Source organism: Microtus oregoni, unplaced genomic scaffold (assembly GCF_018167655.1).
Source record: "Microtus oregoni isolate MIOR12 unplaced genomic scaffold, Mior012 000036F_ref0000092, whole genome shotgun sequence".
NCBI classification, from domain to species: Eukaryota; Metazoa; Chordata; class Mammalia; order Rodentia; family Cricetidae; genus Microtus; species Microtus oregoni.
Window position 1 is genome coordinate 22,730,000 of NW_024543095.1, and position 71,695 is coordinate 22,801,694.

General features: G+C 43.4%; 1 pseudogene; it reads left to right on the forward strand.

Moving 5' to 3' along the window:
* The first annotated feature begins 16,350 nt into the window (after window positions 1-16,350).
* Window positions 16,351-16,835, forward strand: LOC121433063 (annotated as a pseudogene).
* Window positions 16,836-71,695: the final 54,860 nt, after the last annotated feature.

Sequence of the window (71,695 nt, forward strand, 5' to 3'; positions counted from 1 at the left end):
CTTTGCTAGCATATTTTAGGTACATAGGAGTTATTGTCCAACTTATCTAGAACTTCTGTGAGACATAATTCCATTTTATTCTAAGTGCCTACCATAAGCAAACTATAGTCATCTACACAATACACATCTATACCACCTATACTGGGCTCCTCTTGTACCTTTAACACAACTCACAAGTGACTTCTCGCAGAAATACTAATAATCCACGAACATTTGTTAAAGCCACTATACTGGCAGGTTTTACATCTTCTTGTCACAAGCTAAAGCCATTAGAGAGGAGGGAGCCTCAGTTGAGAAAATGCCTTCATAAGATCCGATTGTAGAGCACTTTCTTAATTAGTGATTGAGAGGGAAGGGCTCAGCCCATTGTGGGCGGTGCTGTGGTGCCCTGGGCTGGTGGTCCTTAGAAAGCAGGCTGAGCAAGCCAGTAAGCAGCATCCCTTCATGGCTTTTGCATCAGGTTCCTGTCCTGACTTCCTTTGTAGATGAACTATGATGTGGAAGGGTAAGCTGAATAAACCCTTTCCTCCCCTACTTACTCTTTAGGTCATAGTGTTTTATTGTAACAATAGAAACCTGAATTCAGCCACACAACAGCATAATGCCAGGTTTGGTGGCACATGCTTGAAATCTCAAAATCTAGGGATGCAGAGACAGGCAGATCCTTGGCTAGGCTGTCTAGATTCATTGGTGAGCCTCAGGACAATGAGGAATTCTTTGTCAAAAGATGGGTTCCTGAGGATGAGACTCAAGGTTGTTCTCTCTCTCTCTCTCTCGCTCTCTCGCTCTCTCGCTCTCTCGCTCTCTCGCTCTCTCTCTCTAACACACACACACACACTTGTACCAGTATATACAACATGGATGTGCACCCGCACCCCACATGAACATACCTATATACACAAGCACACACATGCATAACAAAAGTCATTTTTGAGTGAGAGACCGACCCCCTTGTGCTCCTGAAGTACCCTCACTCTCAGCTCTCTGAGCTGTCACTCTTTATCTTGCTCCAGGCCCCTGCTATTTCCTGTCACCATTCTCTGTGCATTTGCTGTTTTTCTGTTTATTGACTTATCAGCTGACTCTAGTAGTTTGTTGCTGATTTAAAGTCCAATGCAGAAATTGAAAGTTTAGGTATTCATTCTTGAGCTACTTTCTATGTTCTCTGTGAGCAAATTACATCTCAATATCCGCTCTCCCCCTGTGTTTCCAATCATGGTAAAGAAGGAACTAGAAGCGTTAAGTCCTCAGAGAGAAAACATGTCGTTCTCACTGATTCATTTGTATTTTTTTTTTTTTTGAGGCAGACTGCATTGCTTCTTTACAAGAAAGAGTAATTACTTTAGTCTCTGTAATTAAAACTTTTAACTGTGACGGAACAATGAAGTTAGGACTCCCCGTGCGGTATTTCTTAAAATGCCACCCTTCAACCGGCTGCATCAATAGCATGGAATGATTGGGGAGAATTCTTGAGTTCCAGCCTAGATTATTGGATCAGAACCTGGTTTTGTTTGTGCATTTGTCTTCTTTGCTTTCTAGAAATGATGGTTAACCTCAAGAGTCTCATTGCAATGAAACTGGAGCCTGCTGGGTCAACAGAGACCTGGGTAACTTTAAGTGGCCAGAAGATGATGTCACTAGTATATATCACCTCTGCTGTGTTCAACTCAAGGCACTCAGCCCAGATGACCGTGTCACCTAATCCTCCGTCACTCATCTGCAGATTCAGACAATGGACTTCGTGGTGCAGGCAGAAAAAAAAAAAAACGAGAAGAAAATTGAGAAATTATAATCCAAGAAGTTCACCAAAGAAAGAAAATTGACCGTAGCATAGACCACAACAGTAAGCCTTTGCCAGTACACGATGCTTTTCTGCTATCTCCTACTTATGTGTTTCCTTTAGACCAGTAGTTCTCAACCCTTTAATACCGTTCCTCATGTTGTGGTGACCCCCAATCTTAAAATTATTTTCATTGCTACTTTGTATCTGTAATTTTGCTACTGTTATGAATCATAATGTGAATATCTGTGTTTTTTGCTGGCCATAGGTGACCCCTGTGAAAAGGACATTGAGAACCACTGTCCTATTTGGACATTTGGATTCTAAAGCCAGTTTAACCCTAGAAGAATGAAGATGTAACCTTGTTGCCTAAATCCATTGAGAAGACAGGAGAATTTTGGTTATATGTTATAAAAATAGTAGTACTTTCTTACAATTGCAAAGCAAATTGAGATTTCAAACATTCTTTAATTATTTCTCTTATTTTTTTGAGATTATACTATAATTTCATCATTGTTTAAGGGCAATATATCATTGAAAATTTACAACATTAGAAATACTAAAATCACCGTTTTGAGACTAATAAGGTAAACAGCAAACCAAGACTTACTTACTTCCTCTGCAAAACGATTCTTCTCAAATACACTGAAGTCTGAAAACCCAGCAGGTCAGGAAAGACTCTTCTCTTAGGATGTAGAAAACTTACAAAATCATATTCTCAGGCTGAGAATAAGTTGATCTTAATTCTCTTACATAGTCATTGGCCAAGTTTAAAAAAAAAGAAAAATCATGATTTGCCAGAATGAAAATTTGCTCCCCTGAGTCACTGTATTTGAGTGTATAAATGCTGTTAATAAAAGTACCTGTCAATACATTAGGTCCTGGGAGGCATGTCATGTCTTAAACCACTTCCTGAATTTGTGCAAATCTGCCTGCCAAGAAAGGTTTGTTCTCAGACATAGTGCCTTTGACCGCAAATAAAGTCTCTGCCATCTGCTTTCACACCAGGAAAATGCCATTTGGATTCAGTGATGAAATAAAAAAATCTTCTTCACATAAATCCAGGTCTTGTTCTCTTACCCTGAGACATCTCCCGCTGAAGCCACAAGAAAAAAGAACTTCATTAATTAAGATGATGAAGTGTGAACATATGTTGTTCAAGAATATTGATACCTCCACCTACATCTCCAAACTATTAATGCTCACATAGCTTTGGTTTTTATGTGTTTATTGGCTTCAATGCCCTGTTTCTTCAGGCACTGACGTTCCTGGGAGCTTGGGGGAAAGGCGCCTTTATTTTGAATGCGCCTAGCAGCTCTTCAATGGTATTCCCTCCATTTAATTCCTCTTATGGAAATGAGAAAATGTGGACCATCAGAATACCGACAAACTAGACAAAGGAATTGAGGTCCGAATAGACAAAACACACTTTATAATCGTGGTAGATACAGGTGACTTCTGAATCTCTAAATTCTACCCCACTGATGACTTCTGCTTTGAAAACAGACAAGGACATTGCTCAAAGGACAATCCATAGTCTTCAACAGACACCTGGGTTTTAGTCTCAGGCTCCTAGCTCTCCCCTGAGGAGCTGAGTTCTGAGACCCCTTCCCCCTTAGACTCAGATCTAGAGGGAAAACTGGTGGGGTGCCCTGTTCACTGGTCCATTCTCCATCGCGCAGAGGGAAATATGAGCATATCCTCCCCGAAACCATTTCTTCTTACTTCTTCTTTGCTGACTTCACCCATCGAGACTTTAAGAGCATTAGGGGATTCTAAGGTCCCTTGGACTTAGATCCTCTGGGTCAGGCTTTCCATCACCTTCTCATTGCAACACAGGCCCTGAAGAAAGCTACCTGGAGAAGATGAAGGACACGCGCTATGCTCTAAGAAGCCAGAAGGGGAGATTTGAACTGATTATAATCTAATGAGGCTGCCAAATCGGTTTTATTTTCCAAATACAACATAATGACTGGTGAGTGTTAATGGGCCCCGAGCCAAAATTATTTGAACTGGTAGTGTTATCTGTGTGGGTCGGGTCAGCCACTGTGGGCACTAAGGGAACAGTCATCTTTCAAACCTGAGTGGAAGCCTCCCTTCGTACTGAAAAAGACAGTGATGTACAGGGTGTGGGGAGGATAGACCTGATTACTACCATCGCAGAGGACGACAGAATGGAAACCGTGAAAGGGGAGAAGAGAAGAAAGAAGGGCAAAGGAGCAGGAAAATAGTGCTGGCGCTGAGAAGGATTAAGACGAAGGTGGAAGACGGGTTTTCTAAGAGCAGTAAGAATGGAAGGGAAAGTGGCTGCCAGCGACAGAGGCAGCTAGGGCTGGCAGCCAAGCGTCGGGGCAAGACTCAAAGACACTAAACAAATAAGGTTTTAAAGTAAAACCACGAGAACAACCTGTCTACTCCCAGCAATACAATTTGTAAACATTTGCTAAAGCGCTTAGTGAAGGACGGAGAACGGACGGAGCTGGCAGATAAGAAGCGTGAGCACCATCCACACAGGTTTCAGAAACTCTGGAGTCTTGAGTCTTCAACCACAGCAGGTGGCTGGGGATCAGTTCCTTGGGACTTCCCCAGTCTTCTTTCTGCTTCTTGGGAACAAGAAAGGTTCAGTGTGCGTGGTAGCCTTAGACAAACATCTCTTGGTTCCCGGGGAAAGTCGGGCTCTTCACCGATTGGCTGGTTCCGAAGTTAGCTTTAGGGGCATCTGATACACTTTACAGCAATGATACTCCAAAAATTACCAAGCTTCCGGCAAGTAGTCACACTGTAAAACAAGTGACCACTCTCGGCCCCAGTACAATGCAGAGATGGGGAAAGAACGTCTGTTTCTGGGCTATGTTTTACTCTTATGTAGAAAATGCACATGGAAATGGCTTCTCCTCACCCAGGTACGGGGTCACAGGTCCGATTACTGCGTTGGTTTCACACATACACCAAAATAGTCATAAGGGAAATATCAGAGCGAGCAGTTGTTTTAGGCAATAGTTTGCAAAAGCTGAGAAAAAAAAAAAACCCTCAAGTAATTGAGACTTTTAAATAGTTGTGGACTTAAAACGGATGTGTGGATTTTAAAATAAAGATGAATTTAACATGAATGGATGGCATTACCTAGATGCATTTTTTGAAACAGGAGGGCAGATCTTTAGAACAAAAGACACCACTCACCTTTCTTTGTTCCTCCAAAAGCTTTTGCATTAGTTGCTTTTGGGGTTGTGGTTGCTGACAATGAACGCTTGGGTTTGGTGGCTTGTTTGTTTAAAGTTGATAAATACCTGACAAGCGGCATCTCAAATAAGGAGAGATTTATTTCGGCTCGCAGTCTGAGGAAACGGTCTATCACCGAGGAGAAGGCACGCTCGGAATTTTTAGTGGTGGAAATATGTGTCTGGATCTCCTCGGATCTCCATGGATTAGGAAGCAGAGAAGACCAGCGCTCATACAGCTTTCATGCCTTCCTCTTTTATAGCCTCGCTCCCAAGCCCATGGAATGCTGCATCTCCCATGCAAGGTGATGCTCGGTGGATCACCTCTAGAAGAGTCCTCGTTCACTCCGCGGCCAGAGGCATATCTGCCAGGTGATTCTAGATCCAGTCAAGATGACAGTGAAGATTGACAGTCACCGTTTCACAGGATGGGGGCTCTCACCATGAGGCTACAGAGCCATCTGTTCCGCAAAGTTCCTTAGGGTAGGAAACTAATTGTGGGATAGGTTTGTTTTAGAGAGTTTGAACAGTAACAGAGACCTTACACAAACATCAGTGTAGCGGGTGTTCACACCACCCGTGACCTTGGCTATTTGGGGCAACAGGCTCTCGTGGTTTCGCATATTTCCACCTACGCACCAGTCTTTCTCCTACCTCCTCGCTCCCCATTGCCATGAGCCCTGGATAGAAGGCTGCTGACACCTGCCTGAATTCGAGTGTTGGTTCACTTTCCATAGGCCTTCTCAGACTTTCTGCCTTGGCTCCCCTCTGCTGAACCCACAGAATTTGCATTTTGCTGTTTTCCATCAGTCCTACCGGAGAACCTGGCTCCAAATGTGGAGGCTGCAAATGCAGAAACGTCTGCACGTAGAAAACCACAAAAATTTCAACGGGCTCCTTCCAGACACAAGGTGCCTCCTAGGGTTCTGTGGTCTCTTCTGGGAAGAAGACCTAAGTTACAAAACCATTGTCCACCTCCATTATTTGGGATTATTTAATGACTATTTTTAATGAAGAAAAACCCTTACTAAAACCTCTTTATATATATATATATATATACAATTAGCAAGAAAATCTGGGATATTTGCTCCCCCAATATTTTCACTGAATGTATTTCAAATTGCCATTAGATGAAGCTGCATTTCTCAGATTCTTTGCTGCTTTCATCCACTCACCTCCATAAAGGATAATATGAGCTGCCTCTACACGCCAGGTTTTAGGAATGCCCACACGTATTCCAGCCTCAGATTAGAGATGCCTTCCCCTAAACCACACAGCTGGGAAGGAAAACAGGCAGAGATACATGCCTGACTCTGACTCCAAACCTGACTCTTCCTCCACTTAAACCAGGAACCATATCTCACGCACTGAAGGCCAAAACCTAAAACCAGAGGGATTTGTGGATGGCCGGAGGAAAAAGGAAGGTAGTCTTCCGGACTCCTTCCCAACAGTGTCTATGTGATCAAAGGAGTCCATTCAGTCTCTCTAATAAACACAGATTACTCTTGTGTTGGGCCCAGTTATAAGCACTGTGTATCAGAAGACAAAAAGGAAAAAAACAACCTTTTATCTTCAGAACCGACAATAAGGGATGCAGGAAGAAAAGAGGAACAGGAGGAGGCAATTAATATAACTTTCAAAACAATATTAAGCAGTAACAACCACTCTAAGTGGGGGAGGGAGGATATGACATGATGGTAATATAAGGGCCAAATGTAGACTCTCTGGATAGGTGACTTTTGAGCCAACTTGAAGGAACAGGCTTGATCTTTTATCAGATTATGTCTTGAGGAAGAGTGGTCCACCTGGGAAGAAGAGCTGGCTCAAAGTCCCTGCGGTACTCCAAGGTACAGTACTGAGCCTAGTGTCAGCAGAAATGACAGTGGTCAGAAGTGTTAGCAGACAGTTGCTATAACAAGAAGGCCAGACGTTAGGGGCTGTGATATGTGTGTGTGTGTGTGTGTGTGTGTGTGTGTGTGTGTGTGTGTGTTTTGAAGGATCAGTTCTATGGTGAACTACCCAGCACCTGCTAGAACCTCAAAGACTTTCATCCACTGTTTTTAGGACTCAAAAGAAAAAAACAAAAGTAAGGTAATCAATGTGACATTTTATCGAGCAATCTCATGTCCACCACAAGACCTGCACCCAGCTCCGTTTTTCAAGAAAGCAGCGATTCGGAACAAGAAAGGTCTCGTGCCAGCTGCAGCTGCAGCATCTGCATGCTTCTTTCTCCGCAGAACTGTGCCTCTTGTCTTTTCCTGTCTATTCCAGGAAGCATCAAGCCCAGATGTCTCAGATGCTGACCTTCAGGGAGACCTTAGGGCTTCTGTACAATGACTAAGACCCATCCTCTCCATGTAGCCCTGTCTGGGTATTTTTATTCCTTGCATCTGAACTTCGTCTATTGTCCGGGTACCCCAGATACTCTAGTAATTAGATGCTGCCTTGATGTTGTTCAGCAGTACCCTAAACCCCTTGCCACGTTCCTTGAGAGCCAGAGTGACCTGTCCACCTGGACTGGGATTCCCTCTCAAGGCATGGAGAATCTTCCAAACTATTGTTCCTGGTTTGCTGGGCTGGCTGTTCTTCTACAGTATAGCTTAACTAGTCCACATCCGCTTATACGCAGTGAATTTCTATCCGTGATGCTTTCCCCTGGAAACCTAAGGCACAGGAGAGATATGAAGAGCAGCAGGTGAGGAGGTGCTTGTCCACATTGATGCTGTCTAGAGTCTACCTGAGAATAGGAGGGCTGTGGCCCAAGGTGGATCTGGGCCACGTGGCTGGACTAGGGAGTCCTGGTGCTTTGGTAAATAGACCTGAAAGGCAATATATTATCTCTACTCCTGACAGAGAATGCTTCAAATATCCTTACAGAAGCTAATACATAGAATAGTTTTCTTTTTTATACCGAATTCACGCATGCTTATTATTTGTAAAATTCAAATAATTCTGAGTCTTATAAGTAGGAGATAGACCTCCCTCACTTTTCTTCTCCTGACCCACCCTTTCCTCCTGCCCAGCCACCTGGACAGCAGGTCACCCACTCTTACAGTCTGCTAGATACAGCTTTTCTCTCTTTTTCCTTTTTGAGATCGTAGTACAGTTACAACATTCTCCCTTCCCTTTCCTCCCTCCAAACCCTCCCAGAAACTCCTTCCCACTCCTTCACATTCTTGGTCTGCTCCCTCACTAATTGTATTGTTATGAATAAATATATATGTATATGCATTTATAGTATTCCTAAATATAATCCCTTCAGTTCACAGCTATTTTCCCTATGAATATACAAATTCATTTAATGTCTACTATGTACGCTGCTCTGCAACTTGTTTTCGGTTTTGAAATTGAACAGTGCAACACAGCCCCACATTATGGGAACACCGACACCTACAACCATCTCACTGCTTCTCGACAACTGATTTGATTGCATGAACAGGTTCTGTTCCTAATCAATTTAATCACGATCCTATTGTTGAGTAAGTATTAGACAGGGTTGTCTCATTTTTAAGCTATTACAATCGTGTGATTAACGCTCAGATACATGCATCTTTGAACATAAATATAACCAAACAGAACAAATTCCAGGATGCGAGCTTTCAGGATAGCCACTGTGGAAATGCCCTCACAAGCTTCCATTTACCGGTCAATTAAGAGGTTCATTTTGTGAATCTTTTCACAAATTATGTTGTCCGAGAGAAGGAGACAGAGTCGCCACTAGGAGTTAATGTCATTAATCAGTTCACAGCCGAAGCAGATCAAGTCTTGACCAGGTAATGAGTGAATTTGTAGCTAACTCAAGGTGGAGGGTGATCCCAGACGACACACAAGCCTTCATTGCTTCTAGTGACTTTAGGAAAACCCCTCTTTAGGAATGCTGGTTTCGGTGGGGAAAGGGAGACCTTCTGGTGTAGAAGAGCTGTGTCAGGCTATGTAGCATGGCTGGGTAAATCTCAGTGGCCTGAGTACATGCCACCAGTATCCTCTGTATCATTCACCCTTTGCGGCTAGCAAAGAAGAGACCCTCCTTCCTGTGTGCTGTAGTGGTGACAGAGCCACATGTCGTGGGTACTGTTTGTTTAGACAGACACTGACTTCATTGCTACACTCCCATGTGAGAATGTAGCTAACATGTGGAACACTCACACAGCCATGGTCAGTTTCTCTGAGAGATGAACATTTGTGTAAACATCAACTCTTTCTCGTAATTTTATACTTTTATATCTTTATTTCATGTGGGACAAAGAAAGGATGCCAGGCTTTACTATTAATATCTTATCAAGAAAAGCTGGGCGGTGGTGGTTCATGCCTTTAATTCCAGTACTCAGGAGGCAGAGGCAGGCAGATCTCTGTGAGTTTAAGGCCCGCTTGGTCTACAAAGTGAGTTCCAGGACAGCTAGGGCTGTTACACAGAGAAACCCTGTCTCAAAATACAAAAAGCAACAACAACAACAAAAATATCTTAGTAAGAAGTGAAAGAAAGATCTTGGATAAGTTAATTTTTTTTTCTTTAATTCCACTTGGATTTTGTAACAAGTGAATAAAAGTTGTCATTCCAGAATATACCACCAGAGGGCAGTGATGCAAAGTTCAATTGTCTCACAATGCAACTGACTTTTTAAAACTTATTGAAATGCTACTCATTGATAAATGTCTTCCCTTCTGTTACTTGAGCAAAACTTTGAACACAAACATGTCACATTAGAATTAACTAGAAGCATAAAGTATGTTACATACAATCATGATATAGATGCTTATATTCTTATTAGAGCATGTAAATATTTTCTTCTTAAAAATAGCCATGTATAAGTCAGACCTTGTGGTACAAACCACTAAAAACAGCACTCAGAAGACTCCAGCAGGCAGATCTCTGTGAGTTCAAGACCTTCCTGGTCTAGCTAGCAAGTTTCAGAACAGTCAAGGCTAAGAGACCCTGTCTCAAATATATATATATGGAAATATATAAATATATGATTATATAGAAATATATTTTATATAATGTATGTAATATATACTATACATGGAGAAATATATATGAAAATAGAAAGGAACCCAGAGTATTTGCAGAATTACATGCCTTAATCTCTTCAACTCATTTCTCTGGATTTTCTAGTTCCCACCGTTTTTATCACCCCTCTGGGTCTGACTTTTAACAAACTTCAGCTAGGCTATACTGTAAACAGGGTGTCTGGACAAGATCTGGCTTCCAACCTCAGCTTCTTTTTCTGTAACCTTCTTTTTATTTATCCTCTGTGTCCTTTGCAGCACGCATCTTAATCCCGTTCATTTCCCATTCCTCTGTACCTGCCCTCTGCCTTTGCAGCTCTCCACCCCCAGGGAAAACTTAAGAGAAAAACAAAAACGGTGGGGGGTGGGAGGGGCTCTTCATGGAAGCTGAAGTGCCACACAATGAGCCAACGAGTCACACAGAAAACCCTTTAGTGTATCTTTACCTGCAAGTGTTCATTGCAGAGAGTCTTGATTTCTGCTACACTATCGATGCTGGGCCCTCACTAGGACTCCTCTTGGATATCCTACTGCTGCCCTGTGTTGTGGAGATCCCGCAGCTTTGAGTCTGCAGGACCGGTCACTTCCCATGCTCCAGCAGATCACAGATGGAGGGGATATTGGGTCTGCAGGACTGGTCCCTTCCCATGCCCCCGCAGATCACAGGTAGAGGGGATATTGGGATGGGCCGATATAACCCTGGTTCTAGGCCTGGGTGGTTTCCCTCGTCCTCACCACCAGGGTGCGCTCTCCTGAATCGTCTTGGCTTCTTCAGACTTCCAACATGGACTGTGGACTTGTGAACCTCCAGAAATTATCCAGGCCTTCAGGAGCAGATTAGGACTGTCGAGACACCCATTTTTGTGAACTGAAGAACCCCCTGAGTCTCAGTTTCTCCAGGGAGAGGCCAGCAGTGTTGGACTACTCTGCCCGTATTCAGCAAGCCCTCCTAATCAACCTCCAGCTAGCGAGCCTTCTCCTGTTGGATCTGCTCCTCTAGAGCAGCCTAACGGCTGCAGCTTCTGAGAGCTGCATGGCAGAACTGAGGACTGCGCAGGCAAAGCAGTTTCTGGGGGGAAATAAAATGCAGTTTGCTTTGAGAGATCTAAAGAACCTTACAAAGCAAAGAATTGTCACCATCGTTATTACTGTCAACCCCACTATGATTAGATGCAGCCGAGGTTTGCCAGGTTGCACAGTAGTGATACAAGCAGACTATAATTCAGTCTACAAGAAAGAAAGAAAGAAAGAAAGAAAGAAAGAAAGAAAGAAAGAAAGAAAATAAAAAGAAAAAAGATAAACAGGAAAAAAAAAAAGTAGCCAAGTTGAGGAGCAGGCACTCCAGAGAGTCAGAGCTGGAACAAGGACTGGTAAAGGACGCTGAAACACATTCGCAGGTGTGCTGGCCCCAGACTCAGAAGGAGGCCACAGTGCAGCAGGAACAGACTCTGCTACCAACCTAATATTTCAGAAGGGAGACACCTAGCCCAGAAAGCACCCCTGGGAAATGTGAAGCCCAAGCGGTGTTAGCCCTGGAACCAAAGAGAAAGAGGGTTTCTGTTTGCTTCCGATCTCGACGCCGTCCCTGTGCTGGCCCCATCACAGCTCCCTGTACTCAGAGACTGTGTATTTCCAGGACCGGTAGCCCGCACAGTAACACTCCACAGCCTGGCGACGAGAAAGCTCCCCCTGCCTCCCTCCACTAGCACAGGAAGGGGCCTTGCCAGCAACTGTCCTAAAGCATCAATGTCAAATGCTCCAGGCGGGCGGCAGCAGCCCCGGAGCCCTGGGCTGGGTGTTTTCTCCTTGCACGGGCAGTGGGAAGCAGAGGCCTGCTGCTGCTCCAGCAGGCCAGACAGAAGCTAATTACAGCAACCTGAACCTGCCGTGACTAACATGCTTATTTAATTTCAAATGTTTGTTTGTTGACCTACAGAAATCAAATATAGCGGCCTCAAGGGCCAGGCCTCTACTGGGGCCCAGGGAGTGATGTCTGTGTGCAGAGCAATTACCCAGGCCTGAGTGTAGGCCGGGGTTGGGTTGCGTGGCAATACCTGGAACGGAATCCCCTTGGAAAGATGTCAGTTCTGTGGGGAATGTGGTTCAGCTTGGGCATGACATGAAAGGCAGGAAGCAGGCCACGGGAAGGCCATGGCCAGCGACGTCTCTCCAGCACGGTTAATTTGCGGTAATAATCTTCACGTCCTCCACCAAGAGCCCACTCTGTTTCAAGTCCGCTCTGTACATTATCACATCCACCCGGCTTTGCAGACAAGGGAGCTTGGTTTTGTTTCCAATTTCAGGTTAAAAATAAAAACGCAAGCCTGTAAACATTTAAATAACAGGCTCATGGCCGTGCTGTAATAATAACACAGGTTCAGTGTCTCTGCCTCAAAAACCCAAGATCTGAAAAGCACCCAAACTTGAAACTTTTTGAGCCCTGACATGTTACTACAGCTGGAAAATTCCACACCTGATTTCACGCGATCACTGTAAAAATGCAGGCACATTAAAAGTGTTCTGCAAAACATCCGAGCTATGCAGACAATGTTTATAGAAAACATAACGGAATTTTATATTTAGACTTCAGTCTCGTCCCCAGGATATTTCATCATGCGTGTGAAAATACCCCCAGCCATCAATTATTAATATGAAATAATTTGATCCCACGTATTTTGAGTGAAGAACACTCGATCTGCATTTGTGGAAAACCCTTCAGTGTACATCCCATAGCTTCTAACTGAGCTCTTACTACAGAGCCATTTGGATTTATGTCGGTTCATGCTAACTGTGAGGTGAGGGTTATCATTAACCCCATTTCTAGATGAGGGGACTGAAGCTCGGGGATACTAAGTCATCTATCTAAGGATGGGAGATTCCTGCAGCCAAGCCTGGAATCACCGTGTAAAACTGACTCTGTGGACGAGAATCATACAGTGTCAAATGGAGATGCAAACGTAGCCAGTCTGGCTTCAAATCTGGTACTCCTCTCCAGCTCGAGGTTACTCACTTCTCCAAATGCTCCTGTTGTCGGAGAGGCAGGAAGAGCTTTGGAGGCCACAGTACATAGGAGGAAGCTGCTCTGATCCAAGTGCCATACCGAGCAAACTTAGAGCAGAGCTAAAAGGAAGCAGGCGTGAGAGAGCCGGGGCTAAGGCTAAGCTAACATCACTGCCACCACCCAAGCATCCTGGTGCCCCAGTGAGAGTCAAACCAAGCCCAGGAGCCTGGAGCAGCCTTCAGTTATTAAGAATGATGTTAATGACCACTGGTGTTTACAGTTTGGCACAAGACACTGTTCAAAGCCCCAACCTGTCTTCTCTGTCTTATGTTCCCACTCTATGTACAAGACAACTGGGGCTCAGAGAACACCTAGAAGCCCCGACAAAGGTACTCGAAGAAGGAGGAGCAGCGTCTGACACTGGAGCAGATCTCACCCTAGAGCCCCAAGCCAGACACTGTCTGCCCCTAAACAACATGCCAGGGTGAAGAGAGCGCACCTAAAGCCCAGTTCATTAGGCTTATCTGCCTGCTCAATGAGCACACTCATTCTTTTTCCTTACAATAGGGCTGAAATGTAATAGGAGAGTTCCTGTTTATAAAGGTTAAAGAGATGGGACTGGAGAGGTGGCTCAGAGGTTAACAGGACTGACTGTTCTTTTAGAGGTCCCGGGTTCAATTCCCAGCACCCACAACTGTCCATAACTCCAGTTCCAGGGGATCTAATGCCCTCACAGAGACATAACATGCAGGCAAAACACCAATGCACATAAAAAAAAAATAAAGACTAAAGAGCCAGAAAAGGTGACACATGTTTTTGATCCCAGCACTTGGGAGGCAGAGGCAGGAGGATTTCTGAGAATCTGTGAGCTTGAGACCAGCCTGGTCTACATATAGACCCTGTCTTTAAAAGAAAAAAAGTGTATAAAGTTTTCTAAGCTGTTAACTAAATAAATAGCAAAACTTTTTTTTAAAATACACATTTTTTGCTGTTTATTATAATCAGTTTAACCCACAAAATGTAAAATGGAAATACGATTTTTACACACACACACACACGAATATACGCATGCACACTCCTTCACCCACCGATCATTAAAAGAAGATTCTCTCTGGGAGGAAGTGTGCAGGTGTGTTTCCTGAATGGATGAAATTCCAAGGCACACATCACACATTCTGACGCTGCCGCTCTCTGCAAGCCTCCTTTGCGCCCCCCCCCCCAATATTGTGGAACTCCTAAAAGAATCCCCACAGACTTCACAGTACCGGAAACGGATCTCAACAACTCACCAGGTGTTTTCCCGGCACTAATCACGAGTCACAGGGAGATTTAGAAGTGGTACCGGGGGGTCTTCATCACCAGAGAGAAATGGGTCTTGATCCTGTCAGCAGCCTCAAGTCCAATAGGAAAAAAAAAAATTCACTTGGCCCTAACAGCTTTGAACAAAACACATTTAATCCACATTTGTTTAGATCAGAGTTAGTATGAAGAGAAAATAAGTGCTAGGAATATTTCTCCACAAACAGCCACTTCAGAATGTGTCTGCGTAGCTAGCTTCTTGTTATGGAGAAAATGGATGTGGACTAAAGTGCATATATTTAGCCATTTCGTGTGATGGCTTTATTACTCCATACACTGCTAAGCCTCCAGAGACTGGCATTTAATTAAATGCAGAGAAGTATTCATGGATAGATTTCCAATTTACCGTTTCTATGCCAAGAGTCTCCGAGGTCTCATTTCCGTTTAGAAAATTCTACTGCCACAAAAAGAGGGATTAATGAAATTAAATGGCTTCTATCTTCCTTAGGACTGAAACCTACTCCTACATGAACTCTGGGTTTGGGGCACAGGTCAAAAGTGCACCCTGTCTACAGGGAAAGCCTCTTCCTCTGCAGCCCTGAACACACACACAAACACACACTTTAATTTGAAAATTCCATAAAGAGTCAACAGCAGCGCTCCAGCCTCTTTGGACCACATGTCTTTGTCCTCTCTGCACAGAGTCCTCTACTGATAGACAAGGCCCACGTTCAGATCTGGAAAAAGCACCCAGTCCCACCACGGAGGACTATGACAGCGTTGTCAGCTCCAGGAGATGGTTTCAACTTCTGGTCCTCTTGCGAACTTCTTTTTTTTTTTTTTCTAAAAAGGTCAAAAAGAGTGTCTAGGTTCAGGGACGCAGTGTTAAACAACTTAAAACAGAGCAGAGACCAGGGCCCCATCTTGCCACATCCGTCCTGGTCCCAACACAGCCTCTGTCTTAGTCTGAGAGACTAAAGTTTTAGGTTTTTTTGTTTGTTTGTTTGTTTGTGAGGCGTTTTTGTTTTGTTTTGAGACCGGGTCTCACTATGTATCCCCTGGCTGGCCTGGAACTTCCTAAGTAGACCAGACTGGTCTCAGACTCATAGAGATCCTCCTTCCTCGGCCTCCTGAGCGTGAACATACTGTTCTGAAATCCAACACATTTGTCCATTCATCATTTTGTCAATCAGAGTGCTTTGTGTCACCGGCCAGCCTGCCTGCAAACACCTAGTTATTTCAGATGATCATCTTGGGGTCTTCTGATCCTGTTGCCTCACCAAGTGGCCTCAATATCACGTGACTCCTGTTTTTTAGGGTCATCCCACCTGTACCCCATCCCTGCTTCCCACTGTTTTTCCTCAGACAAAGACTTTATCACGTCTTGCCCGGTCTGCCATTATCTCCCCAGAACAATGTTCTCCCCGACACAAAGAGAGATTTGCACGCTTCCACGAGGCTCACCCCGAAGGACAGATTCTTCCACTCGGAAGACTGCAGAAACCTGTGACTGCCCTGAACACCCCTTGATGGGCCATAGAATCCCAAGCCCCAACTGGTGACCGCCATCTGCTTCTCCAAAGTCATCCTCCAGTGCACTCAAGCACCTCCCTGTGCTTTCCGACATCCCAGGCCCGAGTGCGGAGGTGCCAAACCACCTCGCTGACTCGGCCTGTCAGACTCCTACTCCCATCTGTTCAAACGCTGCCTCCTTCCTGAAGGTGATTCTGACCCCAGCCTGACCATAGCTCCCAACAAACATACCCCCGTAGGCATGAGCTGACGTTTCGCATGTCCACATTGCCCTTGACAACTTCCACAAGATGCCACACTTCTTGCCTGGCCGTGAACTAGCTATGAATTTGCCCTGAGTACAAGCATCTCCCAGGATCACATTCAAATGCATATTCTTATAACATTTAGGACAGCCCTCTAGCTGCCATCTCGCGTCCCTGCGTGTGTGCGCCTTATCTCAGCTGGTCCGCCCGAGACCCCCTGAGGGCGAACCCTAGTCCCCCACGAAGCCCCATTTCCACTCCAACAAGATGAAAGAAACAATCATGAACCAGGAAAAACTGGCCAAGCTGCAGGCACAAGTGCGCATTGGTGGGAAAGGAACTGCTCGCAGAAAGAAGAAGGTGGTTCACAGAACAGCCACAGCAGATGATAAAAAACTGCAGTTCTCTTTAAAGAAGTTAGGGGTGAACAATATCTCTGGTATTGAAGAGGTGAACATGTTTACAAACCAAGGAACAGTGATCCATTTTAACAACCCTAAAGTCTCTGGCAGCAAACACCTTCACCATTACAGGCCACGCCGAGACAAAGCAACTGACAGAAATGCTTCCCAGCATTCTAAACCAGCTTGGGGCAGACAGTCTGACTAGTTCAAGGAGACTGGCTGAAGCTCTGCCCAAACAATCTGTGGATGGAAAAGCACCCCTTGCTACTGGAGAGGATGATGATGATGAAGTCCCAGACCTGGTGGAGAATTTTGATGAGGCTTCTAAGAACGAGGCAAACTGAACGGAGGGGACTTCTGAAGAAGTGACTCTTGCAGAAGTTACAGGAGCTGCTATTTTATATCATGGCTGCTTTTTAAAGGTCTTTTGTTTATGGATCTGATCAAATCTAGATCGCTAATATTTTTAAGCCCAAGCCCCTTGGACACTGCAGCTCTTTTCAGTTTTTGCTTAAACACAATTCATTCTTTGCAGCAAATTAACCTGAAGAAGCCTGGGAATAAAGTTTGGAAAAAGGTTAATAAAATTCTTTGCCTAGTAAAAAAAAAAAACACAAACATTTAGAACAATGTCCTGAGCATTCATATATGAGTGTGGCCACATGGGTAAACAAAAAATACATTTGTTCTGATTTTGGTAAGATTTGGAAGGTTTTTAAATTTTCGTATTTGTTAAGAAAAGTTTAAGACAAAGCAGTATGCTAAATGGTTAATAATACCTGATAACATCCCAAATAAAATCCTTAATCAGCTGAGCCACCTTGTTCATGAATGAGCCAGAATCAGTAGATTTGACATTTGTAATGTATAGCATTGTCAGCGGGGGTGTCGGCATATAGTATGGGGCACCCCTCTGAAGCCAGGTTTGGAGTCTCCATCCTCAATCCTTTGTCCTTCTCCTCTGTGATGTTTCTTTATGGGCCTTCTCTTTTCCCTTCTAAATGCAAGTTGGTACTGAATTTTTGGCACTTACAAATCCATCACTTTAAAAAGAGAGGACAAAAGTAATAAGCAGGTCCAGATTTGTGTTTGGTACCCCCAAAATATGCAGTTTCTCCATTTTAAGCTGATCCAGCCAAATGGCCAGTCCAATGTGCAACATATGTCCAGCCAACTGGTTGGAGTCCATGCATTTAGTTCCTTCTGTAGATTAATGAGATTATGGCATTGTTAAAAAGAAGCAGAAAAATGCTAATTTGACATCTACTATGATATACTTTACAGTTTGGGGGCTTTCTGCATTTTAAGACATTTTTAATTACTTTGTTATGCTGTGCCAATGAGGACCATATGCCCATTCTTGTCCCTCTACGGCTGTCTTCGCAGTCACCTGCGCATTCCCAGACTATGCAGATGACGGAGACCTTGCTTACCGCAGCCTCCGTTAGAAGAAGGAAGCAGCCTCTCCTCTCTCTGTGCAGGAGCCCTCTGGCTGGAGTTGTTTCTGAAGCAAAAAAACCTTATGTGTTGGAAGCTAAAAGATGAATTGACCACGAAAAGACTACTTTAAAATAGCCACCGTTTGACTGCTTCTAAAAAGAAATCCACACCGCAATACTCAGCACCAGGACCTTCCACTGTGACTTGGGACAAACCAGAATGTTACCCACGCAGTGTGCGCTATGCACATTTAAAATATTCTCAGTGGTTCTGCAGTTTGTGCTGAGCTGTGTGCTGCTGCTCTGCCCTGAAGGGTGTTGGGATGACTGGTGTGACATGTGCTAACACGCAGGATGTTATTCTGTCCTCAGCGAACGCGCTGAGCAACCCCTAAACTTAGCGCGGCAGCGGCAAAGCTGTGCCTTCCCGCTTTGATCCTGCAGAGAGCCTTGTCTCATTGTGGTCTGTTTTTGTGGCAGTGGGTTTAACGCTGCTCGGGATAAAGGGCAGCATACCTTATCCCTCCCAAGCTTTTCCTGAGCATCTATCCGGAACCTACAGCTAGACTCTCAAAAAGGAAAAATAAGCTGGGGCCCCGGCTCAGTGGGTGAAGAGCTGGCCCAGTGAGTATGAGGTCCTGAGTTTGGATCTCCAGCACTTGTGTGGAAGCCATGCATCTGTGATCCTAGCATGAGGAGCAGAGACAGGCTGTATGCCCCGAAGCTCATTGGCCAATCGATCTAGACCAATCGATGAGTTCCACTGTCAGTGAGCAACCCTTTCTCAAAAACTAAGGTGGAGAGCAGTTGAGGAAGGACACCGGATGTCGACCTCTGACCTCCACAGACTTGCTCATACAGTTCAGTACTGTACAAACCCACAGAAAGGATGGAAAGGGAGGGGGAAGGAAGGAAGGAAGGAAGGAAGGAAGGAAGGAAGGAAGGCCACTCATGTTAATTGAAAAATGGCGGTAGCGTGACTTTTATGAGGCACCTACTAAAAGCCAGCCATCATTCTAAGTACATTGCCAAATGAATTAATTAACCCCTCCTCTGTGAGACCAGTACTATTACTGGCAACTCTTTCTTACAGAGAAGAACGTGGAGGTACAGGAATGCCAAGCAGCCTGCCCCAGGTCACCCAGCTGGACACTGTCAGAACTACCCTTTGAACTGAGAGAGTCTGAGACAGATGGTGCCCTTCTCTGCTATACAGTGTGAAAAGAAAACTATGGGTAAAAGCAGCCATTTCCACTGAAAAATATAAAGAGAATAAGTTCTATCACGACTTCTTTTGAGCGATTGTTGAAGACATTTGTTTACTACAAAGACATTTGAGCATTTTTAAGGTTCCAAAATATAAAGTAATGGAGCATTCATTTAGTTATGTATTGGTGTTGTTAGCAACCGTTCAGCAAGGTGGTGTACAGGAAAACAGGGTAGAACAAACCCATGCATATGCACCTCACACCACCCAGCAAGGGAGCCAGGTAGTGTTAATGCAGGCCTTTAAACCCAGCACTCAGGAGGCAGAGGCAGGCGGATCTCTGTGGGTTCAAGGCTAGCCTGGTCTACAAGAGCTAGTTCCAGGTCGGGTTCCAAAGCTACAGATAGACCCTATCTCGAAAAACCAAAAATTAAATATAACAATAAGAAGAAGAAGAAGAAGAAGAAGAAGAAGAAGAAGAAGAAGAAGAAGAAGAAGAAGAGGAAGAAGACAATGACAACACAGGGAAGATAATTTCCCATGCAGGAAGCTTCTGCTTTTGCCTGCCTGTTTTCTGGAAGACAAAGAAGGGCTCTCATGTATCATGGAGCAGGCAGTCCCTGCACATCGCAGGCCTGGCATGGACTTAAAAGAGACGATGTCAACCCCAGGAGAAAAAGGAGCAGTGACCCTAGGACTGGAGAGCTGCTGCAGGTTGGCTCTGGAGGACAAGCATCTTCCCATCCCAGGCAAGGGGAAGAAGAAGGATCAGGCCTTCTTCCTCTCTGGCCCTGCTGCAGCCCCAGGAGATCCTAAAAGGCAAAGTTCCGAGGAGGTAAGGGAAGAACCATCACTTTTCTTCTTGCTCACAGGATGTTTCCTGATGTGGTGGGCGCTGGACGCAGGTGAGCCTCGGTCTTGGACTGGACATAGCCACAAATTCCATTTCTCCTTTTTCACTCGTGGATCAGACACTACACCTGCTTTGGCTTGTTCACGCCAGTTTCCTTGGTCTTTCCCCAGCTACCTCAACCCCGGATTTGAGTTCTGTATGATAACCCATAGGACCTACCCCGTTGCCTTCCCCTCCTCCTTTCTCCTTCAAAATCTCTGTTCCAGACAGAGCTAATTCTTAAGGAGTATATCAGTTCTCACTTTCGGCCCTTTGTACTTTCTGTTCCCTCTGTCAGGAATCCTTTCTGATTTAACCTATTGCTCTCCTACTCAACCTTTGGGATCCAAGTAACATCACTTGCTGTGAGGAGCACTGATTATTTCCAGTGTGCTCCCAGGAACCGTGTGTTACTCTCAGGGAGCAATTATAACCTTACATCTTACCGTAGCACTGAGAACCAACCCTGGTGCCGTGTGTGTTTGTTCCTGAGTACATCACTATGCAGCAAGCGTCTCCTGGGCATGGCTGTATTTTCCAACGAGCCCTGGCAGTAGCCTGTTACATCTTCTTTGCCTCTTGTGTTTCGTGTTCCAGCTAGATGGTCAGCCTCACGAGGGCAAAATTTCTGTGCCTTGTGGTCCCTGTGCCCCAGCCTAGTGTCTAACAGATACAATGAGCTGAATAAACATGGATGAGCATCTCTGCGCCTCAGTTTCCCCTTCTACAAAATGAGGGGACAATATTCATATCAAGAAGTGTGTGTGTGTGCACACACGTGTGTGCACATGTACCTTTATAATGAGATAGCATCACAGAACACCTGACATGAGAGAAAAATCAATGAACAGATCTGCACTGTGAGATCAACCTGTACTTTTGACCATCTTATAAATTCTACGGAAGACTTGTGCTCCTCGGGCTGCCTACCCCTCATTGTAGAAATGCCACTGCCTCCCTTCTTACAGTATTTCAGGAGAGTATGTGTTCCCAGACCTGTACTAGCCAATCAGTCAATAACTACATTAATCATTAATCATAGGCGAGACATTCAAATACACTATTCACACACCTCTTGATATCCAAAATAATGAAATCTAGCTGTGTGTAGCGGCACATACTTGCCACCCCTGTATTTGGGAGGCAGAGAAGTACGAGGATTGTCCCAAGTGTGAGACCTGTCTGGTCTTTTTCTGAACCAGCCGGGGCTTCAGGGTGAAACCCTTTCTCAAAAATGAATAAATAAAATCTCATATACAACCATAGCCATTTTCAATGGTAGTTTATTCACTGTTCTCTCTCTCCTCCCCCCTCTCTTTCAGAGAGAGAGAGAGAGAGAGAGAGAGAGAGAGAGGAAGAAGGAGGAGGAGGAGGAGGAGGAGGAGGAGGAGGAGAAGGAGGAGGAGAAGGAGGAGGAGGAGGGAGAAAGTGGGGGATAGAGGAGGGGAGGGAGAGAGTCAGAGAGTCTCTGGGAAACACTGAAACATTTTTAAAGGACAAAGGGTTAGTCAGCTAATCTATTCAGCCACTGAGGATACCTGGTGCCAGCTAGAAGCTGAATCAGAGACAAAGACAGATGAGACACAAGACGTGTCTTTGGGGGAGTCCCCATCTATTGATAGGACTGGGCATGAGAACAATCATTCCTCAAGTGGAGATAAAAACTCGGGGTAGTACCACAACCTCCCAGAAGAGGGAGTTAGAGAACAAGCTAGTCAGAAATGGCTTTTGCCGGTAAGGTAAGCTCTTTCCAAGGCATCCGTTTCCCTGTTCTCACTTTGTCCTCCGAGGAGATGGGGGATCAGTTCATCAACGTCCTTGTCGCAATCACTGCCTTACTACATCATAAAGGCCAGCTCTACTGAACAAAGAAGTCTCTGAGGACATGGTTCTCATCTGAATATCTTGCTGTCACCAAAGTCTGCAGGGCAGGGCTTGGAAACTGTCCAGCTTTGCTGACGGGATTCCTAAGCACTGGTCTTTCTATTCCGCTCTCGTGGGTGGCCCTGTGACTGCGTCACTGCCTTTTTTCCTCCACAGGCTACTTTAAGTGCTGACTTGGCCTTGGCCTCTCATACTTTGTTTTGTATCCTGAAAAACAAGACCCAGATGAGATTCAGAGTGGTCACTAAGATCGAAGAGAAGCACAAGTTAATTAAGAGCAACAAAGTGTCCAGTCGGAAGCAGCCCCGTCTCTTTCTGTTCCAAGCATGGCTTCAGAGGAACGCACGTGGAGCAATCTCCTGCCAGAGCCTTAGGAACAGGTGGCATGGAAGCCAACGAACAGCTGTGAGCCTCGTGTTCAAAAGGCCTCTCCGACCAACACCTTCTCCCACAGGCCAGCTCTGGACTCCACGGTCTCCCAGGATAAAGAACACTATTCTTCTATTCACCGAAAACAAGATGTCTGAAAACTATTAAAGACAACCCAGGCCATTCTAGACACTCAGGGCCACAGACCTGGTGAAATATAAGTCTTGGAACAAGTGAGTACTTCGGAGTGCCCTCAGGTCCCATGGGTGGGAGCCCAAGGCACGGCTCCCTGGAGAAGCACGTTGATTTTCCAGGGCCACCACAACAAAGTACCACAAACGGAGTGGCTTCGACAACCGAATTTTTCTCCTCACCCTGGAGTCTTAGTTTCATACAGATGTTCCTCTGTGTGTATCTTTGTCCTAATCCCTTCCGACAAGAATGCAAGGTATAGTGGATCGGGGTTCACCTCATTTGACCTCTAGTTACTTCCACAGAGACCCTATTTCTAAGTACAGCTATATTCTAAGGCAGTGTGGGATAAGATTTCAACAGTCAAATTGGGGAAGGACAGAGTTCAGCTGGGAAAAAGGAATGGGAGGAAGCGTGAAGTGAGGAACGGAGGGGCTCCATCAGGAATCCACCCTTGTAGGCAATAAAGTGCACTTGTTCATAAAAGGATGGAAATGGTGGTGAAGGACTGTAGCCACCACAGCCCTGCTGATGGCTTTCTGTCCTAACTATGCAGCGTGACCTTCCCCTCACATTCCACCTCCCCATTCCCAGTAGCCTGCTGGACACATGCCACCTGGACAACCTGCCAACGCCGTGCACAAACAGGAAGATACAAGCTGGGCTCATGTCTTATTTCTATTATTGCTATCACCAACCTTCCAGAAATTTGAAATCCTCCCCCCTCCCCATGATCTAAAATATCACCAAGGCACTTTGCCCTTAATTTCTCATGTGTCCATCATCCATTCCCCCTTTCTCACCATCACCTCCCCATCAGCCATTATTCTGGGGACCACTGGAGATATCCCACAACGGAGTTCCTGCCCCCTTTTCTGTTCGTTTCATCTTCCTAAGCATCGCTCTTATGAACCTCCTACCTCTGCTCTAAAACTTTCCAGGGCTCCCCACTATGATAGGAAAATGCCTGGACTCTGCAGCCTCGCATCTGAAGCCTTCCGCTGTCAGGCTCCCGTGTCTGACACCCCACCCTTCCCCAAACATCCTGAGGAAACGTGGACACGAATGAATGGATGCCCTGGCCAAACTCTCTGTCCCATGAGATGACACATGTCAGCCTATTTCTTGCCACCTTGTCGGCATAACAAGGATGCTCTGGTGTCTAACATCTCCTTTTCCACCTCTCTAGATCTGGCCTACCTCCCCCACTGCCCAGCCATTCCTAACATTGCCTGTTTGTTAGGAATATCTACTAAACCAGTTAGCAACTAAGTGTAGCATACTTTTTATATTTTCACTATTTATTCCTATATGTTATCTTATTTTACATGCACATGTGTGAGTACGTCTTCCTCGGCAAACTCCATGAGAGCAGACACCCCATAATCCTCGTGGTACATAACAACAGCCCCAAACTTATGAGAGCTTGTCACATGCCAGGCACTGTGCTACTTTCCAGCACATTATTATTTTATTTAATTAAAACAGCAATCTGATAAGGTAGGTACTATCATTATCCTCCCTTCACAGGTGGCCATTGCAGGTTAAAATGGTTAAAGAACTTGCCTGAATTAACCTAACTAGTAAGTGGCAGAGCTGGGGGACCCACAATTCTCTGCTAGAAATACCTTCACAGAGGAAACACTAAGCGTGTGCTTCTGAATTAAGGTTGTGCATGCTATCCAAATGAACAGAATGTGTAGCCCCATAGATTTCCATATCCTAATCCTAGGAACCTGTAGATATGTTAGATTAAATTGCAAAGAGGCGTTAGGGATGCAAATGACTCTAGGTTTGCTAATCAGGGCACCTTAAAATAGGGAAACGATCCTAAGCTACCTGGATGGGCCCAATGTGATCCTATGGGTCCTTAAAAGAGGATTGGGGGAGGGAGGGACAACAGAAATAGCTCTCAGGATGACGCAATGTACGAATTTGAGATGTCATTACTGATTCTCAAGAAGGAGGAAGGTGTCTGAACTGGAAACCCTAGAAGACTAAGAAATGGGTTTGCCTCTGCAGCCTCACCCAATAAGATGGACGGTGTCAGATTTCTAAGCTACGCAAGTGTAAGATTCGATTATTTTACGCCACCAAACTTGTGGTCTTTTATGACAGCAGCTAACTCAGGGTACAGATCCCCAGCCTGGTCAAAACTAGCCCAAGAACCGGCATTGACTGCCTTGGTGAAACCCGAGCACAATGTTCTCTTTGGAACCTCAACACCTGCCCCTACCTCACAACAGCAGAGATTATGTCACGTCCTGTATAACCTGTTTCCTGGGCTGTGCCTTTCCCACCCTGCCCCTATGACTATTCAGAATGATACGAAACTCTGAGAGTCACACATTAACAACAAATTTCCTCAGGTAAGATTATTAGGACAATCAAAGCGTGTATGGTATCCTTTTAAAATTTCATTCCTAGTGCTTTACCCGTGCATTGCCCGTGTATTATCCCAGGTGCCTGCGCCAGGCCTTAATTGTGCGTAAGTTTCAAGTGTACACCATGGTGTTTGAATTGCAGCTTTTGAGTCCATTCCAAGGATTTTATTCCTAAACTGCCCAAATAGTACCACAGGGGTGGGAGAATGCATTTTTCTGAAATGGAGGAAACCTGCTAGGTCAGTATTGTAGTCAGTGATATGGAGCAGGTGGCTGACAGATCTCAGCTCCACGCCCCTACGTGCTGAGCCAATACCGACCCAGTGGCTTTGCCTAAGTAACTTTCAGTGTATTTAAGTATGTTAGGCTGTAAAAGATCAGCGAGGCTGATGCTGGCATTCACAGCCTATTTCCTATTGCTTATCCAACTGCCATCGCTGGATGTAGCAAATCACCAAGACCTCTCTGTCCCTTCATTCTTCAATGAATAAAGGACACATTGCTCTCAGCTAGTGTCGGTTTATGTTCCTATAGTCACGAAAACAAGAACAGCTGCCACCCTGCTATTTTTAGTACGTCACATTTGCATAATCATTTACATACAGGTTACAGCTGTGGTTAAAACATGAACTTTGTAATTAGACCATGTTTCTTACCCTGACTTCACCCCTTGACCTCAGGTGTGTGTGTGTGTGTGTGTATTTCTAGGACCTGGTTTGCTCGTAGGTGATATGGCTTTTGCTTTTGCTGGCCTCAGTGCAGCTAAGGATGGCCTTGAATTCTTGACCTCCCGCTGCGATTACTGGGGTAACACAAAGAATCATACCTTAAGCATAGCTAGGGATGCAGTCTACCCAACTGAATTACATGCCCAGCCCCTGGTTACTTCTTTATAGGCTACAGTGAGGTTTGTGTTCAGACAAGTCCTGGTAATAGTCAATAGCGCACACAAGCACCGCCTCTTGTGAGGTTACACGCGAGGCCACTGGAGTCTTTGGGGGGGGGGGGAGAAACAACTTTGCCCAAGGTCACATATTTGATGAAGGGCAGCGAGTTTGGAGCCAGCTCATTTGTATCTGGAAGGCCGTGTTGTCCTTTCCACCCTTCCGCGCTATCTCGCGTTCATGCCCGATTCCTTCGGAGCCACCTGTTCCCATCCTCAACCCACCCACGTGAAGATAAAACAGGACCAAGACTCCCCAGAACTCCAGAAGAAAAAAAAAAGAGAGAGAGAAAACAGAAAAGAAAAAAAAAAAAGCGCACGCTCCCTGGCTCCCCGCCCCCTTCCGCGGGAGTCGGGGGAGCCAATGCTCGGATGCACTTCCTCGGCTCCGCTGCACCCGAGCGCCGTCAGGAGCCGGTCCGAAGTGCGCTGCCAGCCGCCGGCAGGTGCGCTCAGCCCGGCAGGACGCGTGCGCAGAGCCCCGCGGGACGCGCCCGCAGCCCCGCCCTCCGCTGCGGGGTGGAATCCCTCCCAGCTGGGCAGGAAGGCAGTTGTTTGCTTCCTGGTGGAACGTTCCACTTGAAACGGTTCCACGAGGGCTGTTCTCGCCTCCGACTCCGGGAAGAACTGTAATTAACACAGCAACAAACGCCCACGACGCTAACTGGCAATGAGAGTGTAACACGAGCCCGCTGCTCCAACCGAATTGGGCCAATTGCTTTCCCTTCTCTGCCTCCCCAGTTGGTCTGTTTTGGTTCCGCACTCATCCAACTGGAGCGTTTCTTAAAACATGTCAGTGGCTGGTGTTTGTGTTTTGAGCTGAACAGTTTCACACCCGTCGCTGGAGATGGGGCTCGGCGGGATGCTGGGCTGGGGACTCGCTTTCTGCGAGCCTCGCGAGCGTCAGGTAGAAAAGTTCCGAGGGAGGCTAGAAAGATGCCAGGGAGGAGACAGCTGGGCCTCACCGCCCCCAATTGTTTGTAGTTGCTCTGCCGTCTCCTTTTCCGACGAAGACAAGCAGAACCGGTTTGTCCGCTCTCCAACCGGAGGGTGGGGCGTCGCAGCGCACCTGGCAGCAACTCTGGGCCTCTGCGAAGTCGCAATGGGGCAGCTGAAGAAGGGATCCCGGAGGGCTCTCGAGGGAAGGGGGTTCTGCAAACAGCACTCAGGTCTGTAGGCGTGCCCTGCAGGGTTTGCAATGGCCAGATTCAGGGACTGTTCGGACTCTTTGATCTGTGTGTAAGGGTCTGGGTTGTGACGCTTTGATTATAGTTAAACTCGCATCTGCCAAGTATGCTTCTTGAGAACTGGTTTGGGACAGAATCCCCAGGCTGGTTATAGACCTCTTTTCCTGGCTTCAGACTCTTTCCTTTAACAAGGTTCTTTGATCAGCGACCTCTTCTGTCAGCTTACTTGCTTCAACGATCGCCAAAAAGCATCTGGAGGTGGGTGCAGTTCATAGAGTGCCTAGCATGCATGAAGCCTAGAGTTTGACGTTTAAACCGGTGTGGTATTTTAGGTAATCCCAGCACACCAGATGGAGTTGGCTCTGGAAGATCCGAAATTCAAGGTCTCTGACCACACAGTGAGTTTGAAACCAGCCCAGCCTGCGTAAGACCCCGTCCCCCATCAAAAAATAAATAAATAAATAAATAAATAAATAAATAAATAAAATGAAACTGTACGATAGGCGGTTGCTTTTAGAGATACTGCAGCCTTGCTAAGTGCCCGCTTCTGTGTGATGCTCAGAAGTAGCTCTCTGCTACGCTCTGCTAATTCTAGGGGACAATTGAGAAAGAAAAAGAAAAGTATTTGCTATACATTTCAGCCTAGAAGCGTTCAGAGGCTAGATAGATGTGGAGTCAAAACCCAAACAAGAAGATTAAATAATCATGAAGTAATAATACAAAAGTCACCCAACGCAGAAATGATTTGACGAGCCGCTTAAAGAACATTGCTACATATTAAATACATCACTGTTGTGAGCAGCTTCTACCAAGTGTCTGCATGTCTGTAAGGTCATATGTGCCTGTATATACACATAGAAACAGGAGCAGAGAATAAATAGTGCCTCACACGTAGTAGGGGACTACTGTGTATTGAGTACACATAGAAACAGGAGCAGAGAATAAATAGTGCCTCACACGTAGTAGGGGACTACTGTGTATTGAGTCAACAGCAGGATCCTCATATTCTCCTAGGGTGAAAAAAAAAAACCCAAAACCAAAAACTCAGACAAAGTCACATGTATCTGTTCCAAATGTAAAGATTTACCAATAACCAAGAGCCCATTTTATCTGTCGTTTAAACTATTAATTGTGTACGTTAGTCGTCATAGGTGTATGCCCCCATCTGAACATGATGAATATTGGGCTCAGAGGCCACCATAGCGACTTCAGGAATTCTGCTGATTATTCCTCCGGGCCAGAGTAACCCATGAGCCTATTAAGGCCCCTAGGACTCTCACAGATCACAGACTGTAACTTTTATAAAACCGTTTTGTTCTCGTCAGTTATTGATCTGTAAGCCAGGTATTTTCAAGCCAGGCTTCACTCGGTGGGCCGTAATAGCTTCACTTTATTCTGTCAAGCGCTCAGAGTTCCTTAACTAGGCGCTTAGTCATGTGGATTGTGCGGGCTGAGTACCAGAGAGCGGTGAGGTGGAGAGCCCTCATCACTTGGTGATCAAGAAGAGTATTATGATTTTTAAAATGCATTTGTTTTCCATCTACTCTCTCCCACCTATTCATTTATATTTTTTTCCATTTACTCTGATGGTGAGTGTCACCAGAACAGAGGGTTTTTTCCCCTCCCTGCTTTGCAACTGCACCTCAAGTGCTTAGGATAGACCCTGGGAAACAGCAAGTGCTCAGTAAGTATTTTTACTCAATCTGAATTGGATTGGATTGAGTTGGTGCTTACCTCATCAAAGATTGTCACTGTGTATCCAACATGGACACACATACCTGCATATGTCTGATGACAATCATCTTTAACAGGCAATCTGCGTATGCTTTATCCTTACTATTAAAGTCAGTACTGTCGGGATGATGTGGTCAGAGCAAACCATGACCGTGAGGAAAGGAGTTGGGAGTGGGGAAGGTGTCTGTCCAGTAGCAGATGATGAAGGCCTGAGGAAGACTATCCTGCAGGCAAGTACCGAGAGGACCCAGCCTCGTTAGTTGTTAGCTATAAATTAAAAGTTTCTAAGTGGCAAGAAGCTCCAGTTCTCTATCACTACGGTAACCACGGCTTACGCTCGCTGGGTGCATACTAGAAGCCGGGCACTAGTCCAGTTGTTTACGGTGACCTGTTTTTCACACCGACTTCAAGGGAGGCTCTACTGTTGTCTCCATCACACAGATGAAAACCCGTGGCCCACAGAGCTCGCAGTTAGAGCACCAGGACTCAGAGAGTGGGGGCAGAACAGAAGGGAAAATTTAAAAAAGAGAGAGAGAGACTCAACATGTGAATTTGAAAGCAAAAAAGATCTAACAGAGGAGCCTGCCAAGATCTCCTTTGTTCTGTTGGACATGCGATCGGTTCACAGCTAGGTCCCATCAGCTTGGCCTGTGGGTCACTAGTAGGTAATACTCATCAGTAGCCAGCTGAGGGTCTGCACAAGGAAGCCAGGAGCTAGTGCCCACGCCCTGAGTCAGTGGAGGATGACAGCATTGGCTCTGCTGCTTCCCATGCACAGCCACCTCACCTGTGGTAACCCTTCCCTGACACACTCTGTTAGCTCTGCTTTCCTCTTTGCCTCATTTATCTCTTTTCTGAAATCACCTTCTAAATAATTGTCTTGTCTCAGGGTCTGTTTTTTTTTTTGTTTGTTTTTTTGTTTTTTGTTTTTTTTTTTTTTGAAACCCAGATCAAATATGGTGTAGCCAGGATTTAGCAACAAGGCACCCAGGCTCATGTTAGAGACCTACAAACTAAGGAGAGCTGAATACAACCAGAGGTGAGCAAGTTTGCAGTGTTTATTTAGGGCCTAAAGCATTTCTGCACACACAACACACTACTCCAGTCTTCCTTTCTTCCCCTTTCCCCATCCATATTAGCAAACAATAGGAGGGAGGGAAGAACTGGAAGAAGTGGCTGAAATTCGAGTCCCTTCTACAGCTTCCCCTTCCCTTCCCATGGGAGCTTTCTCTAACCGCGACAAGCGAAACTGCACTGGAGCAGGACATTCCAATCATACTGTGTCTACTCTGTGGGTCCAAAAACAAGCGCATTCTCTCCCCAGCCCACAAAGAGAGGTCTCTGGATACTGGCCACACACTGGTCTCCAGTTCCAACAGAACGTCATCGTCACATGCCCGGCTTCCCACATAGAGTGTCCTCCCCTCTCTCCAACACCACCATCAGGAGAACTGGGCAGAGATGGCGCGGGACTCAGAGTCTGCCATCCTGCGGGTCAAAGGGAGAGGTATGCTAAATCACGTGAGAATTGAAAGTTTGAGCAGCACTGGATTATTTTTTACTGTTTTGTCTCTTAGACTGAATACAAATCTCTGGGCTCTTCTTGAGATACAGGTAGATACAGGAATGGAAGAGACTACACAGTACAGCAGCAGCTGGAGACAGGAAAACAGTAACATTTAGATAGAACCAAACTGAAGTTTTCAGTTTTATAAGTTATTCTTGTTTCAAAAGAGGATTTCAATGGAGCCAATCTGGACACATTATCTAGCAAATAAGATACATTGTCAAGAGCTAATGAAAATCGTTAGGGGGAAGCTTCCTTTTCTGGCTATCGACAGATAAAAGGCAAATCCAAACTTTCTTTCTTCTCAGATCTTCAAGAAGAGCTGAACAGCAAACACCCAAACTGGAGAAGGAGTCAATTCCCAATGTAATCCACATAACGACTTTATCTGGTACATTTATTCAGCATCAGACATCTTTACATTGAAAGAAGTCAAGATCTATTTCAAATGAGAGCTCAGAAAACCAAGATCTGAGAAAATTCCCCTGGGTAAATTGTTGGTAAATTTTACAAATAGTATTATTGGTTTTCAAAAGATACCAGCCTGCTGTCATGGTTCTGGTAGAGCCGGGTCCTCTACGCAGGCAAGGAAGGAAAGAGAAACTGTTCATTATCAGGGATGTTGAGAACTGTAAAACTGCTGATTAGCTCTGTATCAAAAGTCAGCAGCAGTTAAAACCACGGCAATGCAATAACTAATCTGGAACTGGTTAAAATTCTGGCATAGCCTTGGAACCAATGGCTATCTTTGGCTGACAGAAAGTACGGAATAAAAGACCAGCAAGCTACAATGGAGATAGATAATAATAAAGGAATCTCTTGTTTTTCCTTACTGGCCTTTCTGATAATTTTTCCAATAATATAATGAAAAGATTTGAATGCTACATTAAATGGAAATACCCTATAAAAAAATGTATAGGGGAAATCTGAGTAAATTCATTAAAGAACATCAATTGATAATGGACCTCTTTCTACTTCATGCAGAAATGAAATACACTTTTAACACTAAACATGTTAAATGTTTACTCCAAGAAAATCAAATTCATAAATTTCCAGATTCCACTTCTCTTAACGTCATGGTCGAGCACTCACCATTCCTTTAGGTCTCCTAGTGTCTCAGCCTCTTTCCAAGGCTGGAGGAACATTATCTGCTAGGCCCACCTCTCATCACTAAGCAGACAGTGCGAAGCCCGGGACTTCTCGCCATGAATAGACTCACGCATCCAAGCAGTCTCCATTCATCAGATGCACCTTGGAGATGGGTGGTGCTGGTGGTAACAATGCCGGCAGCTGGTGCATTGAGGCCAGGGTCTCAGCAGTGCCAACTGCAGCATCTGATGTCCAGAGTTAGCATCTTTGCAGCATGCTGTGGGCATTGGTCTCAGCTTGGAGTTTCTTCCATGGGTTTGTGAGCTGTCCAATATCTTACAAATAAGTTTTTCAGCTTCTAAAATTCTCTAGGTTTCTTTGAATGGTATAATTACTACTCAGGATATATTAAGAACTGCAAAATGAATTTCAGCAATTATATCCATTATAATGAAATGAAAATGAAAAGTTTTATCAAATCCCCTTTGGGATGAGCATGCTTGAGAGGCAGTCCATTTGCCACCAAGAAAATTAAGAGATGTACCAGGAGTCTACAACCTGTATTTTCTGCTAATCGAATTATGAGAAATAGAAGTGACAACTTCCACTTATAAGCACTTACTCATGCTCCATAACATTTTAAAAAAAGCTTCTTAATATTTTGTATTTAATTATTTTGCAATTGGTGGAAAAATATTGGAGAGATAGAGGACTCTAAATCCTTCTCAGAGGGTAGAACTTGTTTAAAAAATATTTTATTTATGCCTCTGTGTGTATGCAGAAGAGAATGCTAGATCTCCTGTAGCTAGAGTTACAGGTTGTTGTGAGCCATCTGAGATGGGTGCTGGGAACCAAACTTGGGTCCTCTAGAAGAGCAGCAAATACTCTGAGCCACTAAACCGTCTGAAAATAGTATTTCAAGCAGAATATATGAGAGGGTCAAGTGGAAACTTCAGGAAGATATGCAGGACAGTATGAAATAAGCAAAGATCAATTTCATTGGATCTGTTTTTACTTCATATATTACACTGTAATTCAGAAGATTCCTATAGGAAAAATTACCAAAATTCTGTCTAGAAACAGTTTTGAAGTAAAGCAGCTTTCATCATCATCTTCATCATCATCATCATCACCATGACCATCATCATCACCACCGTCATCATCCAACCAAACGCAGCACGTAACGAGTGAGTTATAGGGCAAGATAGTAGCTAAAACAGGAAAGTGCAGCGGGAGAAACACTTTGCACTGGAGACCCAAGGTTCCCAGCACACATTACCTAAGTAAGTTTTTCAACAGTAGTGGCAAATTGTGGTTTAGCATTTTGTAGCCACACTCAATGCTTTTATAGTGCTTTGTCAACAACAGTCAGAAGTCCTTCTCATCAACTATGTGGACTAGTGTCACCCCATTTTAAAGAAAACACAGCAGTGAATAGAGATGCAGAGTGAAGGTCACTAATATAAGCCTCTTCGACTTCCCATTTCCCTAATATCATATTCAAAATACAAATTTTTAAAAGTAAATTGCCTCATTTTGCCATCCCTCAAAAACAAAACAAAATAAAAACAAAAAGAAATAAAAAAACAAAACAGCACAGTCGCTTCTTCCTGAGATTACACACATACATACACACACACACACACACACACACACACACACACATTAGCACACTTAACAGAAGTAGTTGCCTGTTTTGTCTTCTTGGATGTCCTACCTCAACCATGGATTCAGAGTCCAAAATAATAAATCATAGTTATGGGGCGGTAGATCAGGAGCTAACATGGGGGTCATACAAGAGTGAGGACAAGTATTTAACCCCCCCATCACCCACATAAATGCCAGAGGGAGCAGCCCCCCTGCCACTCCTACAAACACTGCTACAAACCCTAGCGTTTGAAAGGAAGACACAGAGGGGTAAGATGGCTAGCTGGACTAGCTGAACTGGTAAGCTGTGAGCTCTCCCAGAGACCCTACTTCAGTAAGTGAGGTGGAGAACAATCAAGGAAGACACCAGACACCAAGCTCTGGCTCCACAAAGCACATACACATGCATCCCAAACACACACATGCCCTCACACATATATACATGCAAAGCTACAACAGGCCACCCCTAGAACAAAGGTCCCCATGAGTGCCACACATTATAGTGAGTTTCTCAAAAGCCATTCTAAGCATGAAAGGTTCTGCTCTTATTTTCTTAGTAGCAGACCCATGGACCATCAATCCACTCATATAGCTATGGAGATCACATAAGAACAAACTACCAGATCCCCTGATGACTGTAGGAGACCCAATCTCCTTGAAAATAATATGGGCCGATGGGCCTTTGAGATGGACAGTTCAAAACCAGGCGACCACTTGAAGCAACTTTGACCAAAACGGAATCAACTTAAACCCATTTACAAAGGTTTTCATCATACAGGGTATTACTTCACAAAAAATGGAAAAACTAACTGTACAAGTATGTCTTTTTTATTCTCTGTAATTATACTAGACCTTATATTTTCTTTTTATGAGAAAAATGTCAACAACTGCGTATTTTATTTGTAATTTAATTGAATCATTAGGTAAATGTTAGCAATTATAGGATAATGTGAATAAGAAAAAAGAAAAAGTTGTCAGATCATACTCTGACCTCCTTTTCTTCCTTGCTGCATGAATTTTTGACTATATCAAAGCAAAAATAAATTGGAATTAGTAGCATGTTATTTTCCATTCATCTAACTGACAATTAAAGTGAAGAAAATTTGGCCTTGAAGTGTATAAAACTATTCAACATGGAAAAAATAAAAAAGAGCTCAAGCTACTCAGTGTATCTTTAGTCGGTAATTTACAAATAATGGTTTATTACTTTGGAAAAGCTGCTTTAGGAACCTTACATTTGAATATACACTGTTTTTCAAAACCTGTCCTCTCATTGCGAGCATGTTACAGTAACTGATGAAACGCTTGTTTTCGTTAGTTATATCTTAGTGTAGTTTTCATTGAGGAAAGCACCAGTTGGGGAAGCCAAACATGAACAAAATTCTACAAAAAAAAAATCAACCAAACCAAACAAAACAAGAACAGCAGCAACGAAACAACCTAAAGGCTAACACTGCAGCAAAGACATCCAAAATCCAACCCATTTACTTTCTATGAACTCTTGTCTGACTTCAGAATCAAAGCCAGCGCCTTCCACGATTCCATTCTAAAGTGATTTTATTCCTGACTGAAAGACTTCAGTTTTTGAGCAGGTTGGTAAAACAGGAGATCCCTCTCTTTGCAGGAGTTCTGAGAGCAAAGTCCTTCTGTCTCTATGAGCTTGCCTTCTGCGGGCAACCCTGCATAGGGGGCACCATTTGTGGAGACCATGAGAGATCTCGTGACTGGTACAAGCCCCAGGAGTCGTGAACAGTAAAATCAACAGCCTGAGCACTAGGACCATGGAGGGCAGCCACCTCTGCCTTTCTCCTCGGCAGCACCCAGAGCTGCTACGTGGGCGCCAGTTACTCGCACCCTTAGCCTTGTCTCCCTTCTCATTACGCTCTGCAAACCAAGACTGCTAGAAGTAGCAGTTAAGTCAAGGGTGACGGTTCAGCTACCTGCTCCAGGGGTTGATGAGGACTCGCTGTGACCTGAGGCACTGGGTAGGGGACCAAGGGCTACTGGAAGCTTGGCACCACTACCACTGTCTTAACATCCATGGTTATTTTCTCTGCACCAGTCTGGCAATAATAATGACAACTAACAGTTGATTGGATAGCATACACAGAGCCATTTAAATTTCAGTACTCATAACAACACCTTCAAGTAGACATTATGCCACTGTTCACAGGCCATAAAACTGAGGCATGAAGAAGGGAAACCTTATTTCTCTGACCTCAGAGCCTATTCATTTAACTGTAACTTAATTAAATCTGCACAGTGTCTTAACCGAGGTTCATCAGAAAGTGGAGCCCAGGGCAGACCATGATACTCTTTAATTAGGAAGTGTAACCCCGGGAAACAGCAGTGATGGGATGGGACAGGGAGGTGAAGGGGATGGGACAGGGAAGCTAGGAGAACAGACACAGACACAGTACTACAGGAACCACTGCTGACTTCTACTGAGGTCACTTCAACCACATCCTCTCTTTGGGGTGGAAGCAGCAGGGTTGATTGGAGGTTCCTGCCCTCTGGCATCCAGGTGTAGAGGGTGGGAAGAAGAGGGGTGAACAGTTGGGAACTTGACTTTTTGATACCCAAAGCCCTGCCCCAACCTGGTCCAGACTCTCAAAGGCGATTGGCTGAAAGAGGTTCTCCATCACCTCCCCCTTTTGTCTAAATAAGAGAGTTCCAACCCAATACAAAACAATATACAATAAGAATAGATATCAAGTATAAAAATTAGAATTATAATCAGCATAAATAATATTAAGCAAGGAACATATGCTAAATGTTTCAATAATCATTCTATCCTAAGGAGTTTAAGTCTTGTATTAAAAATGGCTTGGCTATTTGTGCAAGAAACTGCTCTTTCCTGGACTACTTGATGAACTTGACCCACAGAGAAATGACTGCTGAACTTGCCTAAACATGAGACGATCCTTTGGGGTTCCTGCTACATGAAAGAGTCTGCCAGACATTCTGCAGGACACAGAAAAAGTGACTGACAAACTGCTAATATAGGCAGAACCGTCTTTGAAATTTCCTGTTTCGTGGAAAAATCTGTTGAATATTATGGGCCTGTAGGCTGAAGATGGATGCCCCAATGGTACAGAAAAACTTTGGGTGACTGTCCAGGCAGTGAGATGTCTCTGTCAATTCTAAAGTTTTGGAAGTTGCTTACAATGCACTTGCTATTTACTTAGGCAATATTACATCCTTCTGGAGTTTTTGATGGAGTTGAAAAATAGATGGTTATAATTATAGTTTTCCTTAGTTATGATAAAATATAAAGTAGATATAAATATTGTAATTGTAATTCTTACTTGATACCTGTTTTGTTATATGTAATTTTACTATGCTAAAGTTAAAAACTTTTATTTAAACCAAAAAGGGGAGGTGATGTGGGATTCCCCTCTGTATGCTGTGATTATCATTAATGAATAAAGAAACTGTTTTGGACCTATAGCAGGGCAGAACTCAGGCAGGGAAAACTAAACTGAATGTTGGGAGAAAGAAGGCAGAGTGATGAGAAGCCATGTAGCCTCCACCAGAGACAGATGCCTGATGGAACTTTACCAGGTAAGCCACAAACACGTAGTGATACACATTAATAGAAATGGGTTAAATTAATACGTAAGAGTTATACAATAAGAAGCTAGAGCTAATAAGCCAAGCAGAGATTTAATTAAAAATGGCTTGACTAAATCATAAAAGGAAAGTAACTACTACTATCTAATCTTCAGCCCCATCAAAGGTCTGAGAGGGGGATAATATTACTTGAGTAGGCAGGAAGTGCAATCAAGCAGCTTTCAAAATGTGCAGTAGATGACAGAGACAACCGGCTACCTGGGCCAAAGTCTCATTTGCAATGTTGAAGCAACCAACTTTGACTAAGGCCTAGAGTAACTGACAGACCATTTTCAGAGGCAGGAAAATTTTCAAAACTCTCTTACCCTGTCTTGGCAAGATATGGCAGTCTTTTTTTCTTATATCCTGATTGTCCAGTCCAGACACCGTGCACTTTGTCAGTGATCAAGGCATGGGTAATTCCTTGCCCAAAGGTCAGTTTTGCCAAGAAAACAAGCTCAAAGTGAAGCATCTTCAGTGCTCAACATTTTCTCGGGAAAGGATCAGTGCTACCAGGAGCAATCGTGTCTCACATCAACAGAACCCTAAGTTATTTAAATGCCATGTTCTGCAGTTCTTTGAAATGGTTAAAGATTACCTATCTATGCAGAATATAATCTCTATGTATCTAAAGAACCTGATTAGTCTAACTATGACAAACGTGAATGACTATTGACCTATAATACTTAATACCTAGATAACTTAAAGATTAAGACTTCACATTAGAATATTAAGCAATCTTTAAACAACTATGCAGCAAATGACAACAATGACCTCAAAATGTAAACAATATATAAATATCTTGGTCAGAGGTAGAAATGTATAAGGCAATATGATAAATATGTCCTAAAATTGCATCAATATACAAAATGTCTTAAACAAAGATAGAAACATGCATGCATACACTCTGAAAAAATAACTTTGCATAGGTGTACAAATATTGCAAACAGAAATAGGAGCATATTAAATATAACAAATATAATTTAAATTTGTATCAATATATAAGAATCTATAAATCTAAATCAATGTAAATTGCCTATAAATAATAGCTCACAAGCATTCACTCTTTTTTTTAATTTTTTTTTTATTATTTATTAGTTTATTATGTATTCAGTGTTCTGCCTGCAAGTATCCCTGAAGGCCAGAAGAGGGCACCAGATCAGATGGTTGTGAGCCACCATGTGGTTGCTGGGAATTGAACTCAGGACCTTTGGAAGAGCAGCCAGTGCTCTTAACCTCTGAGCCATCTCTCCAGCCCGCATTCACTCTTTTAATCACTATTATTATTATTAGTGTAAGATCACACTAATCTTCCTTTTATCCAGTTCTATTTTTCCTTTTTTTAAAAATAGATCTCTAAGCCTACATAATTTTCACCCCAACCCCAACCCTATACCTGTCATAATCAACCCCTAAATGATGTCCTTAACCCTGAGGTCAAACTTTTTTGGGAGAGGGTCGCCTTCTAGAATTGTTTCCAGCTGTCATGAGGTGCAGGGAGCCAGACAGAATCGCCATTACAAGATGGCGCTGACATCCTGTCCTGCTGGAAATAAACAACTCCATAAATGGCTATGCCTTTGGGAGCTGCGTGTCCCCTGCTTCCCGCATGCGCGTGGATAAGGGCCCTTGGGCCTATCCCGATGCAGTCTGGTGTCAGCTGATGGTGGCAACCAATCACAGGGCGACCCGTGTGCCTGCTCCCTATATAAGCAGCTGCTTTTGTGCTCTTGGGGGGCCCCCCTCACTTCCTGCTCTCCCTCAACCAAGAGGCACTCCAATAAAGCGTGATCTAAAAAGAATCCTCGTGTGATGGTTGTTCTTCCTCGCTGGTCGAGAAGTTCGCCACAATGAGGGTAATGTTCTTTCTATAGGATAATGTAAAACTAAGATGATGGTTAAGTTTCAAGAATATTGTCTGGTATAATTGCAAATGGTCTCTGAATAGTCAATAGGGTTTTTCTGAAGTTCTTATTTGGGGTTCTGGCCAGAATATTGTAAGAAGGTTCACCATTTCAGATAATCAAGTTGGTACCATCTTGAGCAGCCAGTATCCAAAACCAGTCTATAGTAGCGCTATCAGCATCATGATATCATATCAACCAGATGGAGTCATTGTTGAAGGGCCCCATCTTCTTCCTGGAAACTGTGGGAAGTCCTTCTGTATATGTGTTGCCTTTATTGGTTAATGAATAAAGAAGCTTCTTTGGCCTGTAATATGGTAGAGTAGAGCTAGGCTGGAAAACTAAACTGAATGCTGGGAGAAAGAAGGCAGAGTCAGTGAGATGATGTGTAGCTGCCAAAGAAGAAAGACGCAAGCTGTCACCTGGAACTTTACCAGTAGGCCACGAGCCTTGTGGTAAAATATAAAATAATAGAAATGGGGTGATTTAAGATGTAAGAGCTAGCTAGAAATATGCTTAAGCTATTGGTCAAACAGTATTGCAATTAATACAGATTTCTTTGTGTTTATTTCAGGAATCTGGGCAGTTGGGAAATGAACAAGTAGCTTCCGACTACAGTTCATTTCCCACAACTGCCCTAACAAAGTACCATAAACTTGAATGGCTTGAAATAAGAAAACTTTCTCAGCTTCTTCTGCTAAGGTAAAAGCCTAAAATCAAAGTATCTGCACAATTGATTCTTTCTGAGGGCATTGATGGGGAATCTGCCTACGACTCTCTCCTGGATTTTGGAACTGGCCAACAATCTTCATAGTCCCATGACTTGTAGATATGTCAGTCTGATCTCCACTGCCATCATATGTGGCACTTTCTCTGTGACCCTCTGTGCCATACAAAGGCAACAGTCATGCTGTCGGAGACAACCACTTGACTCCAGCACAACCTCCTCCTAACTAATTGTATCTGCAAAAACCCTATTTCCAAATCATAGCACATTCTAAGTACAGAACAACATATCTGGGGCAGGGGGCTGTCACTCAACCCATGACATCTCTTAAGGTGATAGAGCAAGGAGACATCTGTCCAAGGTAAGGGATTAGTCTAGAGCCCAAACAACATCACAGAGTCATTTCCTATTAAAGGTAGGAATGAGCAAATTTCCACAGCCATTGAATGGACCAGCCAATGGTTTCAGGTTGTCCCTGAAAGGAAGACGTATCCTCCCAAGGGTCTACCTTAGACATTAGAGACACAGATGGCTGGACTCTACTTCAAAGTTTCTGACTCAGAAATCTACAGCAGCACCCAAGAATCTGCATTTACAACAGCTTCCTAGGAGGTTTGAATGTGAAGTGACCTGACAGACTCCTGCACGTGAACTTGGTCCCCAGTTGGTGGAGCCATGTTGGAAGTTTGTGGAGACTTAGGAGACAGAGCCAAGCTGAGTCACTGCTAGAAGGCTTTAAGGTTTGACAGCGAGGCTCAGCCTCCTGTTTCCTCTCTGCTTCCTGAATGAGGATACATTGTGATGATCCACCTCATGTTCCTGCCACCTCATGCCTCCCCGCTGTGGTGAATTATACTCATAAGGACATGCCAAAATAAGTTCTTCCATCCTTAAGTTGCTTCTTGGCACATATTTGGTGAGAGCAGCAAGGAAAGTCCAGGTGATGCCCTACTCAGGCCCAGGGACCAGCATGCAAGAAAAGTCTCAGAAGGGCATAGTTATATCAGTGGCCGACACAGAGCAGTAGAGACGTGAAGGGAATCTAGACAGGGTAGTGACTATACCTAACTGCACCACCCTTCTTTATAAACCCAAGCAACAGGGCAAGGAGTCCTTCAGGAGGAAGCCAGAGTTTTGTTGCAGCAAAGAAGGAGAGAATCCACTCAGAAAACATAAAAAGGTCGTGTAAGGAGAAACAGTAACGACTAGGTCTTTTGGGTAAAAAAAGGAGCTTCCATTTTTTTCAACCACCAGTGCACAAGTGGTTTTAAAGCTACAGGATCATGCTGGAGCCCCTCAGCATACCTTATGACCAACCTGGGTACTACTATCAGATCACTCTTTGTAAAGCCCCTCTGCGGTCACTGAGCAACCACAGTCAACTGCATCGCAATACCAACCACTGTCACCCTGAGGTCTGAATAAGGGCATCTAGTATGCTACAGTCTGCTTCTGTAACTGATGAAGACGTTTACGGCATCTTCAGCTGTGAGTTCAACTCTATGGCTTTTCTAGTCTACTTTCGGAGAGAGTATAAAATTGCAGCAGTTTTACTGAGCCTGAGAAATGTCCTGTAGTTAGAAAAATTATCTCAAAGGCATGGCGTGGAAGACAAATTAAAATAGGTAGTTCAAAGAAAGGGAGTGCCACATAAGGGAAAGGAAGGCAGAAAGGATTAGCCTCCGTGTTCACACAGGCTGCCAGAAGCCGAATCGGAAATAGTATGTGTTAATTTAAGAACATCAGACTGACGGTGAACGCAATGTTTAGAGACCAGAAGAACACCTGAAGGCTAAAAGCAAAGACAAGGAAGAGTTACTAAGAACCAAATGGAAAGTAGAGAAATCCATGTGGAGCAGAAGGAAGCTTCTGTTCAGAAAAGCGTGCCCATACGGGATCCACAGATTTTTAGGTTGAGACACACATTTTTACCTCCATCACTCTGAGTTGAAAGGCCTAAAACTCTGGAATTGAGAGATATAACTCCACAGTAAGAGGGAGAGTGTGTGTGTGTGTGTGTGTGTGTGTGTGTGTGTGTGTGCGTGCGTATACACATATTCATTATAGACAGGGCATCCCTTGACCCAGGCTAGCTAAGAACTTGGTACGTGACAAAGTATAACCTTGAACTTACTGTCTCCACCTCCAGAGTATTGAAATTACTGGTGTGTGTCACCATATTTGATTTTATACAGTGTGGGACTGAACTCAGGGCTTTGTATATTGTAGGCATGCACTCTACTGACTGAATTAAAACCCCAGCCCACTTTTTTTTCTTTTTATTTATTCTTCTCTAATACGATACATCTCAACCATAACCTCTCCTCCCTCAGTCCCTTTCAGTTCACCCCCACCTCCCCTCTCCTTCAGATCCAGTGCTCCTCCGTTACTCTTCAGAAAAGAGCTGGCCTCCCAGGGATATCAACCAAACATGGCATAGCAAGATGTACTTTTAAAAATAAAATAAGGGCTGGAGAGATGGCTCAGCAGTTAAGAACACCTGACTGCTCTTATAGAGGCCCTGAGTTCAATTCCCAGCAACTGCAGAGTGGGTCATAACCATAGTCTGTAATGGGATCAGATTCTTTCTTCTGGTGTGCATGAAGGCAGAGCACTTATATACATAAAATACATGAATAAATGAATCTTTAAAAGAATAAAATAAAAATAAAGTAAAATGCATCTCACTGTATAAATGTGAGAAAATTCTGAATATTTTTATTTCTGAAGTATGGACTAGTTGTCCTAAGATTTCTAAAAATATGAAGAAGAAATGACTATATTCACTGCCTCACCATGGAAACAAAGGGGCAGAATATATTATTTTCTTCATTATAGCTATCATATTTTTTATCACCTGCATCCCAATTTCCCACCCAACATCAGATCATAAACTTCTCCAGTAGCATATGGATCTTTCTGATTTACAGAAGACAGCTTAGTTTATGCTCTTGATGCCTTATGCCACTAAATACAAGGTTATCAAGAAATTCCAGGGTTTTCACACGGACGTCAATAGCCAGCGACAACGCCCGAGGGAACAAGGGCGAGAAAGCGCTATCTCCGTCTTGGCCAATGTTTCACAATAATCTGCTTGTGTCTTTTTTTTATTTTACTTTCTCAGACTGGGTCTCATGAATCTCAGGCTGTCCTCAATGTTGGCTCTGTACTGAGGGACAGTCTTCGACCCCTGGTCATCCTGCCTTCACCTCCGCGGTGCTGAGATTGTACCTGCATGGTCTACGGGCCCAGCCTTCCTGACTTAGGGGACATTTTTAAAGAGCAATATGAACCCCACCAGCGCTTTCGCATGTCTCTCCACTCAGTGAGACGAGAGTTACGGCTCTGCGATCCTCTCAGCTGGACTTTGTTCATAAGCGTCTACGGAGGAAGCTGATGATTAGAGCAAGACTGTCCTGCACTCTGGTCTATAAGCACACTGACTACTTTATCTTGCATCTCAGCTGACAACACACTACTGCCTTTCAGTGTTCTCCAGGGCAGTGCATGTTTTGCTTATTGCTTTTTGAGACAAGGTCTTGAGTAGCCCAGGCTAGCCTCCAACTCACTATGTAGCTGGAGATGACCCTGAACTCTTTGTCATCCTGCCTCCTCTCTTCACTCCTAGTTCTATGGTACATTCTTTAGTGGTTGTCTGGAATTAATTCCTTGATATTTAAATTTTGCATTACATTCTGATATCTAAGATGGCATTTAACTGTGTATTTTTGTTTCTTGGTGATACTGTAATAAACTACCACAAACTTGGTGGCTTAAAACCACAGGACATTCATTTTTTTTTCACAGTTCTTGAAACTGTAAGTCCAAAAACAGTTTCACTGGAAGAGAGCAAGGTGTCAGTAGGACTTTAATCCCTTCAGAAATTGCTACTGACTCTTCTAGTTTCTGGGAGCAACCAACATTTCTTAACTGGTGGTTGCTTCACTTTAGTTTATGGCTCCATGGCTACATTGGTTTCTCTTCCTTTTGCTCTGTCAAGTCTCCCCATACTATCTTCTTATAAGAACACTTGTGACTGAATTCATGGTCTATACAGATGGTCTCCCTACCTCAAGAGCCTTACTCAACAACTTGTATGAAGTTCCTTTTGTCAAGCAATGCTCTAGAACTAGAATAGGAAGAGATTTGGTGCCATTATTCAGCCTATCAACATTAAAACTGAGATGGGGAGAGAAGACCCAGACATGAGGCCAAACTGTGACTTGCTTTGGGTCCCATAGCATCAGGCTATGCTCCTAGGAACAGCCTGATGTCTTTGCTGCTCAGTGGGCTTCTAGAATCTGCTTTGAACACACCAGGTGGATCTTCAATTACAATATTTTCCAAGCTTTAGTTAACAAAGAAAGTTCCAGTTCCCCATCCTCTCCATGTGTTGTTTTCAGTAAATACACATTTGGTCTTACGTGAATGAAGAAGATTTCTCCAGCCCTTTTCAGAATCTACATATCCCATCCCATTTGTCTGAGTGCACCAGCCCCCCCCCCCTCGCTAGTTTTTCAAATGCTTTAGGGAGCACAGCTTTTGCTAAGATATGGGATTTCTGAATTTTCTAATAAGATTGAAGTTAGCCAGTCTAAACCGGTTTTCCTGGTGCTGCTGATGAAGGGGAACACCCTTCTTCAAAAGACAAGAATTGTGTCTCCAGACACTGTCAAACTGTCTCAAAAGGAAAATTTGGAAAACAAACTCCCATGCATGTAATAATCAGAGCCCCCTTTTCAGTTGGTTTGTTTCCCCCTAAATTAGTAGAACTGGATGTTTGAAGACTGGTGTAAATAAATAAGTGCCAACGCATTTGGAGGATAATATCCAGATCACACGCGCAGAAAAGACTAGAGATTGCTAAGACACCCAGGCTAACACAGATAGTTCTAACGTGGAAAGTGCAAGTTCTAGACTCCTTCATAATGAGAATGAATAATAATGGAAGCTGGGCGGTGGTGGCACACGCCTTTAATCCCAGCACTCGGGAGGCAGAGGCAGGCGGATCTCTGTGAGTTCGAGGCCAGCCTGGTCTACAAGAGCTAGTTCCAGGACAGGAACCAAAAGCTACGGAGAAACCCTGTCTCAAAAAAATCAAAAAAAAAAAAAAAAAGAAAAGAAAAAAAGAAAGAAAAAAAGAAAAGAAAAAAACAATAATGGAACGGTATACAGACCTTGCCATTTTTTCCCTTTGAGCACAGGCTGCCCTCAAACTGGCTCTGGAGTTGACCTTGAAGTCCTGATCCTCCTGCACCCTTCTTTTTTTTTTAAACCATCACACTCAGACTGAGACACTGTGAAGTTTCTGATTGTGCATGGACTGTGAGAACGTGTTGCTTTAGAAGCAGACAGATGATCAACTGCATGTCGATAAAGGAAAAATGATGGTTGAACACGTTCAGCCCGTCTTTCCGGGGAAGCCCAGTACAGCAAAGGCAATAAGTAGTCTGGTCAGAAGTGGAGGGTTCTTGGGGAACAAGGCTGAGAAATGACAGGCTCTAGCTGAGTTTTCCCACCATCAAGTTCTGCTGCTTCACAGCTGCGTGGAAATAATCTAGGAGCATTCCAGCGAATGTGAGCTTCACTGTGGCTCAAGGAGGAAAATTCCAGAACCACACAGCTTCAAATGACTATGGAGAACTATTTACATCAAATTCTCTACCCTTCCCATCTCAGAAATAGAAAGAAGTCTACTGGTAAACAATGGTGGCATATTTTAAGCAGCTTCTCACCTCCCTTTGCAAAGTATGCATAGCTTAAGTTAGATCAGAATGATTCTTCATTTGACATCTGAAAATCTCTCCTTTTGTTGAAAGAATAGGCAATCACCTATTCCTAGCTGTTTAGTTATGGACAGTTACACAAAAAGCCACATAACGAACCAGAACAACGACTTTCTTGTTTCGCATGGTTCTGGGGATTGATTAGGAGTCCATTTCACTCTATGGGGCATCATCCAGAGGACTAGGAGGACTAGGAAGATGCACATCACCACTCAGGGAGATGGCGGGTATTGGCCGATAGCTAGGAGCTCAGCTGTGGCTGTCAGATAGGAATTTACTTCTCTGTGTGGTCCTCTATACATGACCGTAGGGTTGCAAACAAAATCAGAGGCTGCACATCGCTCTTTTTCTCCATACAATATATTTTGATCATGGTTTCCCTTCCCTCCACTGCTTCAAGATTCTCCCCACCTCCCTACCCACCCAACCCTATGTTCTTTCTGTCTCTTGAAGGGAGGAGAGGAAGGATGGAAGGAAGGAAGGAAAGAAGGAAGGAAGGACAAAAACAATCCAAGAAACAACTCCTCCCATAAAACCAAAACCACAAAATGAAGAATCAAAACAAATAGGCAAAAGACCAATAAGACAAAAAAAAATGCTAAAATAAAGCAAAACAAAACAAAAGCTCCACAAAAATCCCATTAAGTTTGTTCTTCCTGACCAATATTCCTGGGCACAGGCCCTGCCCTGGAGTGTGGCTGTTACACCTGTGAGACTCTATTGGAGAAAACTGGTTTCCCCTCTGCCAACAAGTATCAGAAACTGACCCTCTAAGACCCAGTCTCTGCGGTGTCCATGTGGCCTCCACCATGTTCCTCTTATCCAAACAAGTCCCTGGGCAGCTCAGATTCCAGGGAGCGGGGGAAATCCGTGTTTCTTGATGGGAAAATACCCAAAGCTGACGAAGTGCGGGCACTGGAAATCCCCAGCGTAGAAACAGCATGGCTGCAGAAAGATGTCAAACTGTTTTCAAGCCGAGAACTAGTTTCCTCCAGACTTTCCAGTAGGCAAGAGTACCAGACACTGCCATCGCTGAAGATGCTGCTACAAGCATGGTCCATCACTGACAACAGCTTTAACCTAAGTAATAACACTGCCACATTCGGAGCTGGGGAAATAGCTGAGTGGTCAAGAGCAATCACTGTTCTTGCAGGGGATCTGGGTTTGGTTCCTAGCACTTGCATGATGGCTCACAGCTGTCTGTGACTCCAGTTCTAAGGGACCTGCACCCTCTTCTGGTCTCCATGGGTACAGACATACATGCAGACAAAAGGCTCATACACACAACAATTGTCTCTTTCACCACAGAGAGGCCCTGCTAAGACAACTTACTTCATAGACAAGAACTCAAAGAAACTTTTTATTATAACTATTTATTTGTGTGTGTATATACACACATATTCCTGCGTGTGTGTTCCAGCATGTAAACCAACTATACCAGTACTCAGACTGCTTAGTGTAGTGTAGTTTGCTCTCTCTCTCTCTCTCTCTCTCTCTCTCTCTTTCTCTCACTCCCATGGGTGTATGTGTGTATGTGTGTGTGTGTGTGTGTGTGCGCGCACGCGCGCATGCTCATGGAGACGCCTGTGCAGGTCAGAGGTCAACATCAGGTGTTGTTTCTCAGGAGCGATCCACTTTACTTTTTGAGACAAGGTCTTTCTCTGGGACATAGGGCTCAGGGCTAGGTTGGCTGGAAAGCAAGGCCCAGGAATCCTCCTGTCTCTGCCCCCCCTCCCAGCACTGGAACTACAGGCATATGCTATTCTGATCAGCTACTTATGTGGATGCCTCCTGAAATCAAGCTCATAATTGCAGGGCAAGCACTTTATTGAGTGAATATTGAGTGAACCATCTCCCAGGGGAGGGGGTGAATAGAAAGAGAGAGAGAGAGATGGAACATTTCCTGAACAAATATGAAGGAATGAAGGAGTCCTTCTGACATGTGGCCAGTTTCTTGTGTGAACATCTTACAAAGTCAGCATATTTGGCATCCAATATGTTAGCTGCTTTTCTTGTTTTATATTATCTCTATTTCTTTTAATTTCCCATACAATAAGTTTTGATCGTATTCTTCTCTTTTCTCCTAACTTCTTCCAAATCCAACATCAAAGTGGTTTCAATTTGAATTGAGAGATGAGGGATCTGTCGAAGGCAGGCATTCATGGGCAGGTGTCTCACACAGACTGATTGTACCTAACTGGGTGTAATTTATCTTAGTGTCAATCTACAGTGAGATAAGGTTACACCAGGATAGGAAACAACACATTGCTTCCTTCTTCTAGAAATCTTCACACACATACACACACACACACACACACACACACACACACACACACACGGACGGGGATGGGAGAGAGAGGAGAGAGAGAGAGAGAGAGAGAGAGAGAGAGAGAGAGGGAGGGAGAGAGAGAGAGAGAGAGAGAGAGAGAGAGACTAAAAAAGTAAACTAAACTCCACTAAGCAGTCTGAATACTGATCTATTTGATTTACATCAACTTGAACAAGTTTCTTATCTACTCTTTGATAACTGATAACAGTTATCTGTAGCTATCCCTCAGGCCACACAGGCTAACAGGTTACACCAGACAAGCTACAAGATAACTTAGTCAAGAAATCCCAAAAGCTTTACTCTGGATTTCACTCCTCTGACTCAGGAAGGGGCTTCTTTGTATCTAATTGAGCTGGCTACTAAGTTTTGGTTCCTTGGAAGCCTTCCTTAGCAACACTGTTGCAGTGTGTTTTCAGGTATGAGTACTTGCATTTTTTAAAGTGTGTATCTGTTTAACTCTTACATTAATTTGAAATTTGCTCCCAAATGAGAAAGTGGTAACTCTCTAACTAAAAGAAGATTCCAAGTAAAGCCATTTTCTCTCCTGGGCCACTTGCAATTAGATTATTCAAATAAACCCAATAAATTTCAGTTTTCTCCAAGATATCAAGTAATAATTGTTGCTAAATATCTAAGGTATTCTCAGAAAATGCATGCTATTAGGAATAAAAACTCCAAGAGAGGAAAGAGCAAAGGGGAGCTTTAGTTCACAATGGCTATCGTAACAAAGAACTGGACAGTATGGACAACAGAAATGTATTTTGTCACAAATCTGGAAGCTAGATCAAGGACAGTTCTTTTCCCTACACATTAAAGTGTCATGTTTTTAATACCTCTTGAATAAATTCAGGACAGATCCTTGATTTTGCTGGTGATAAGAACCTTTGATTTTGGTTAGGTTTTACATCATATTAATGAAATGAACGTGATTTTATAAAACAAATCACACTTGTAGTGTTATTACCACTGTCTGTCTTTCCAGGCTTGAGAAAACTCTTGCATCCTACTAAAAGTTGAAGAAATGTTTCATCAGGAAAATTCTTTTCATATTTTACTTCGTGTTTGTATACAGTAGCTCCAGAGAATTATTCCACATGTCACACCATTGCACCTTCTACAGTATAAGCCCAGCCACTTTTAGCACAAAGTTGTACATCAATAGCATCATCTAACTCCAGACTATGTTCACCCCACAAAAGAAACCGCAGACCCCTAAACCCCTCTCCTTTCTCTCCACCAATCTTTACTACTAGGAATCTACTTTCTCTCTCTGGATTCTCCTGTTCTGGACATCTCACACACATACAATCTGTGTGGTCTACACTCTGTCACTTATTGCCATTACAAGCTTCATCTGTGTTGCCACAGGTATCAGAATCATCCCTTCTGATATGTGGGTAACATTTTATTGCACGATTCTTGCTTTGATTTTTAAGATTCTCTCTCTCTCTCTCCCTCTCCCTCTCCCTCTCTCTCTCTCTCTCTCTCTCTCTCTCTCTCTCTCTGTGTGTGTGTGTGTGTGTGTGTGTGTGTGTGTGTTCTCTAGTTCCTATAGAGGCAACAAAAATCATCTCGAAATTCTGCTTTGAGACTTGATGGCATCTTTATAATATTCGGTTGTGCTACCTACGAAATGAAATGCTTTCCCCTATATCTTGTGCTGCCCCAGCTTCTAAAAGGTTGTTATTGTTTGGGTGATAAATGCCCCCCAAAGACCCATTAGTGAAAGGTTTTGTTGTCAGCCTCGGGTAATTACTGGCCGATAAGGGAGTCTTTAAGCAATGTTACAGGCTCAGCTGGGCTCCTTGTGAGCTATGGTCACTCATAATTAGCTCAACAAGAAACCATCTTGTTGCCTTTGAGGCGAGAGTTGTTTTCCATCAGCACTTTGAACAGAAAATTAGTCCTTCCCTCTCCCTCTTGTTTCCTTGCATCCCTGAAGTGAAAGGTTGCTCCTCCATGATCTCCTCCACCATGTTCTCCTGTCGCCGTGTGCTCCCCTGCCATGTGCTCTTTCTGCAGCATGCTCCTGCCACCGTGTGTCCCCACTTCGCCACATTAAGCTACCACAGGCCCAAAGCAACATGGTCAAGTGACCATGGGGTGAAACTCCAGGAATCAGGAGCTGGAGCAAATCTTTGCTTCTCATAGTTTCTTCCTCTCAAAAAAATTATCATGGTGATGGAAAACAAAGGTCTCCACTGAGCCCCAGGACTATTTCCTCTGAGAAAAGACAGAGTACAGACATGCGCAGCAAATTTATCTAAACTGAATATATTTGCTTGAAAGATGCAGAATCTTTTGAATGTTCTTTTGTTTTTCAATCCCTTTCAAAGGGATCAAAATTTATAGATGGAGAAGATTGTAAACGACAAAGCTTGGCAACAAACAAAAAAAATCCAGGGTAGCTGTGGGAAAAATCCAGTTCTTAAAAATAAATAAATAAATAATCCAATTCTAAAAAAATCCAGCTCTTAAAAAAAAAATTATACTTTGAAAGATAAGTATTCACATCACCTCCTTATACTTCTGAAATGAAAAAAGAAGATAGTGTTTTCAGTATCCCAAACCTTGGTTTTTAATGAAGGAGGAGCTTGGTCATGCAAGCACGCACACAGTTAACGTGTGCCACTTGTATTTGTAAACACATCTGGTTCAAAAACAGAAGAGTCCCGTAGTCAGAGCCACCTGCCAGCTCCCTAGTCCACTTACAAACATCAAGCCACACCCATTGCACTCAAAAACAAATTCATTTTAGCATCTGGTCTAACAGAGTTTGGTAAGAACTGCCTGCCCTTTGGATTCTCTGTACAGAGTGCCTCTTTCATTAATTCACAGAGGACTCTGAGGGTCGGCACCGAGAACATAGACGTCAGAATTATTAACCCATCACTGTATAATTTATAGTGGGGGAATACAGATGAAGAGCAGCTGGATAAGAAGTAAACAAACACAGAACATCTGTGAATATATAAATGAAAAAAAAAGGGCTTGAAAGACTATTCAACAAACGGCCAACAACAGGGGAATGCTTTTGTGGGACATAGATGGGCAGATAAATTCAGTGTAGTTTCTGGGTATCCAGAACAATGGAACATGCTAGACTATCTCCCATCAAGGATGTTGCTCTTTGCCCCTCTTCCCAACTAAACAGAGAGACAAAGCACAATGCATCTCCTGGGATTTAGCAACATTTGTATTATTCAGTTCCTGCCCTTTACTTGAGTGACCCTCGTTGTAGCAAACTTTAACTTGCTCTTCTTAGTTTGAGAGTGTTGGGCCAGTAAAGTCTGAAATATCTATGGATGATCTGAAAAAAAAAAAGAGAGAGAGACATTCAAATCACAGCACCAGATCTCAGCACTTCATTAGACCATATTTGCCTTGAAAAATATTTCGTTATCTTCAGAGAAATAACATTTGTGTTAGTAATGAGCCCTGGAAGAGTTTTGCTGCCTTCCTGTATTGGTGATTCCAATAACAAATCACCATGGCCATAGTAGGCAGAAGAACGACCACCCTGAAATATCAAGTTCTAAAGACTAAGTTGCAAAGGTAAGTTATAAGGAGAAGGGTTCTTTGCAAATGTAATTAAGTCCAAAATCTTAAGGTTATTGTTTTGGCTTGTTTGGGTTTTTTTCTATATTAGCTAGGTGGTCCTTAAACTGGAAATTTATGAGAAGTAGATGGCGACTTGATAAAAGAGCAAAAGATGTATAAAACAAATAAGATAAACCTGAAGATCAAGGTAGAGATTGGAGTGACATTGTCACAAGCTTAAGGAAGGACAGCGGGCAGCAGAAGCTGCAATAGTTGAGGAGCAGACTATCCTTCCTTGTCTACAACCAAGTTTCAGGCTGGTCACATTGATTTTAATGCTCTGGTCTCCATAGGTCTCTGCAGCCTAACCCTGTGCATCTGCAGCCACTTGCTACACCAGCCCAGCAAATGGATACAATGTTGTAAAACAAGGCAGGGCCACTCCCTTTCTATTCTAGAAGCCAGAAATCTGAAACTAGCCTTCCTGAGCTAAAGCCAAAGTGTTGGAAGACTTTGTGTCTTCCAAAGTGTCTGGAAGCTTTGAAGACAGTCAGCCTTTCTCAGGTTTTTAGTGACTATCCTCTGGCTTCTGGGATCATTCTTTTTCTCTCAAAATGTATCATTCTAGTTTCTCTCCCTGTCATTAGATTGTTTATCCTCGTGTGCTTATCATGTGTGTTGCTGTTAACTGGGTCTGTCCGAAGATTCCATGGTACTTCCCCATCTCAAAGTACTTAACTTCATCACCGGAGCAAAGGCCATACAATGTGACATCTACTGGTCTGGTGGTTCAGGATGGGTATGTTTGAGAGCCATTGTTCAACCTACCATATATTCTACAGTCATTAGACTCCAAATGTCTATGTGACCCAGAGCTAATGTGCTACCCAAACACCCTAAAGTTATTTACAGCCGAACTCCATCCTCAGAGAAAGCGCTAATACTCAAATCACTGTGGAGACACTGGGATTTTTCATAAACGTGTGGTTTAGCACTCTGCAATAGTTAGCTTTAGTTGTCAGCTTGACACAACTTTTAGTCACCTGAGAAGGAACCTTGCCTGAAGAATTGTTTAAATCAGATTGGCCTGTGGCCCTGTCTGAGGGAGATATTCTTAACTGCATATTGAAGTAGGAGGCCCAGCCCACTGTGGGCGTTGCGATCCTTAGGTGGGCCTAGGCTTTATAGGATCAGAAACTGAGTGTGAGGTGAGGGCAAGCCCATAAGCATCATTCTTCTGGGGTTTTTCTTCAAGCTCCTGCCTCTAGGTTCCTTCCTTGAGTTCCTACGCTGGCTTTCCTGAATGATGAACTATAACCTGTGAGCTGAAATAAACTCTCCAAGTTGCTTTTGGCCATGGTGTTTATCACAGCACTAGAGACCCAAAGCAGAATACACTCTCTGTGCTTTATTCCTGAGACATTGCATATAGTTCTCATCCCACAAATACTCACCTCACAGTTAAATGGCCCCTTCTGTAAATAGACTGATCAAAGTTCTGCTCACTGAATTTACATGTCTCATTGTTCTTCATAGCATTAAAATTAGGGTTGTTATACTTCAATAGAAAAATAGCACATACAAATGACATTGCAATATTGATCTGTTTTTGGAAATAAAAATGCCTAGAAGTCTGCATGATCTTTAGCCCACAGGCAAGGCTAATGGTCTGGCCAGATAATCAAGAATTTGGAAGAAATAAGATGGAAAAATTAATAAAAACTGGGGGTACCACCTGCAGAGTGGCGAGATAGGTTCTATTTTCCAGAGATGGCCCTGCCAACATACCCTTTACAATGTGGCATTGACAATCTTCATTTCTCTCCTCCAGTCTGTGTAATGCCATAATCATGGGAGAAATAAGGCCATGAGAGTTCTAAGCTATGAAGGGTAATATAGCTTCCTTCTGGTACCCACAGAACACCCGCCTGTGGTGTCTAATAACCAGGCTGCAAGGAAACCAAGTAATATGAAAGATCTAGCCTCAGTCCCAACAGAAGACTTGGCATTTATAAGTACACGAGTAAACAAGCCTTCAGAATAACCAGCTCTCAGTTTTAACTTATCCCTAGTGGCAGTGGAGATACACTGACCCTGAGTGGCCTGCTCATGTAGAAAATTCATTATTGAAATAAATGCCTTCTCAAACCATTACATTTGGGGCACGTCTTACAGCACTAGAAAATAGATAATAAAAAACTCTCAAAATTGTCTCAAAGGGTAAAGTTATTTGTTCCCATTATAGGTGCTAATCAGAAGCCAATCACTGCAGAGAGGCTATTAGAAATATGCTAAATTAGGAAAACTGTTGAGGGGCTCTCCACCAGATCCTTTCTGCAGTCACCCTGTATCTATTCAGTGGGCCTTTGAGCAGACTGTTGTGGAGGGAGGGCAGACTTCCTTCAGCTAGGCAGATCTGGCTGCTTCCGTGGATGAGTATCCCAACAGCAGAAACCAGCCATGCGTCTCCACTGCAGTCATATAAGCTGGTATTTGGTAGCTGCTTGACTACATCAAAAGCCTTCCATCTCAGAGAGACAGATTGTCCTAATGAAACAGCATGAACTCTGGGTATAGGCTACTTTTTCCAACACTCATTCTTATCCTATTTCTGCCAGCACTGCCATCCATAAACTTGTTAAATGCCTTGTTTGCTCAACTCTCTGACCAAAGAGCCGTAAGTACAGAAAAATCACCGTGTGATGAATTGATGCCTGTGATAGTGGCTGACGGGACCGTGTATCTTATCAGCTAGAAGCAGTCAGCCTTCTAAGCGGGGGAATGGCATATTGAAAACTCAGGAAATAATACTGTATTCAGTTTGAATGCTTTCCGGCAGGATGAAACAGGCAGGATTTAAAACAGCAACAACAAGAGGCCAAGATTGAGCAATAAGGACCAGATTTATCCTCCCAGCTGTAACAACAACAGCAAAGACACAAGTGGTCCCCTGAGAACAGGAAGCATATGAGGCAAACCCTGTGACGCCCCCAGCCTGCTACTCTGAGAATTTCCAAGCTGCAGTACAGGGAGCAGAAACCCAGGAAGAGCTTCCTGACTCCCTGAATAAATGAGGTAGAACCCAGGGTCCAGGAGACCAAAGTGACAGAATCCATGTGACAGTGTTTGGGAAAGAAGAGCTTCCCATAGAAAACACCCACAGACTTACAGAGGTTCCTTAAGTCGTCTTATGTGTGCGAGGAAAATCTTAGGTGAAGGAGAGAACTAGAAAGACACAGTGCACAGACACAGGGGAGAACACGTGGATGACTCTTCCTTCAGTAGTGGGTTCCTTCAGTAGTAGCCTCACAGTGAGTTCAATTTAACAGACACCCAAAGCAAGCCCCCAAAGGACCAAACTGCCCTGCACAGCGTTGAAGAACATTCCCCTGCTTCTCTCGTGATATAAGTCCTAAAGGCAAAGTTCAATTGTTTTATTTTGGTTTTCTGCCAACCAAACACATTTTATGTGATCTGAAAGGAGGAAGCAAAGCAGAAGAGCTTTCCCTGGTGCTCTGCATGATGCTGAAGATGAAAAAGACTTTATTCTTCAGGTACTTTCCTGTCCTGAGAGAGGAATGTTATGGCATTGCAGCAATAAGATAGTGGCAGAGTCATCCTAATTCACCTAGCAAAGTCTACTGAAGTCAGCGGTTAAGGAGGCAGTCTCATTGTTTTTCTCCACCCTAAGAGCAGCAGGGGTTGCTGCTGAATATGGTCTTAGTATTCTGAAAATGTGACCTAAATACCATTCTCCACCTTGACAACTCCTTATATCTCTTTCACATGAAAACACTTGCAGTTATTTCAACTTCTTGAGAGAATTCTCGAGGAATTTGTATTAGTTAGTTAATGGCTGTGTAACAAACTACCCTCTCTGAACTTGGTGTTTTAAAACAATACTTACTGTCGCCCAGTTTAGTCTAGGCCAGGAACCTGGGAGCAAATTAACTTGATTAGCAGATCAGAATTTCTTTCATGGTTCCAATTAAGCTATCAGCTAGAGCTAGAATCATGTGAAGGATTTGCTGGGCCTGGAGCTTCCATTTCCAAGAATGCTCACCGACAAGGCCATTAAGAGAGTGCCTCAGCTCCTCAGTTACTATTGGCAATAAGTCTCAGTGTCTCAGTGTCTCACATTGCTTGACTGTCCTACAGGATAGTAGCTGGAGTCTCCCAGAACAGGCAACCCAAAGAAGAGAATGGAGAAGAAGCTGCAGTACTTTGTATGACTTCTATTTCATCTCTGCTTCACTGCACTCATTAGAAGCCAACTCCCAAAGAGAAGTAAATTGGGCTCAGCTTTTTTTTTAATTAATTTATTTATTTAAGATTTCTGTCTCTTCCCCACCACCACCTCCCATTTCCCTCCCCCTCCCCCAATTAAGTCCCCCCCCCTCAGCTCGAAGAGCAATCAGGGTTCCCTGCCCCGTGGGAAGTCCAAGGAACCCCCACCTCCATCCAGGTCTAGTAAGTTGAGCATCCAAACTGCCTAGGCTCCCACAAAGCCAGTACGTGCAGTAGGATCAGAAACCCATTGCATTGTTCTTGAGTTCTCAGTAGTCCTCATTGTCCGCTGTGTTCAGAGAGTCCGGTTTTATCCCAGGCTTTTCCAGACCCAGGCCAGCTGGCCTTGGTGAGTTCCCGATAGAACATCCCCATTGTCTCAGTGTGTGGGTGCACCCCTCGCGGTCCTGAGTTCCTTGCTCGTGCTCTCTCTCCTTCTGCTCCTGATTTGGACCTTGAGATTTATGTCCGTGCTCCAATGTGGGTCTCTGTCTCTGTCTCCTTTCATCGCTTGCTGAAGGTTAATATTCAGGAGGATGCCTATATGTTTTTCTTTGGGTTCTCCTTATTTAGCTTCTCTAGGATCACTAATTATAGGCTCAATGTCCGTTGTTTATGGCTAGAAACCAAATATGAGTGAGTACATCCCATGCTCCTCTTTTTGGGTCTGGCTTACCTCACTCAGGATAGTGTTTTCTATTTCCATCCATTTGCATGCAAAATTCAAGAAGCCCTTGTTTTTTACTGCTGAGTAGTACTCTAATATGTATATATTCCATACTTTCTTCATCCATTCTTCCATTGAAGGGCATCTAGGTTGTTTCCAGGTTCTGGCTATTACAAACAATGCTGCTATGATCATCGTAGAGCATATACTTTTGTTGTATGATAAGGCCTCTCTTGGGTATATTCCCAAGAGTGGTATTGCTGGGTCCAGGGGTAAGTTGATCCCAAATTTCCTGAGAAACCGCCACACTGCTTTCCAAAGTGGTTGCACAAGTTTGCATTCCCACTAGCAATGGATGAGTGTACCCCTTTCTCCACAACCTCTCCAACAAAGGCTATCATTGGTGTTTTTTATTTTAGCCACTCTGACTGGTGTAAGATGGTATCTTAAAGTTGACTTGATTTGCATTTCCCTGATCGCTAAGGAAGTTGAGCATGACCTTAAGTGTCTTTTGGCCATTTGAACTTCTTCTGTTGAGAATTCTCTGTTCAGCTCAGTGCCCCATTTTAGCCTTTTACGGTCTAGTTTCTTGAGATCTTTATATATTTTGGAGATCAGACCTTTGTCAGTTGCGGGGTTGGTGAAGATCTTCTCCCAGTCAGTGGGTTGCCTTTGTGTCTTAGCGACAGTGTCCTTTGCTTTACAGAAGCTTCTCAGTCTCAGGAGGTCCCATTTATTCAATGAGGTCCTTAATGTCTGTGCTGCTGGGGTTATACGTAGGAATGGTCTCCTGTGCCCATGTGTTGTAGAGTACTTCCCACTTTCTCTTCTATCAGGTTCAGTGTGTTCGGACTGATATTGAGGTCTTTAATCCATTTGGACTTGAGTTTTGTGCATGGTGATAGATATGTATCTATTTTTATTCTTCTACAGGTTGACATCCAGTTTTGCCAGCACAATTTGTTGAAGATGCTCTCTTTTTTCCATTGTATACTTTTAGCTCCTTTATCGAAAATCAGGTGTTCATAGGTTTGTGGGTTAATGTCAGGGTCTTCTATTCGATTCCATTGGTCGACTTTTCTGTTTTTATGCCAATACCAAGCTGTTTTCAATACTGTAGCTCTGTAGTAGAGTTTGAAGTCAGGGATGGTAATGCCTCCAGACGATCCTTTGTTTTATAAGATTGTTTTGGCTATCCTGGGTTTTTTTGTTTTTCCATATGAAGTTTATTATCATCTTCTCCAGATCTGTGAAGAATTTTGATGGGATTTTGATGGGGATTGCATTGAATCTATAGATTGCTTTTGGTAGAATTGCCATTTTTACTATGTTGATCCTCCCAATCCAAGAGCAAGAGAGATCCTTCCATTTTCTGGTGTCCTCTTCAATTTCTTTCTTCAAAGACTTAAAGTTCTTGTCAAATAGATCTTTCACATCCTGGGTCAGAGTTACCCCAGGATATTTTATGCTATTTGTGGCTATCGTGAAAGGTGATGCTTCTCTAATTTCCCTCTCTGTTTCCTTATCCTTAGTGTATAGGAAGGCCACTGATTTTTTGGAGTTGATCTTGTATCCTGCCACATTACTAAAGGTGTTTATCAGTTGTAGGAGTTCTTTGGTAGAGTTTTTGGGGTCGCTTATGTATACTATCATATCATCTGCAAATAACGAGAGCTTAACTTCTTTTCCGATACAAATCCCCTTGATCCCCTTATGTTGTCTTATTGCTATTGCTAGAACTTCAAGCACTATATTGAAGAGGTATGGAGCGAGTGGACATCCTTGTCGTGTTCCTGATTTTAGTGGGATGGCTTTGAGTTTTTCTCCATTTAATTTTATGTTAGCTGTCGGCTTGCTGTAAATAGCTTTTATTATATTTAGGTATGACCCTTGTATCCCTAATCTCTCCAAGACTTTTATCATAAAGGGGTGTTGAATTTTGTCAAATGCTTTTTCAGCATCTAATGAAATGATCATATGGTTTTTTTCTTTCAGTTTATTTATATGTTGGATTACATTGATAGATTTGCGTATGTTGAACCAGCCCTGCATCTCTGGGATGAAGCCTACTTGATCATGATGGACAATTTTTCTAATGTGTTCTTGGATTCGGTTTGCCAGTATTTTATTGAGAATTTTTGCGTCGATATTCATGAGTGAGATAGGCCTGTAATTCTCTTTCTTGGTTGGGTCTTTGTGTGGTTTGGGTATCAGGGTAACTGTAGCTTCATAAAAGGAATTTGGCAATGACTCTTCTGTTTCTATATTGTGAAATACATTAAGGAGTATAGGTATTAGCTCTTCTTGGAAGTTCTGGTAGAATTCTGCTTTGAAACCATCTGGTCCTGGGCTTTTTTTGGAAGGGAGATTTTTGATAACGGTTTCTATTTCTTTGCGACTAACAGGTCTATTTAGATCGTTCACCTGGTCTTGGTTTAGCTTTGGCATATGGTACTTATCTAAAAAAATGTCCATTTCTTTTGCATTTTCTAGTTTTGTGGCATACAGGCTTTTGTAGTAAGATCTAATGAGTCTCTGAATTTCCTCTGTGTCTGTGGTTATGTCCCCCTTTTCATTTCTGATCTTATTTATTTGCGTGTTCTCTCTCTGTCGTTTAATTAGTTTGGATAGGGGTTTGTCGATCTTGTTGATTTTCTCCAAGAACCAACTTTTTGTTTCATTGATTCTTTGGACTGTTTTCTGTGTTTCTATTTTGTTGATTTCAGCCCTCAGTTTGATTATTTCCAGTCTTCTACTCCTCCTGGGCGCATCTGCTTCTTTTTTTTTTCTAAAGCTTTCAGGTGTGCTGTTAAGTCTCCAATGTATGCTTTCTCTGTTTTCTTTAAGTGGGCACTTAGTGCTATGAAATTTCCTCTGAAAGTTCATAGCAGAGAACCTCAACCCGTGGCCGCAGGAGCTGGCAGATGCTTGTATATATGCTGGTGGGTAGGATGGAGACAGCCGCCCCTGTGACAGGAAGCAGCTGACAACTTTAAAGACCTGTCTCTTGTGACCTACTTCAGCTATCTAGACCTCACCCGCTAAAAGCTCCCGCAGCCTTCAAAACAGTGTCAGAAGTTGGAACTGAGTGTCCAAAACATGAGCCCGGAGTAGGGGATATCTCAGATTCCAGTCAGAGCAAAACGAGACCATCCTCATAAGGCAGTAAAATTTATCAAAAGTATTTCAGATAATTCAAAATATTTCAGATCATTGTGACCATACAGTAAAGCCACCTAATGAAACCAGAGCTATATTATGAACATGGAGAGAATATAGTAACCTTATAGCCACCAACAGCTGCTGGCATAAAATGAAGCTCATGTATTAACTAATAGAATAATACAGCTGATGAGAGGAAGATTTTTCTCACTTGAACAAGAAAGCTATCAGCCGGACCAGCAGTCATTTCAAAGTTAATCTAAACCTTCTTCATTTTCTTAGACCTAACTAACTTTGTTCTGTGCCCTTAGATATAAGAGCCCATAACAACTTTCAGGACCAGTATGCAAGGTATGATCAACTCAGCCCAGCACCTGTCTCCCTAATGAAACGGAAAATAGTGGAACCTAAAGGCAGAAGTGAAGCAACCAGGGGAGCTGGATTCTAGCTATGTACTCCCAGTTCAAAGCATCAGACACGCTATTCTCTTTCAGGTACTCTGCTGGTCTGTCTGTGCCAAGCCGGCTTCCTATTTGCTTAATCAGCTCTTCTTTACTTCAAATGGACTTCCACGTTTTTTGTTTTACAACCTGTCCGTGTCGCAGGTGACATGGCTGAGTGGGTAAAAGCATTTGCTGTACACCAGGTGGCCTGCGTTTGATCCCCAGAACCCACCCCAACACTCATAACAACAATAAATTGAAACTTTTAAACCTGGAGACAAATGTTGCTATAATGAAAAGAACCACACAAAAAATGAATATATTTGATATGGACTTGGAGGCTAGAGAGATCGCAGGAGATCTGTGGTAATAATAGGTGATATTCACTATGAAGAGTAAGAAAAGATGCAAAGTCTGGAAAATACATGTGACTTTAGCATCTACATACCTTGCACTGTTATGTGACCCCGAGGGTGATCAATAATTCTGCTTTTTCTGAGAGTTGGTTCATTAAAATACAATATCTGGGCATACCATCTCTGTTCATTTTAGAGACTCAATTCCTTTGACTTCCAAAAGCCACCCCTTCAACCAAAAAAACGGGGGACACCCAAGAGAATGTGAGTCATGAGTTCTCCCTGACTGCACAGCTGTGGTGTTATCAGTCAAGGATATGGCTTAGCATGCATTCCCTATTTCTTTTTTTTTAAAGGAGGGATCTATTTATTTATTTTTTGCCTTGTCTTGTTTCTGTGTTTTGACATGAAGGATGATAGCCCAGGGCCAGTGAGGAAGCTAAGTCATGAACATACACACGGCAATACTAATGAATGAATAAACAAATAATATAACTATCCCAGGAATCTTTAGTAATTGTATTACAAATACCAGCACTACCTGGAAAAGAGGTGTCATCCATATCCACAATCTATCCTCCAAACGGCTCCTAGAAGCTAACTACCCAGAAGGATATAACAAAATGCTACCGAGGGACCAAGTGTTAGGAAGCTTAGAAACGTTCCAGCCTATAACAACAGTGGCGGCTATAGGTTCTCTGAGGGAGCTAAGTAATGACTCGTAAAGTCTTCTGTCTGAAAATGAGTAATGAAAATGAAAAATACGATTTCCGATTCAGCCAGATCAGTGACACTCAGCTGAGGTATATGCACAGCTCTTACATTAAAGACACATGCCGTTTCTTCAGCTAATATCTGTATACTTGAATATACCAGTGACGGCTCCGGGGATGGGAGTAGAAGAGAGGGTAAAAAGAAGAGTGACGTATGTTCCTCCAGAGGAACTGACACATCATCGCGGGGGTAGCCGGGGAGGAGGAAAACACCGGAAAGGACACTGTTCAAGCCACCCTCTCCTGCCACTTTCATTTACAGACTTAAACTCACTCTAAATTCGCACATATGCTTGTAGTAATAGGGGCAGCGGGGCTGCGTCCCCAGCACCCCGGCTGCCTGCTCGGCTAGCTTATGCCCCGAAATAATTACATGAACACTGTATTCTTTTAAACACTGCTTGGCCCTTTAGCTCTAGCCCTTACAGGCTAATTCTCACATCCCGATCAACCCATCTCTAATAAACTGTAGCACCGGTCTTACCGGGAAGATTCTAGCCTATGTCCATCCTGGGTTGGAGCTTCATAGCATGCGTCTGCCTGGGAGCAGGGCATGGCGTCTCCCGAGAGGAGAGCTGTGGAGACTGAGCTCACTTCCTGCTCCTCCCAGCATTCTGTTCTGTTTACTCCTCCCACCTATCTTCTAACCAATAAAATGGGCCAAGGCAGTTCCTTTATTAGACAATGACCTTCCTCCATCATATGCTTCTTGGAATAAGTGACTGTAAGAGTTGGTCTGCCCATCTACTTTCCTTCGGCAGACACAACTGCGTCCTTATTTTATAAGGGTCAAAGAGGAGGCAGCCCAGGTGTCTAACTTGAGAGTAGAGTGGAAAAGGATGTTCTATTTATAGAATCTCCTAAATGGGAGGACTTGCTTGGGAATCACCATGCAGTCTAAATTTCACTGAGGGGAGAGAGAAAGAAACCCACTAACAAATATAACTTCAAGCAACAGACTCTTTTTGTTTTCTTATTTGTCCCCTCCCCCCCAAACATGATCTGGAAGGCACTTACAACCAAATATTCAAATGAGCTCAAACGCGTGACTATACTTCCCACATGGAACTGTCATTGCTTCTGATTTTTCCAACTCACCTAAAATATCTGAATTTATCTAGTTATAAATTGTAAACCATTGCTGTAAATGTGATACCTATTTTTTAATGTTTCATTTGATCGTGTGTCTTTTGCTAGCAATGAAAGTATTAATCAACTGAAATGGCTAAGCGGGAAAAGGTGTCCGCTGCCACGCATGCCCATCAAGCTTGATCTTCCAGACTCACACAGTGGGAGGACAGAATCAACTCCTGCAACTCATCCTCTGGCCTCCACACATGCACCCCTGCAACTCATCCTCTGGCCTCCACACATGCACCCCTGCAACTCATCCTCTGGCCTCCACACATGCACCCCTGCAACTCATCCTCTGGCCTCCACACACGCACCCCTGCGACTCATCCTCTGGCCTCCACACACGCACCCCTGCAACTCATCCTCTGGCCTCCACACACGCACCCCTGCTCCCTGGCCCTGGCTTGGTTATCGTTGCTGTGGTGAAACACCTTAACCAAACACCTTGAGAAGGAAAGGATGTCTTTGACTTTTCCATCCCTGAAGGAAGTCCTTAATTAGAAAAAAACAGCAGTGAGATTATAAAAAAATGTACCCCCAGACCTCCTGCTGTAGAAAGTGCTACTTTTAGTATTTTATTCCACTATAAATGTAGCCAATAAACTATGCCAGTTTATTTATTGCCACGTATAAGGCAATATTTGCTTCATCTGTGAGTGCGTCACCAAAAGAAGCATGACACTTTCATTTGGTGTCATAATTAAAGCAACAGCATCAAATACCACTCATGTTTCCTACTGCTTTAACCAAGTATGGCTTTTACTGGGCCCACCACTAAGTATTATTGATATATTATAAAGAAACATGCATGCATTTCTATATCACAAATTTAAGTATTTAATAACTGACTTTAATATACATGTAACTCTTTGTAACTCTGCATTTACTTAAACCTTCTATTTAAAACTATTTCCTAGACTGTTCTATAGATTTAACTAGACTGCCAAGGGTAAAAGAAAAATTCCACCCCCTATAATCAGATCCCCATAAAGCCCACTGCCTACTCAAACGTATAACAGACATAAAATAAAGGCTCTAGAACTGAAGCCTTATTTATTTTATAATAAACTGATCACTAGGGGCAGCTGAAATACCAAGGAGTAGAATAGAAGTGTTCATAACATCAGAGCAACAGGATGGGGCCCTGACATCATTGGGAAGCTACTTTTCCCAGTCCCTATCAATTACAGTAACCCAGAATTTAACACACTCTTCTTTAGGCTCCTAATGCCAGGCAGAACTGAGCAGAGTTACACCTTCACTGGGGTTGGCCTTCATAACCTCTAACCTATATGTAGACAGCCAAGGAAACTATGTTTCATTTTATTAATAAAGACAATGAAAAGTGCCCTTAAATTGTTTTAAACATCATCATAAAAGAAAATGAAGAGTCACCAAACTACAGTAAGCCTGTAGCTCCACTCCTAACTCCTTGACATCTTTAGATCAGGGCAACCTGCATTAAGAGATGTTTTTCTTAATACTTTAATGATCTGTTTTCCTGCCTTTCCTTTCAAATGAAGAGTCAGACCTGAATTCACACCTTGCCCAAACTTGTTTGATAATTGCTTTTGAAGTCTGAACTCTAGCCATTCTTGCCTTTGCTCAAAAAGCAATGCACACACCGATTCCGTGTTTGTGCTTTGAGCCTCACTCAGGTTTCCTGTGGGTAAGATTTCAGATTATGTAGCTCACCCATCAAAGTGCTAATTCATGAGAAATAAATGTCATTTTGGGGAAGTCACCCATAAGCAATGTGCAGCAGGTTTTTTGTTTTGTTTTGCTTTTGTTTTTTAATGTCAACTTGACACAGGCTAGAGGAGGTTGCCCCAACTGAGAAAATATCTCCATAAGACCTGCCTGTACACAAGCCTGTGGGACATTTTCTGAATTAGTGATGTGGGAGGGCCCAGCCCATTGTGGGTGGTGCCACCCCTGGCTGGTGGTCCCGGGTTCTATATGAAAGCAGGCTGATCAAGCCATGGGGAGCAAGCTATGAAGCAGCACTCCTCTGTGGCCTCTGCATCAGCTCCTGCCTCCAGGTCCCTGCCCTGTTTGAGTTCCTGTTCTGACTTCTTTCCGTGACGATCTCTCCATTATTCTTTCATCACAGCAGGGATAACCCTAACTGGGACACAACGGTTGGTCAAACATCAGTTCACTTTACTTTTTTTGTTTTGGTTTGTTTTGTCTTTCCTCACTATGTAGTTCTGACTGATCCTAGAACTTACCAACTAGACCAGGCTGGCCTCGAACTCACAGAGATTCACCTATCTCTGTCTCCTAAGCACTGGGATTAAAGGCGTGTGCCACCACACCCAGCCAAATTTGCTTTTTAATTTTAAAAAAAAAAACAGTATTAATTCTCTAACTTCCCAAATGGATTCCCTTTCCTCGACAGCTGTCAAGGGAGTCAGCTCAAATCTTTTCAGCCCCACAAGATTGACTGGCCTGAGAAGGAAGACCCCCCCAAAAGTAGAGCATGAGAAGACACAGTCCTTCTGTCTGAGCTAATGTCCCTGCTGCACCTCCCTGCTTGTCCCTGTCTGTCTGTCTGTCTGTCTGTCAGAACATCTTTGCCCTTTCACCCACAGTGTTCCCTCATAGAAAGAACCTGGTGCTCTGTCTTACTCATATGGCTCCACAGTACTTGAATTATGACATTGCATAATGCTGTCTATCCTCCATTTGCGATCCCTTATATAGAGTATGAACTCTTGATTAGCATTGGAAATACAGGAGCAATGTGGGTACAAAAGCAAAGACAGAAACTAGGGGCAATGTCTCCCTCCTCCTCTTTCTCTTCCTCCTCTTCTTTCTCTCTCTCCTCCTTCTACTTCTTATTCCTCTTACTCCTCCTTTCCCTCTTTTTCTTTGTTTTATTTTTTTTATTTTTTTCTTTCAAAACAGGGTTTCTCTGTGTAGCCCTGACTTTCCTGGAACTCACTCTATAGACCAAGCTGGCCTCTAACTGAAGAGATCCACCTCTTTCTGTGTCCCCAGTGCTGGGATTAAAGGTGTGTGCCACCATGTTTGGCTGAAAGAATTTTATTGACTATAGTGACATAATTTTCTTATAAGGAAATCAAGGTAAAACTTTAATTTTTTTCTTGAAGTTAACATACATAGAAATGAGTTTCATTGTGACATTTTGTTTTTAAAAATTCTGATTTTATTATTTTTAATTGTGCATAGAGGGTAAATACAGGTACCTGAGGAGGCCAGAGACATCAGATTCCCGGAAACTGGAGTTACAGGCAGCTGTGAGTCATTTGACATGAGCACTGGGAACCAAATCTGAGTCTTCTGCAAGAGCAGTATGCTCTTAGCTTCTAAGCCATCTTCTAAGCCCCATTATGACTCTGTTAAACGCAGATGCTATTCTGCTTTGTTCTAATTCACAGATTAAGGTTCATTTCAAATGTGCCCTTAGCCTAACCTCACCCATTACACATATATAATCAACACAATAACTCAATAAAAGTGAAAACGAGGTCCCATTTTCCCTTTTTGAGCTATTGTCTTCCACTCCTACTTTACTCGGCCCCACACTTGTTCTGTGTCCTCTTTGTCTACCCCATATCCGTTGTCATTTATCCACTAAGACACCAGACTTTTTCTTTTGAGAGTCATTGAGAGAGCATCTATGTTCATTTTCAGTCTTCAGCATGCAGCTCAGAAATTCCAGACCCTAGCAATCTGATGGAAAGTGGAAGAGGTGGTTCCTATTCTAGAAAAGGAAAGGCAAAGATGGATGGCTTCACATGCAACATGGTGTCTCACCAAGACGGCTTCACGAGCTTCCTAGTCTCATGGTGTGGTGTACCATACACTCACCAAGCAGGCATTCAGGTGGGCAAGTCAATGCTGTGGTTACTCATATAAAGGCTTAAAGAACAAGAAATGCATTAGGCCATCAGTAGAGTTTTCCCTTAAATCGACAGGAGGTATATTTGAGTATTTATTTCAGAGTGAAGATAATAAAAAAAGAAAGAATGGAAGAAAGAGAGACAGAGACAGACAGAGAGAGACAGAGACACAGAGAGAGACAGAGAGAAGAATGCAAAGAAGACACAAGGACATAGACCATAGTAGAGAAACTGTTGTGTCAGTACCTTAGGGGAATTGGAGTTCAATCCTTTTAGACAGAAACCACTGGACATAATATAATGCAAAACATCTAAAAATAGTCCTAGCTGTGACATGAAGGGCTTGGGGTATTTATGCATGAAGTGTAAAACTTATAAACATTTATACAACATTTATACTATTACAGCAAGGAAGTAGAAAGTCAATTCCTCTTTGCGTGTTGAGTCAGATAATTGAAATACGTGGTTTTCCACAGTTTTAGCTGAGAAGCAGCAGGCAGATCCTTGGGAAGACATCCAGATACTGGTGACTGCAAGTCTAGAGGCTGAAAGCTCCATGGACTTGGGTGGGACACTCCAAGTATATATCAAACTGTACTTGGCCCACCTTTAAAATTTTAAGTTTTTACATTGTCTATTTCTGAGGGAAGCCTGGAGAAGGTATATTCTTGGATAAGAAGTGGGAAGGAGAGTTTGCTTTGTGCAGGTTAAACTAATGACCTTTTTTCCATAAACACATAACTATTTTGTGTCGGCTATTGCATAGATGATGAAGAAGAAACTACAGCATTTGGCCTACAGTCTATTAACCTGGTCCCCAAGAGTGGAGGAGTCAGAGCCGAACCAAAAGTTATTATCTAACTAACAAATTCCAGGGCTTCAGGGAATTTACTGAACCAGGATTTGGCTAACATCTGCTCTACAGGAGCAGGTACAGGGGCGCAACTGCTGAGCAAGTGGGCCAGAGCCAGAGACCTCTGCGGGTCCAGGAGTGAATCTGGGACCTTCGAGAGAGTAGACCTGAGTCAGGTCCTCTGCAGGTTCAGGCACACCGGAATCTGGGACCTCTTAGGGAGTAGATTGGGGCCAGAGACCTTTGCAGTGCTAACCCCAAGCCAGGGACCTCCACAGGAGCAGATCCAGACCAGGGACATTTACAGAAACAGGTCTGAGTCGGCAACCTAAGCCAGAGCAGGCCTGAGACAGTGAACTCCATGGGAGCATGGAGCAAACCCCTGGAGCACTGAGCAACCTCCAGGAACATAAAGTGACCAACGGGGTAACTGGAACCATGGCACTGACTGCACCATGAGGAGCAACCATCTGAGCCTTGGATCCACTGACACCTGGAAGATTAATCACCAGAGTCACAGACAGCCCCAACCACACCAATCAGAGGAAAAGATGAGTAGACAAGGTAAGAACACATGCAACACCACAAAGAGCAACACGATACCAGTAAAATCTAGAGACTCTACAACAGCAAGACTTGAACAACCAAATATAGATGAAGCAGAAGAAAATGACCTAAAAAAAATAACTTTAGGAGAATGTTTGAGACTCTTAAAGAGGAAATGAGAAATTCCCTCAAAGAACTGGAGAAAAAGACAAACAAAAAAAAAATGGAAGACATCAACAAATCCCTTAAAGAAAACCAAGAAAAAGCAATCAAACATATGAAAGAAACTATTCAAGACTTGAAAACTGAAATAGAAACAATAAAGTAAACACAAGCCGAGGGAATTATAGAAACAGAAATCATGAGAAAAAGATTCATGGAGCTGATACTTTTTGCCGTTTGTTCTTAAGCAAGGGTTAAGATAAAATAGGACACATGGCTTATTAAGTTATACTTTTGTGCCGCCTTACTGAAACAATAGTGAGCCTTAAAGGATGACTTGAGGACGTATGTTCAGACATCACTCTTCTTTCTATTTGCTGCTGAAGACCTTGATGAGTGTAGGTGGCATTATTTCTTTCTATTGATGACTTCTTATGAGCTATCATGCTGAAACATTAAGGCAATGATAAAAACACGGACCTGGAGATCTGGAGAGAGCTGTAACTCAGCAATACAACCTGTAGTGAAAATCCTGCAGAATGTCTCTTGTTACTTTTGGCACTTGGACTCCAAAAGCATCTGGAGGAAGCAAAGAACAGAGGTAAGGCCACTTGGTAAAGAGAGTGATAAGCTAGCAGGCACAGGGGGCACTGAGAAGTCCAGATACTTTGCACCTCTAATAGGAGAGCAGACAGTGAATTCAGAAATGGAAATGCAAGGCTTTGTCCTACAGGGAAAGCCAATCTCCCAGTCTGGAGAAGAAAACTAGAATCTGCTCACTAGTCTTGTTTAGGAAATAAACAAAGCCAAGGTTTATCAAAAACCCATGTTCAAATTGGTGAGACTGGCAGTCAAATAATGTAACTGTGAGACAAATTGATATTAGGAAAAGCTGGGTATTAAATGCTGAGGGCTAAAAGATAGGAATAGGTAGCAGAAGTACAGAGAGCTGGAATATGAACAGACAGAATGCACAAGAACAGGGAGAAGACCGGGATGAAGGACAAGACAGACTTCCTTACCTGTTTGGCCTCCTCAAAGTTCAAGAGGCTTGGTGTTGGGATGCACAGGAGTATGGCAGGAACCAGGGAAGACATGGTTGCAATAGGTCAAGGACAGCTATAGATGCCAGGCAGCCAGCAAGAGAAATAAATCTCAGTTGACCAGAAGGGCTGCAGAGTCCAGGAGCTGCTACAAAGGCTCAAGTACCTCTAGCGGCAAGAAGAACCAAGTCCCAAAATACAGAATGCCCCAGGGACACAGAGCAATAAAAATAAAAATGCTCATTAGATAGAATTTAGAAGACAGAGCCTGACAATAATCAATGCAAACCAATAAATTTTAGTGTATCCCCTGCTATGGTGACAGGGTCTCAAATCAATGAGATTATACAGTTTTAAAAAGCAGTGAGCTTTAAAATAAAATGTCTGTTATTTTTGAAAATGTCTTGTATTAAATTTAAATGTGTTATCCAAACATTCAATAGAAAGTTAAATTAGTTTGTCAGAATTAGATTCCACAAAAATTGCTTCTATAAAATGATCTTTTCTGGAAAAGCATGAGTGTGTGCTAAGGACAGAGAAACAAGCCTGGAAATCTGGGTGAGCCCTGACCCAGATGATCACTGCTGTTTTGGTATCATGCAGGGGCCCAGGGGGTAACATTCTGCATTTCACCTTGAATATTCCACCATGTCATCATAGCAGCCAACCCTGTTTAACACATGAATAATTAAATGTCATTATTATCATCTAATATTTAGAGAAGGGAGAAATTCTTGTGCTTTCTCACATGGGCTACACGGTCTTAAGGTCAATACCAGCTTAGATTATATAGTGAAAGCTAAAATTATGTAGTGGAACTTTAAAATGCATGATTTTGTGTAACTAAATAGTTTGTTAAGACACATGTTGCTCCTGACAATGAGTGGGTTTGTGTAATCAGCTCAAACCCCACATAGTACTCAAATATTGTGTACAGAATTTTTCTCCTTTAACAGGGAGCCACATCACAGGCCAGTGAGGTGCTCAGTGAGGGAAGGCACTTGGCACCAACCATGACCACTTGAGCTTGACCTCCAGGACCTAATAGGTCAGAGCAAACCAACTTCCAGAAGTTGTCCTCCCACAGCCACATGTGGGCAGTGGCACACGAGCCTCCCCACCCCCCAAAATCAAGCAAAATATATAATAACAATGTAAAGGAACAACTTCAGGACAAATTCCAGAAACATAGCTGGGAATCACCAATATCTTTCCAGACCTGGAAACCAAACTTGCTTCTGTCAACACATTTCATGTGTCCATCCTAACTTTTCTCTCCATTAGGTCACATTGAAACAGCAAAACAGAATCCAATCTCTCACCAAATATGGATAATTAATCAGCACATGAGAATTGAGAATCTTCTGGACTAAGAACAAATGGTTGCAAACTACCTAATCACAGGACAGACCCAAATACACACACACACACCACACACACACACACACACACACACACACACAGTGTTGTGGATGATAATCTATTAGGTGCTCTGAGTGAGTTTACAAAGTTAAATAAATAAATAGATTTTTATTTGAGACTGGAATAAAATAAATTTAATTCTGTCAAAAAAGAAAAAGAAAATTGCAAAGTTGCTTCCAAGGAAAGCCCTTGTTTACTATTTTTTTTTTCCTGACCTAATTTTTAAACACCCCGGTGAGATGACCTTCCTGGAAGCTGAAGACATGCACTGATTGTAGATGTGTTTAAAAAGTAATTTTAGCACTATGGTCACCGCTGTTCCGCTTTGAATATTACAATTACGTTATTTTAAAATGAGCTTTGGGGAACACCAACGTGATTAGCCAGCTACGGAGAGCAAAGGCTGTAAAAGTCCAACTACATTTAACTTCGAAAGAGTTTCGCCTGGGTCTTGAACGGCTCTTGATAAACACAGGGTTGTTCAAGCAAGCAGGAAGTCAAAGATATACTAGAATATCATCTCTTATCTGTGAACTTTTGTTTGTGTTGTTCATCTTGGAAGCGACTCCACAGAACTCTCCTCACCCAGTTACAGGTTAAATGTGCTTAAGGGCAGTTCAAAGTCAGAGGGAGAGAGACCAGAAACAGAGAGAGATGCATACATTCGGTATTCTAATCAAGATTCAAAAACATAGGTGTCCACCTAGTTAGCCTCAGTGGCGGGACATTTACAGATGCCATTCAAAGAGTTCTGTGAGATTTGAGGGAGGAATAGCAAGCTTCGTGTGAACCTAAAACTGAGATGTGGACTAAAACCAAGGCTCCCTTTTCTTTAAACCGCAACCTGGTCCTTGAGTGTCTCTCTCTCTCTCTCTCTCTCTCTCTCTCTCTCTCTCTCTCTCCCCATGGGGCGACTCTGCTCACCAACATTCTGGCCTTCTCTGGCCTCCCAGCTCCGCTGACCATCATCAGCTGACACCTTCTTCTGTGAGCCTCAGCTCAACTCTCTGAACGGGGTTGACTGTGCGTGAGTCAGCAATGCGACCTCCCTTTGGGTTCGCGGGCATGGTCAATCAGATCAGAGAAGACAGACCACAGACGGGACCGTGTGGCCCTCACGAACAAGACAGGCAAAGGCAGGCATGTGCGGGCTGACATCTGTGAATGATTAACCAACTGCTACTACTTGAATGGCAAATTATAGCATAGCTTCATGGTATATTATTTTAAGGGTTGCTTTATTTTGTCAGAATTTTTTGTTTAGTTTATGTGTCTATACATGTGCCGGAGTGAGTTTATATATGCCACATGTCCACAGGTGCCTAAGGAGGGCAAAGGTCATCAGATCCCCAGGAACTGGAGTTGCAGGCTCTTGTCATCTGCCTGATGTAGCTGCTGGGAAATGGACTGGCTCCTTTTCCCAGAACAGTAAGTGCTCCTGACTGCTGAGCCGGGTCTCCAGCCTCTGGCTGTACGATACTATGTTTCTAAATGTACTCTTTCCTCCGTCACATTTCAAGCAAAAAAACATTGTTTCTTTACAGCAAAGGGACTCTAATACAAAGGACCAATGCACGGGTGATGGAAAAGCTGAAAGTAAGATAACCAGTGTTTGCCGGCAATGAGCTGCTGGCACAGTGCCTTGGAAGGATAAGAAGATATTCTACCCTATAGACATTAAAGCCATGGCCTGTTTGGAGGCATCAAAGAGACATACCTGCTACTGGAGATGCTGCCGAGGCAGTCAGAAGGGGACAGATACTCCACCAATTCCATCCTTTTTCTGTCCCAATCTCCTTGTACCCGCTATTAGCCTGACATAGGAAACCAGTGTGTGTTTACGCTGCTATAACAGAAAACCACCGCCTGCACAGCTTAAACAATGGACTCTACTTTTTGCAGTTCCAGGGCTGTGAGTTGAATGTCAAGGTGCCAACATGGGCAATCCCAGTGAAGGCTCTTTCTAGCTTGTAGACAGCTGTCTTCTTGCAGTACCTTTTGTGTCTTCAAAAGAGATATATACACATCTTCACGCTCTTACAGCCACAGTCTCAAGATG